The following is a 72,089-nucleotide window of genomic DNA, read 5'->3' as shown; positions in this document are numbered from 1 at the left end:
TTCAGCCGACAATTTCATATTAAATATAAAGTACTGTGAAAACGGGTTTACCCATTTTGTTAAAAGAGTTCTTTTTCAATAGAGGTAAATTTAGGTAGCCTATTTTATATTTTTATTTTTAGGGTCTTACTATTTTGGGGGCACATTCAATGTACATTACGGTCGCCGCCATAATTCAAGAAGCATTTATGCCAGGTATTATTAACGATTTTGATTACCTACATTTTACTAGACATAATAGATTTCACTGTCTTTCACTATAACTTACTTAATCTTTCTTCTACGCTTGAAATTTTCATTAAATCTTTCACAATCATCCTTTGATTTTTCCCCTTCTTTTTACAAATCACTCATCTCTATGTCTGTCTGTCTGGTAAAAAGTGTATATACGTTATTTCTCCCACACCCATTCTCGGATCAAATTGAAACTTCGCACAATTATTCATTGATATAGACAAGACATATATCAATTTAGAAAAGTAACCAATTAGATTATTAATTATTGGTAATTGATTATTCTGTTTCATAGCGACAATGGAGGCTAATACTTCAGTATTATTATATGTTGGGTAAATACCCTAAAATAATAGTTAATTTTATCCGATCAAGTTGATACAGTTAAACAATTATTTCTTGTAACTAACAAAACATGAATTAATAAAAAAAAAATACTGAATTAGTCAATTAATTATTACTAATTTATCATTTTGTTTGATTTCGAATTAGGGAAATAACTTGTACATTATTGATTGATATAGCTTTTAGTTCTTCACTTTAGATACGCTTGTTAAAAAAACATTTTTTTTTTATTTTGCTTATTTTTATATATTTTTTTGTACAATCAAGAAGTATTTATTTACTCCCTCTCTCGCTCTGTTTTAATCACATCAAAATATTAGTCTTCTCTTCCTCTCTCTCTCTCTCTGTCTCTCTTCCTCTCTCTGTCTGTCTCTCTTCCTCTCTGTTTCGATCTCATTATTTATTTTTCTCACTCACTCCTTCTCAGACTTTTTTTTCAATTGTCTTCGTTAAGTTTTTTTTTTTTTTTTTTGGTTATAGCAAAGACTACATGTGGCTCAACCAAAATGGCTGAGACAGATTTTAGGAGTCAGTTATAGAGATCGGGTCTCAAACAATGAAATCCTTTGCCGAACTGGGAGTCGACCACTTAATGAGGTTGTGACAGAGCGTCGCATGAGATTAACGAGACATGTTCTCAGACAAAATGAACTACGCATACCAACAGTTATGATGCCATGGAGGCCAATACGATGAAAGCGCAAACAGGGGCGTCCTCATATAACTTGGCCCCACACATCATGGAGGAACTCAGAGAAGTGGATACCAGGTATAAAGAGGCTTCAGACATATGCCAGTGACAGATCTTTGTGGAAACAGCTTGCCACCCAATGCGTCGAACGGCGCGGGAGGATCTAAATCTAAGTAAGTAAGTTTCCAATCAAAACTTTTTATTTTAAATTTAGATTTTAAAAACTTACCTAGGTCAGTGATACCATTTACTGCACGCGGCAGAGCAATATACAAGCTAAATCTACCTCCTTTAAAGGGGAGTTCAGCAACATCCACCTTGCTGACATCATCTCTTTTTATGTTGACATTTCTGTCATCGGTCATCATCTCTACCTGAATATCGAAATGAAAAAGTCATTGTGAAGTCCACCAAATCAAATGTTATTTGATGCATTAAAATTTTTTAACGCATGTATTTAAGAGACGGAGGCGCCTTGGCTGAGCGGTAAAGCGCTTGGCTTCTGAACCGGGTATTTAGGGTCCGGATCCTGGTGAAGACTGTGATTTTTAAATTCGGGATCTTCGGCACCTCTAAGTCTATCCAGCTTTAATTGGTTCCTGACATTAGTCGGGGAAAGTAAAGGCGGTTTGGTCGTTGTGCTGACCACATGACACCCTCGTTAACCGTTGGCCACAGAAACAGATGACCTCTACATCATCCGCCTCATAGATCTCAAGGTCTGAAAGGGGAACTTTACTTTCTTTATCGTAAGACCCTTCATCTTTAACATATAGGTTTTGAGCTTCCAAATTGTGTTCTGTGAAACCCTAGTACTCCGTGAGGCATGACAGGGTGCCAGGTCATCCGCTCTGTTATCAGCAGCAGACGCCTTGGCTGGCTTGGCCACGTTCGTAGAATGCCAGTAGGTCGACTTCCAGTGGACATTCTGTATGACGATCTAATAGAAGGCAGGAGAGCCGCTGGTCGCCCACTTTTACGTTATACGGATGTATGCAAATGCGACATGAAGCTCTGGGAAGTTTTGGCACTGGATAGATCCACATGGAGAGAGAGAATAATGGAAGGGTCACAGATTGCAGATGTCATACACAACAGCAGTAGAAAGAAGGGTGAAAATGCAACGGCGCCTGGTGATTACATATGCCCAACCTGCTATCGCAGCTGTGTATCAAGGATTTCCATGACTTTTTCATATATTTTGCTATTTCAGGAGATTTCCAGGAGCTCCTGGAAAATCAGGCGGCCTCGAGAAATCTGTTATAAAAGTTATAAAATGGTTTAATTTAATAATCTACACATAGAATTAGTGTGGGTCCTATGAAAGTGTGGGGCCCACTGCGGACGGATAGGTTGCTTTGGCCTATGGCCGGCCCTGCAAAAATAGCGGCGTATGCTACTCCACTGTCGACTAGTCGGGAATAATTTAACTTTCACCATCATTTCATTCAAGTAAAATTTCTTCTTTTTTTTTCGAGAAACCAAAAAAAAAATTAAAAAATTACTAATAGTTAATTACCTAATTGTAAATTTTTATTCTTGTGTTGGCAGTTAAAGAAATAATAATTTGTTCAGATTTTCAGCTTGATCCGAGATTGGGTGTCGGTGAAATAACTTGTACAAGCAATTTATAAGATAGGCAGAGAAAGAGAGTTCTCACAAACTTTGTAGTAACTTTTGAGGATCTGTGTTTCTTGATTAAATTAATATATGTCATATATATAGTAAAAGGACAAAGTAGTAGTACAGATGTGGTGATCATTCTTCTGAATAAATATTTTTGAAAACTTGTTAAAAAATCATTATTTCATTTGTTATATTTCGTTGTGAATATAATATAATAAACTATAAACATTTTTACTATATTAGTGCACCTTGGTGAACAAGACAGTAATGGTTAACTTGTGATCACGTTTCCGTCTAAAAAGAAGTCGTTTTCGAACTTTGACATTCTTAATGTTTAAATATATATTAGATATTGGCAGATTGCATTACTAAATATTAATGCGTCAATGCTACTCACTTGTTTTACTTTGCCTCTAGGCTGATAAAACTTTTTATTTATCGTTTTTCGTTTATCGAAAACTGTTTCCCAAGTTCCACTAAAAAAGATCGCATTGATCAGCAGCATAGATGTATAGTTATTGAGGCTTCCTTTAAATATGAAATAGATGATACATTATGTAACCTTTAGATATCGATAATAAAGATAATAAAGTATGAAATGGTAGAAGAACATTCATTTTTTATAGCATTAAAAATGACGAGCCGACCCGCGGCGTAGCATACGCCCCCCACCCCCGTTTTTTTCTGAACATCGCTCTCTTTCACCCTGAAAGTTACGTAAGGCAACTCTAATACGACTTGCAGAAATAAAAGAGTTTTGGCACGAGACGTTTTAGCGCGAAATATAAATTTGACGATAATTAAATAAGCACGTAGCTTTTAGAACAATGTTTATTTCACTCTACTATAATATTGTATGTATAGTATGAATTCTAACACCGTTCAGCGAATTGCTTTTTTTTTTTAATATAAAGGTTTTACATGACGCAAAACAATGACAATGACAATGCAATGCAATACCCTCCCTTTTATTTACATGTGAGTTCTGCTAATCACACTGGATGACATTCTTCGATTTCTTTCCAAAAGAATTTTTTTTTTATTTGACAGTGTAATATACGAACTAGCTAAGTGTCACACTTTACTATAACAAAAACCATGTTAACATCTAAAGCTCTATTACGCTGAATGACCGACAATAACTCCACACTTAGTAAAGATCAAGACACGGAATGTGGTCAGTACAAACTCGAACGTGAATCCACAAATGTAAACAAACACTCTGGGCGACAATAGATAGAAACAAATTCACGACGCTAAGATACTTTGAAAAAATACATTTTGAGAAATTGGGTAGGGGTGATTTGGGTGACACATCTCGCATTGACGCAGGTATAATTAAACAAATGAAGACAAGACCAGCACCGAGCACTGGTCGTTGGCGTCATGCGATCACCTCCTTGGGACTGGTCATTACCTGTAACGTCTATCCCCCCCTCTCTTCTGGTCAAATTTTACCGAGCACTGGTCGTTGGCGTCATGCGTCTGGCGATCACCTCCTTGGGACTGATCATTACCCGTAACGTCTATCCCCCCCCCCCCCTCTTCTGGTCAAATTTTACTCCTTGTATATACTCTTTCCTTGACACACTAGAAAAACTTTCGCCATTGTTGTGCGCTGGACTGTCGTTTGAATTTATCGATGGTCCAGGAATTAAACCCTGCCCGCTCCCATCCCACATCGTCCTGCGGGAGGTTTGGACTAGGAAGTAAACTATCTTCAACTCTGAAGGAACATCCGAAACATGTCAAACATTTTGCAAACATTTTTAAAACGATAACAATATAGAAGGTTGCAAACACAAACATACAAACACACACAAACACACACAAACACTATCAGTGCTAAATGAAAGGAGCTCCTGTGTACCTGGTCGAAGAAGATTATTGATTTTATTTTTAGTCCGAGCTGCGATATAGCCGTTGATTAGTTTCTCAGGACCTGCAAGGTGGGGGAATTGTATGCTGGCGATGTGGGCAGAATAATATCCCATGGAGTCTGGAATAAAGTCTGGACCATGTTGGATGTAAGGTTTTAGAAAGAGGGCGTTTGTGGTGGTCATCTCAACATCTGTAACTGAGTTCATCTGAGATAAAGAATAATAACAATATGAGAAAATGAATCAAACTGAACTCTTCTTGCGATGGTCAGTTTTTTTTTAAATTGTTTTTTTTCATTTTCCCCTCAAAATTTCAAATTTCAACGTTTTATTTGACTGTATGACTCTCGCGATATTCGCCAACATGAATATATCCCTAAAACTTTAATGTAAAATTCAATTAAATACAAATTAGTCATAAAGATTAGGAGGTTAAGGAAAAATTAAATTGTTGGACTATAACAAAACTATAAATTTAAATAAAAGTAAGACGAATAAACTCGTAATAGCAGAAGATCCAGAATTCGAGTATTGAGGTCTTCATAGTAAGTAGCAAAACTCAGCAGCCTCGGACCTTAGGACAGTAAAAAAAAATACCTATCCAGGCTATATATATTTGTCACACGAACCAAGAGGGTCCCGGGTTCGAATCCTGGTGAAAACTTTGATTTTTCATTTCGTGATACTTATGTCGCCACTGGGTCCACCCAGCTCTAATGGGTACCTGACATTAGATTGGGAAAAGTAAAGGCGGTTGGTTATTGTGCTGACCATATGATACCCTCGTTAACCTAATTTAAGAAAAGTAAAGACCCTAACCCTGACGTTACATCATCTGCAAATGTACAATCATTGCTGACCTGTTTTATTAGCTCCTTATAGGTTTCGTGGACCGAGTTTCCAAGGGAAGCAATACCGAGTGTGTTCTTTATCTCTGTTGCAGTGTCTCCCCTTGCTCCTAAAGACACCATATTTAAAGCCGAATGGATGCTGTTATGGAAATATTTTTAATTAATATACCTTAAGATATATAACATAATAGTATCAGGCTCTACATTTATTATATTATACTGGTGAATAAATCTATTTTTTTTTTATCTTTTAGACATTAGTAAAATTATATAACATTTAACCAGACCCATTACTACATAAAAACATTTCACCGCTACACTTTAAAAACTCATTTTCACCAGAGAGAATCTAATTTGCAATCTACAAACTTGATTTAGACAATATAAGTAGGCTAGCATATCACACTAACGTTAATAGTAAGTCAAAACTCATATGTACATTTTTATAATCGACAATGAGTCGGATGTGGCCCGCGGACCATTGGTTGGATTAACAGAAAAACACATTCTTACGCATTTAAAGCTTTGATGTCCCTGGTCATAGCACAAATTCATACAACTGGTAACAAGTCAAATATAAAAAAACACACAGCAAAAGGGCGTATCAAAGGGAAGAACCGAAGAAGTACACATTTATAGGGGGCAGCACTCAATTCTGTAAGATGTGATGAAGACTGGGATTTTCAATTTCGGCCTCTTTGGGAGCCTCTGAGTCCACCCAGCTCTAATGTGTACCTGAAATTAGTTGGGGAAAAGAAAATGCAGTTGGTCGTTGTGCTGGCCTCATGACACCCTCGTTGACCGTGGGCCACAGAAACAGATGACCCTGACATTATCTGCCCTATAGATCGCAAGGTCTGAAAGGGGAACTTTACTTACTTTACTAAGTATTAAATTCTCATCGCAATATAGATCACAAGATTTGAGAGGAGTACATTATTTTTTATCTAGTTACCTATAAGGTGAGTAGACGACATTGGGCATGTCCACAGATACCTTCTGGTAAAGTCTCTGAGAGAAATTTGACAAGGCCGAAGACAAAGCCAATTGTTGTTTTTGATCAGCACTGACCAGTTGACCAAGAACAACCAAGGTCATTAATAAGAAGATCATTTTTCTACTGTACAGACTGTAAAACAAAAACTATAAACCAATAATGTTTCTATTATGGATACTTATCTACTATTCTAATATAAAGTAGATTCAATATATTTTGTCCATTTTGAAGCGCGGAAAAAAAAACAAAATAAAACAAAAACAACGCATATCTAATATATTGTTACGTATTTCTGAATCTTCTGGCTAGATGTTTTAGTTGGCACACAAATAAAAACACAGCAAAGAACTTGACGACTAAACTTTCAGTTTCATATAACTTTAATGACTATTAACTCTAACAATTCGTTACTGTAACATGTAGCGTAGAAGACTGTACAATATCTGTCAGTTTACAGTTAGCTATACTTCGTTGCATTTCATCCCTTCACTTCGTTGCTATTCATCTCTTCTCAACTTGCATCGAGACGTATTCCACAGAACAGAGCAACGACACACTTCCTAGTGTCGCTCCAGGTCTCCCAAAGCTGAACCAAGTCGTACTCAAGTCTACCGAATCAGAGCCGCACACGTCTTACATCGACTGTATCGACTGTAACGGCTCAAGTACACTGTAGTTCGCTCTATAGACTTTAACGACAGTAGTCCACTCCAGTTAACTCTACCCTAGTTAACTTGCACCGAGTCGTACACATCTCTCTTCTACTGTCTCGCACAGTAGACAACAGTACCGACGACTCACTCACGACTGACTTTCACATTAACTCTCTGGCTTATATAGAGTCCCTAATCGATCCTCCAAAGTTCCACAAACACTGCTAGTATCTTCTGGAAACGTCACATCCTGTCTTTGTTTATACATGTAGATTCCAGAAACATCGGCTGCAGTGTCATCTTGCCGGGGTCACAAGTTGTGACCTCTATCTGTCACTGGACATTGCTAGTACCTTTTGGAATAACATGTAAGGACACGTCACATCCTGTCTCTGTTTATACATGTACATTCCAGGGAACACCCGCTTCTGTGTTATCTCGTCGGGGTCACACGTTAACCTCTTCCTGTCACTGGTCATTTGTAACAATATCAATGGAAGACTCAATAATAATACACATATTATAGAAACTGTACTTTATGCAATAACGCGATGTAGGTTAATAATTAAAAGATGACTAAACTAGTGAAGAATGAACACACAAGATCTCCAACACCGCCAAACAATGGTCATGTGAATAACTTAATATCCTTTACACTTTTTCTCTCTATATATAATACAGATTTTTAACCAAATAGAAAAAAGACTAGTGTAAATATTTTTTATATAATATTATTATGAAACCAACTTTCAAATACGTATTGGTTACAATGTTAACTCTACATTTTATATTCACTAGAAAGCATTGAGAATAGCACATTATAATTAAGTCCACCCAAATAATTGTTACATAATTTCATGTTGCCTGTCACAATAATGAGCTCAGCGCTATAATCAAGTGATGATTCTACAGGCAGAGGTAATGACTTGTTTCCACATCCGGTTACTTGCGAGTGTCAGTGTTTACTTCTCAAAATGAAATGTCCTTAAGATTATGCAAAATGTTTCAAACCAGAATTGACTAGATTTTGATCAAGCTGATAACACGCTTTGTTGTAGTGATCGTAGCGGGCAAATGTATTGCATCTATAATGTTAAACAAGGCTTCAGTGTAATTCATTTTTGTGCCTAAAATATATACTTCGCCATTATAAAAACAAATTCTTATGAACATTATAATTAATTTTAAAGCCTAGGACCGGGGTCGGCAACCTGCGCCTCGCGAGCCACATGCGACTCTTTGGATGTGAAGCTGCGGCTCTTTCGTTCCATACGTAAATATTATTTATTTTATCGAAATTTTTTTTTAAAAAAGTTCTGAATCGTTTAACGAGGATTAGGCACTGATTCTATCTTCAGCCACTTGTACTCGCTTTTCACCACACCCCCACCCCCATTACACGCGTCGTCACTGTAATCATTCCGTCGGAAGCTCTTGAATGACGCCGTCGTCTGATGCTTCTATGTACGCTTTAATTCGCTTTCGGCTGTGTCGTATAGTTTATTGTTTCAGGTAAATGAGTTAGAAGCGAATTATCTTCTCAAAGTAAGAAACAATCTATAAGTAATGCTGATCTGGGTTAGGTACCATTACGTACCACTAGAAATTGCACAAAAAGGCAAACCATTTACATATGGTATGTCAAAGATTGCTTTATAGGTGCATCTGGAAAATATTTTCATGATTTCGAAAAAAAATTGAAAAAAAATCAAAGCTAAAACAGTATAAGATAAAATAGCTCAAATGTCTTTAAATGTAACATATTTGCAGGTGGAAGATATTCAATATTCTTCTGTCTTGTCACTTGCTATAGTTGAATTGGCAACATAAAAGACAGGATAAGTTGACCTTTTTGTCTTGTATGTCTTCCCAAGTTCCAAAAGAAGAACTTGCATTGCTACCGTTCTGGAGACAAACTAGAGGGGATGATAGAGCGTATGCCGAGGAAAAATACCTTGAAGACATTAAAATCTTTTAAATAACAACTGATTGAGCCAGACAGGAAAAAATAAAGGAGCAACTACGATTCTTCGAAGCGAAATTCTTACCTTTCACTGAATAATACACCTAGAAGCCCTTTTTGACCAAACAATTCCGGCCTAAATAGTTGAGGTCTTAAGTTCGGTAATCAAGATTGTTAATAGTATCTTGTCAAAAGCACTTAACCATCGTCAGTAGCACTTAACCATCGTCAGTTTAAAGAATTCTTAAGCGAAATGGACACTCCGTATTCCGATCTCCTTCCCAATAAAGTGCTTGATAGCTTTCCAAAGGTGTTGAAACGTTTTGGTTTGTGCTTGAATGAATTAAATACATTCCTAAATAAAAACAAGATATTTTTATCACCCTTAATTAGAGAAAGGTTGCAAAAATGTTAACTTTACATAACAGCGAAATTAAATGAGCTGAATGTTAAACCACAAGGAAATGGAAACCCAGCCGGTGTTAGGGTAGAAGATTAGGCTTCTTTTGAAAAAAAAAAATTATTGCAGAAGAGCGGTAATTTACTTTTTTATTAAATGTCTAAAGAACTATCGCGATAAAATCAGTGCAACTGTTGACACGAATTACTTCAGCACAGTTACAAAAAATAAATAGTTCAAAGATGAATTTGTTGACAGTTTTCTATGACAGTTATGAAGAATTACAAACTAACAAAATCATTCTAGCATTACTAGTAAATCAACACATATAGTAACGAAATCCACATTGATCCATTTGAAATTGATACTGGATTTCAAGAAATGCCATTGATTGAAAGTAAAACTTTGTGGAGTTGAAAATTTAAAGAGTTGAAAAGCAAGTTGGAAGAGTTGAAAGTCCAGAAATGCATGTAAGTAACGCAACAAGAAAAATGCCGCGAGTTGATTCGGCGCAAGGAATAATCTTCCAGTTTGCAACATTGAGGTGAAGAAGTTGGCTATTCGAGTGCTATATTCGGATCTATATATTCGTCCGAGCAAGCGTTCTCTTGCATGATATTATTAAAAGTAAGAAGCCAACAAACAAATGGAAATTTAGAGTCGTGTTTGAAACTAAAAACAACAAGTTATGAGCCAAATGTATCCAATCTTGCTAAAACCAAAGCCATCGCTCCCATTGAATTGGTTTGTTTAATTGCTTGTTATTGAAGTACAAGTTAGTGTTGTAAATAAATGTTTAACTGCTCTATTTGCTTCCAACATAAACAAAACAATTATCTAATAATGCCATATATATATATTATCTACTTTTGCTTTGAAAGCACTAGTTATATATGAATAAATATATATTTTGTCTTTTGAAAAAAAAAAATTCATTAAAAAATAGTAATGTGAGTCCTACGTAGTGTTGGCAAGAAAAAAAAAACGCTGTGGCTCTTTAAAATTAAAAAATTTTGTAAATTGTAATTTTTGGCACTTTCGACTCAAAAGGTTGCCGACCCCTGGCCTAGGACTTTCATTAAATACTTTGTTTTTATTTTTCTGTCTCCTTGCTGAGGTTTCATCTCTATTATTGTCCTCCTATGGGTTTTAACGTGTCTGGAAAGCCTCAGTGGGTCTCGCGGTGTTTTTTTTTTTTCACTACATAAGATAATTTATAAGAAAAAAAAAAGTGTTGGAAAAGCAATAAAAACGCGTACAAATAGAATCTATAGAACTGAGTCGAAATCTGATGTAGACTTTGCTTAATCTGCAAATTTTTTTAAAAATGATCCTTTTATTATATGAGTTAAGATAACTGATTAGAACATTATTATATTAATTTTTTAAATTTGTATTTAAGATGAAAGAAGGAGGCGCGTTGGCTGAGCGGTAAAGTGCTTAGCTTCCGAACAGAGGTCACGGGTTCGAATCATGGTGATGACTGGGATTTTAAAATTCCGGCATTCTTGGGCGCCTCTGAGTCTACCTAGCTCTAATAGATACCTGACATTACTTGGGAAAAGTAAAGGTGGTTGGTCGTTGTGCTGGCCATATGACACCCTCGTTAACCGTTAGCCACAGACACTTTCCTGAGCTTTACCGCTTAGCCACTGCCACTACTGGAAAGCCTTAGACATATTGCCTTGGGGTTTATCTTGGTAGAGATATTTGACCTTTGTTTAGGGTGATTTTTATTTCATATTGTAAAGATATCTGTTATACGGATTCGTTCGTATTTTAGTTTTAGATCAGACGTTAGAATCTCTGTTATTTATTTCTATAGGGTTTCAGTGTTGGCGTTATCTATTTCATCGTTGATTCGATACAATGGGTTCTGGTATTACCCTGGTTGACCTGTATGGGAGCTTAAAGGCACTACGCCTAACGGCAGAGTTTCTCGCCAAGGCTATACGGGAGGACTAGTCCTTCCAGCCTTGTTACCAATCGGAGTTCATCTCAGGTATTACCCTGGATACTGTGGTTGTTATTTTTGTAAGTCTTTTTGATCAAAAGTTAAGGACAGTTCTTGTATGCTCCTATCAAGATTGATGTTTATAGACAGTTTATACAGTACCTGTTACAGAGACTGTTACAGAATCATTGACATAGACTGTGGTGTTGTTGAAATCAATGTTGGCAAGCAACAAAATATAAGGCGCTTACTTTATTAACACTATTTAAGTAATTACTTAGAATGAACTTATGATTCATTATCTTCACATTTATTTGTCAATACTTTTTCGTTCACATTATTTATTTCAATATGATTTTATAAATACCATTGTATTAAATTCATATTGTCTATTTTAAATCATCATACACATCATTTTATTAATTTATGTACAACTGAGTATCTATGGTGTGTATGTTAGGCTGAACTTCGGGACTAGTAGAATTGATCAAGTAAAAAAAAATATTCTAAAATACACAAACATTTTGTAAATAAAAAGCATACTAGTATACCGGCGGCGTAGCATACGCCGCTATTTGGCTGGACCGACCTTAGGCCTCTGCAACCTATGCAACCGCAGTGGGCCCCGCACTTTTATAGGACCCGCGCCAATTTTAGGTGTATAAATTATTAAGTTAAACCATTTTATAACTTATAACAGATTTCCCGCGGCCTCCTATCGATTTAAAAGGAGGTCTTAAAAATCTTCTGAAATTGCAAAATATACGAAAAAGTCCTGGAAATATTCGGCAATTATTAAAATCTTTTGAAAACTCTTACAAATCTCCTAAAATATATAGACGAAAATTGTCATTTTGGGGTGTCATTCTATATAAAATATCTTTACAACATGAAATAAAAATTACCCGAAACAGAGGTCAAATAGCTCTACCCAGAATAACTCCAAGGCAATATGTCTAAGGCTGTCCATTAGTCGCAGTGGCTGAGCGGTAAAGCTCAGGAAAGTTTCTGTGATTCACGGTTAACGAGGGTGTCATATGGCCAGCACAACGACCAACCACCTTTACCTTTCCCAAATAACGTCAGATACCAATTAGAGCTGGGTAAACTCAGAGGCGCCCAAGAATGCCGTAATTTAAAATCCCAGTCATCACCATGATTTGAACCCGTGACTTCTGTTCGGAAGCTAAGCACTTTACCGCTCAGCCAAGGCGCCTCCTTCTTTCTTCTTAAATACAAATTTGAAAAATCAATATAATTATGTTCTAATCAGTTATCTTTACTCATATAATAAAAGGATCATTTTTTAAAAAAATTGCAAATAAAGCAAAGTCTACATTAGATTTCGACTCAGTTCTATAGATTCTATTTGTACGCGTTTTGATTGCATTTCCAACTTCTTTTTTGTTGTTATAAATTATCTTATGTAGACCCACTGAGGCTTTCCAGACACGTTGAAACCCATAGGATGACAATAACAGAGATAAAACATCAGCAAGGAGGACAGAAAATAAAAACAAGACAAAGAAAATGTAAAAATCTAGGCTTATAAGTATTTAATGAAAGTCCAAGGCTATAAAGTTAATTATAATGTTCATAAGAATTTTTTTTTATTATGGCGAAGTATATATTTTAGGCACAAAAATGAATTACACTGAAGCCTTGTTTAACATTATAGATATGATATGATTACCCACCAAGGTTACTACAACAAAGCGTGTTATCAGCTTTATCAAAATCTAGTCAATTCGGGTTTGAAACATTTTGCATAATCTTAAGGACATTTCATTTTGAGAAGTAAACACTGACACTCGCAAGTAACCGGATGTGGAAACAAGTTGATATCCAATCATTACCTCTGCCTGTAGAATCATCACTTGATTATAGCGCTGCGCTCACAATTGTGACAGGCAACATGAAATTATGTAACAATTATTTGGGTAGACTTAATTATAATGTGCTATTCTCAATGCTTTCTAGTGAATATGAAATGTAGAGTTAGCATACGTACTTGAAACTTTGATTCATAATTATATTATATAACAAATATTTACTTTACTTTTGTTCTATTGGGTTATAAATCTGTATTATATGGAGAGAAAAAGTGTAAAGGATATTAAGTCATTCACATGACCATTGTTTGGCGGTGTTGGAGATCTTGTGTGTTCATTCTTCACTAGTTTAGACAGTATTTAATTATTAACCTACATCGCGTTATTGCATAAAGTACAGTTTGTATAATATGTATATTATTATTGAGTCTTCAATTGATGTATTAGATATGCGTTGTTTTTGTTTTGTTTTGTTTTTTTCCGCGCTTTGTATTAGAATAGTAGATAAGTATCCATAATAGAAACATTATAGGTAAATTTATTAATTTTGTTTTTACAGTCTGTACAGTAGAAAAATGATCTTCTTATTAATAACCTTGGTTGTTCTTGGTCGACTGGTCAGTGCTGATCAAAAACAACTATTGGCATTGTCTTCGGCCTTGTCAAATTTCTCCCAAAGACTTTACCAGAAGGTATCTGTGGACGTGCCCAATGTCGTCTACTCACCTTATAGGTAACTAGCTCCTCTCAAATCTTGTGATCTATATTGCGATGAGAATTTAATACTTAGTAAAGTAAGTAAAGTTCCCCTTTCAGACCTTGCGATCTATAGGGCAGATAATGTCAGGGTCATCTGTTTCTTTGGCCCACGGTTAACGAGGGTGTCATGAGGCCAGCACAACGACCAACTGCTTTTACTTTTCCCCAACTAATGTCAGGTACACATTAGAGCTGGGTGGACTCAGAGGCTCCCAAAGAGGCCGAAATTGAAAATCCCAGTCTTCAACATGATTCGAGCCCGGAACTTCAGGTTCGGAGGTCAAGCGCTTCTCCGGTCAGCCACAGCGCCTCATTTAATACTTATTTATTAAAATAAAGATTTCACGCAGTGTAAATGTAGAATTACAAAGCTGTTATAAAGACAAGTCCAGATATTTAAAAAAAAATTGGCGTCAGAGGGCCAAATAAAATCAGAAACTACAGCCCGTTAGAAACAGTTTATCCAACACCCAATTGAGCATGGAATTAAATGGATCGAAGAACTTCAGAATACAGCACAAAAAGGTTCTAGACTGGGACCCACATGGGAAGGGAAAGTTTGGAAGAACAAAGCAAACATAGAGGAGATCTGTAGATCAAGTAGCGAGGATGGCAGGATAGACACGGACTCAACTGAGGGAACTAGAACATAGTACGATGGCAAAGTACAGTTGTGGCCCTATGCTACAGTGTCAAAAGGAGAGAGTCAAGTCAAAGGACGAATAATGTAACAGAACAAAAGTCACTGAAAAGTCACATGACCTAATGCCTACATCATCACACGTTTTCACTTCTCTCCTTGACACCAGAGCTCTTGTTTCACTTCTTACAAAGCTGTCCGTCTGTCAGTCTGTCTGTCTGGGACACATTTTCAACACGCTATTTCTTTATCTTCTTTATCTCGAAACAAAATGAAATATTTTCACAATTAGTCATTTTTCTTAACAAAACATGAATCTATAAATAAAATAACCAATTAATAATTAATAAGTGGTAATAAATTATTATTTTTCTTTCAAAAAGGAAAAAAATCTTACAGTATCGAGTGCTGCCCCCTATAAATGTGTACTTCTTCGGTTCTTCCCTTGGATACGCCCTTTTGCTGTGTTTTTTTTTTTTTTTAAATATTTGACTTGTTACCAGTTGTGATGAGTTTGTGCTATGATCAGGGACATCAAAGCTTTAAATGTGTAAGAATGTGTTTTTCTGTTAATCCAACCAATGGTCCGCGGGCCACATCCGACTCAATGTCGATTACAAAGATTTACATATGAGTTTTGACTTACTATTAACGTTTGTGTGACATGGTAGCCTATATTGTCTATATCACGTTTGTACAATATAGACACAACTGTCTCTGGTGAAAAAAAGTTGTTAATAAGTAGCGGTGAAACGTAATGTTATAATGGGTCTGGGTAAATGTTACATAATTTACTAATGTCTCACAGATAATAAAATAGACCTATTCACCAATTTAATTTGTTTTTGGACTTAACTCTTTCTCTCCGTAATTATTTATCCGACTCTGGTGGAATAAACGCTGGTATGGTCAGTTAGGAGAGAAAGAGTTAATGAGAAAAGAATAAAGGTAGAGCCTGATACTATTATTTTATATATCACAAAGTATATTAATTAAAAATACGTCCATTAACAGCATCCATACAGCTTTATATATGGTGTCTTTAGGAGCAAGGGAAGACACTCAAACAGAGATAAGGAACACACTCGGTATTGCTTCCCTTGGTGACTCGGTTTATGAAACCTATAAGGAGCTAATAAAACAGGTGAGCAATGATTGTACATTAGCAGACGATGTAACGGTCAGGGTTAGGGCCTTTACTTTTCTTAAATTAGGTTAAATAGGGTATCATGTGGTCAGCACAATGACCAACCGCCTTTACTTTTCCCAATTCTAATGTCAGGTACCCATTAGCGCGAGCAAGCTAATATGCCTCATCGTGACGTTCGTGTGGAAACGGCCATTGGAGGAAGTGGTTAGGCTAAATGGGTAGCAAAACAAAACTCCCGTGGGGATGCCCACGGGTAGACGTGAGTCCACCCATTGCACGGCGAGGAGTTGTAAAAGAGTCCCCTGAACCTGTCACAAATCCATGCGCCGTCACAGAAATGGCGGGTCCCCCACGGTTAGCTTGGTATAACGAAGGAAAATGGTGGAGGCTCCCGGTGCTCTCGGCCTTCGGCCATGTCCAGCCAAGCATGCGTCCTGGGCCAAAGGCTTTACATAGGCATTGACTTGGCTCTCTTCCAGACAGAACTGTGGTTCAAACAGGTTTTTTTGTTTACTGTTTGACGCTCAAGCAGATGTGTTTTTTTTTTCAAACTTAGAACTCGAAGAGCCTTCGGCTCAGCTCTTGACACTCAAAACGGTAGCCATTAGAGCTGGGTGGACTCAGTGGCAACTTAAGTATCACGAAATTAAAAATCCCAGTTTTCACCAGGACCCTCTTGGTTCGGAAGCCAAGCGCTTTACCCCTCAACCACCGCACTTCATTTGTATATATCCTTCATCCTTCTTTAATAGTGTCAAGCCGCATTTCATCAACGTTCCCGTTTAATGGCAGACCGCAATGCATTTTCATGTGGGTGTATTTTCTTTTTACCGTCAGATACTGAGAGGACAATTAAAAAAAATTATTGCCATTTTTATTTGCTAATTTAAAAGTAGATCAGTTAAATCGGTTAAATTGTGTTTTCTTGCTCTGCTTATTCCGGCCTAATTAAGCTCAATAGGTAGTTGTCGGATTTAGTGACGTGGGATTGTACCCGTGGCCCCGAGTGCAAGAATATTGGGTTTTCCAGTACCCTAAAATTCTGAGTCTAACCAAGCCTAATTGAGTCCTACTGTATTCATAAGTAAATTTCACAGAGGCATTTCATTTTATTTACAATATTATTTTATAAGTAATAGTCTTATTATACTCAATTGTTAAATAACGTCTTATAAATAATGTTGATACGACACTCAATGCTTGTTCCTTGTCTTAAGGGTATGGATGCCTGGTGGTGCGGTACGCGCGAGGAACTGCCGTTCGATCTTCTCAGTGGTCTCCGGTTCATACCCTGCCCGCTTCCATTCCGCAGGAGGTTTGGACTAGGAAGTAAATTTTCTTCAACTCTGAAGGAGCACCCGAAACTAATAAAATATTTTACAAAGAGTAATATACGATTACCTTTCAATGGCCCCTTGCAGTTATGAGCCCTGGGGAAATGAACCACCTATTGTTACGACAATTCCATTTTTTTGTGTGTGCAGAATTTTCCGTTTGGGTATGTCAATCAAACGTAGACTCTAGCAAGTGAACTCAAATGCATGCTCATTTATTTTTATCCTAGTATACAATTGTGTGTTTTAACTTGAGTTATTCGTGTGACAAATATTAATAGCCTGGATAGGTATTTTTTTTTTACTGTCTTAAGGTCAGAGGCTGCTGAGTTTTGCTACTTACTATGAAGACCTCAATACTCGAATTCTGGATCTTCTGCTATTATGAGTTTATTCGTCTTACTTTTATTTAAATTTATAGTTTTGTTATAGTCCAACAATTTATTTTTTCCTAAACCTCCTAATCTTTATGACTAATTTGTATTTAATTGAATTTTACATTTAAGTTTTAGGGGCATATTCATGTTGGCGAATATCGCGAGAGTCATACAGTCAAATAAAACGTTGAAATTTGAAATTTAGAGGGGAAAAATGAAAAAAAATAATAAAAAAAAAACTGACCATAGCAAGAAGAGTTCAGTTTGATTCATTTTCTCATATTGTTATTATTCTTTATCTCAGATGAGATCAGTTACAGATGTTGAACTGAACACCTTAAACGCCTACGTGAAGAAAACTTACCTAATAACTACTCCAGGTTCAAAGTTTATGCTAGACACCTACGGATATTATTCTGGCCAACTCCCAAGCATAGACTTAGTCGACCCTGAAGGTCCTGAGGAACTAATCAACGACTATTTCACAGCTCGGACTAAAAATAAAATCAATGATCTTATTCGACCTGGTACATAGGAGCTCGTTTCATTTAGCACTGATAGTGTTTGTGTGTGTTTGTATGTTTGTGTTTGCAACCTTCTACTATATTGTTATCGTTTTAAAAATGTTTGTAAAATGTTTGACATGTTTCGGATGTTCCTTCAGAGTTGAAGATAGTTTACTTCGTAGTCCAAACCTCCCGCAGGACGACGTGGGATGGGAGCGGGCACGGTATGGTTCCGGTACCATCGATAATATCAAACGACAGTCCAGCGCGCAAACCACACGACCAGGCAGCCAGTAATTCTGAGGTGAGCAATCGTAGTTCAATTAAATTTCCAAATAAACACTAATGTAGTAAAATTTTTACAAAAAAGTTTACAACAAAACATAACAAATGAAATTTTTTTTTGTTTTTCAAAGTTCTCAAAATCATTTTATTTAGAAGACTGATCACCACATCTGTACTACTATTTTGTGAAGTTTGTCCCTTAACTATATAAAACTTAAAATACGCTTTAATAACGAAACAATATATGGAAGTTATTACAATAATTATATCAACTCACTTTGTGTGACTGTCAATAGCTTAGTATCTCCACAAAATTATTTTAAAAATATTAACGTTTTGTAAAGCTGATAAGTGTCAGTAGTTTAAGTACCTCGAAGCTATCTTCTCAGATAAGGGAACACAACCCAAAGTACTGGCCCGAATTGCACAGTCCACAGCAGCATTGGCAAAACTCAAAAAACGATATGGAAAGACAGAGGCATCGACACCAAAGTCAGCCTGATGCGCTCCCTGTACAAGGCCCCATTGTTATACGCGAGTCTTGGACGCTGACTGCAGAGCTGGAGAGGAGAATCCCAGCAATGGAATTGAGATGCAACGAAAGGCTCCTAGGTATCAAATCTATTGACCTCATCACAAACGAAGAGATTAAAGACAGGGTAACAGCAGCCATGGGACCTCAAGATGACCTGATACAGAACTACGGAAACTAAAACTCCACGAAGCAGGACGTTTTGGCGCGAAATACATTATGTACGTTTATGGTATTATTTCTTTAAAAAACAATTCTGCATATCTATGTTCATCTATGCATGAGTGTTTGTGTCAAGACTGGACTTCTTGTTTATATAGGCTGCCACCAGGTTTTCAGTTAAAAATATAAGAGAATAAAATGACAAAAGTTTTTCTAGTCTGTCAGCGTGCTGGAAAAATGATTAGTGAATGGTCCAAACTACGCGAGCTTATAAAGACCTAGGGGCGAAGAGATTGACCGAGAGGGGTAGACCTTGGGCCGCTCTCGGAATTAAAGGTTAAGGATTATAAATTCGCATCTAGAAATGTCAAGTGGAGTGCTAGAAACAGATTATCGTCTTACCCTATCGTCATTTTTAATGCTTTAAAAAATGAATGTTCTTCTACCAATTAATACTTTATTATCTTTGTTATCGATATCTAAAGGTTACATAATGTATCATCTATTTCATAATTTAAGGAAGCATCAATGAGCATACATCTATGCTGCTGATCAATACGATCTTTTTGAGTGGAACCTGGGAAACAGTTTTCGATAAACGGAGAACGACAAATAAAAAGTTTTATCAGCCTGGAGGCAAAGTAATAGAAGTGAGTAGCAACTGTCTTGGTGTGTAAGTCACAGAGCTATCTGCAGTTGACGCATTAATATTTAGTAATCTGTGAACACTACTCTTGTGTTTTCTCGTGGACTATCCGCAGAAATAAAAGAGTGATCTTTCCTTTGCTTCTCGTTGAAACTCTTGAGGGATGAAAAGAATTATATATATAGAAGATTATAAGTCGCCGCTTTAAAGTAAGTGTCAAATCAACTGAATACAACTATAAAATCTTCTATAGTCATAGTCACCTCAGTAGCAGAGTGGTTAGTGTGTAAGCTTTAGGAGGCGCGAGCCATCAGTTCGAATTCAGATCGTTCCCCTTTTTTTTTTGTGTAAATGCTTGCAAACCGATTACCGTAAAATTTACTCAGATATCACTTTCTTTCTCCCCCCCCCCTTTTTTTCCCCCAACTGGTCCAGATAAGTCATAGCGTATTGAGAAAGATAAAAGCATGATATTGCGCTAAACAAAAACAATTAGTAAAAAATGTTTCTAATCGCACAAATGTATTGTTGTTGGTCTAGATCTATGACAACTGTAATCACTTGACTGATCCAAACTAAGTGATACAATTCCACTTCGTACAAGCGTTTTTTAAAAGTATTTACTCTGCTTTTCTTGTTCCATTTGATTTTCATAAAAGTCTATCCTATAATGTCTTCATCCCCAATCCATTGGAGATACTTAAAATATAATCACTAACCCATTCAGTGTTTAACTAACCCTCTAACATTTTCATCTTTTAATGGTCTAACAGTGTTTCCCAAAAGTTTACTTCTAACGGAACACTTTGCATATTGTTAGTATTTAGCGGAAAACTTTGCTTTTTTTTTTTCTTAGAAAGATTAATTTACATAGTGGTCTGTTAGTTTATTATTCCAGTAGTTTGTGAAACACCTATTCCTTTGTCATCTTTTCCCTTTGCAAATTCTTGTGTGACTAAAGAGGCCAACCCTTGATACACGGCTGCGATCGCAGGTTGGGCAAATGTAATCACCAGGCGCCGTTGCATTTTCACTCTTCTATCTAGTACTGTTGTGTATGACATCTGCAATCCGTGACCCTTTCTTTATGCTCTCTCTCCATGTGGATCTGCCCAGTGCCACCTCTTCATCTCTTAAATACATGCGTTAGAAAATTTTGATGCATCAAATAACATTTGATTTGGTAGATATCACAATGACTTTTTCATTTCGATATTCAGGTTGAGATGATGATCGACTACAGAAATGTCAACATAAAAAAAGATAATGTCAGCAAGGTGGATGTCGCTGAGCTCCCCTTTAAAGGAGGTAGATTTAGCTTGTATATTGCTCTGCCGCGTACAGTAAATGGTATCACTGACCTAGGTAAGTTTTTAAAATCTAAAGTTTTGATCGGTAACTTACTTAGATTTAGATCCTCCCGCGCCGTTCGACGCATTGGGCGGCAAGCTGTTTCCACAAAGATCTGTCACTGGTAATGTCTGAAGCCTCTTCTTACCTGATGTCCACTGCTCTGAGTTCCTCCATGAAAGTGTGGCGCCAAGTTATATGAGGACGCCCCAGTTTGCGCTTTCATCTTATTGGCCTCCATGGCATTATAACTGTTGGTATGCGTAGTTCATTTTGTCTGAGAACAGGTCCCAGTAATCTCATGCAACGCTCTGTCAGAACCTCGACTCCCAGTTCGGCAAAGGATTTCATTGTTTGAGACCCGATCTCTATAACTGACTCCTAAAATCTGTCTCAGCCATTTTGGTTGAGCCACATGTAGTCTTTGCTTTAACAAAAAAAAAAAACTTAAAGAAAAGATTTGAAAAAAAGTCTGAGAAGGAGTCGGTTAGAGTAATAAATATTGAGAGCCAAAGAGAGAGGAAGAGAGAAAGACAAAGAGAGGAAGAGAGACAGACAGAGAGAGGAAGAGAAGACTAAGATTTTGATGTGATTGAAAGAGAGAGAGAGGGGGGGGGATGGAAAGAGAGAGAGAGAGAGAGAGAGAGAGAGGGTTAAAAAATACTTCTTGATTGTACAAAAAATAAATAAAGAAATAAGAAAATAAAAAAAAATTGTTTTTCAACAAAAACAAAGCTTATATAAAGGGAAAGAACTCCGCCCTTAAAGCTATATCAATCAATAATGTACAAGTTATTTCCCTAATTCGAAATCAAACAAAATGATAAATTAGTAATAATTAATTGACTAATTCAGTATTTTTATTTATTAATTCATGTTTTGTTAGTTACAAGAAATAATTGTTTAACTGTATCAACTTGATCCGAGAAAATTAACAATTATGTTAGGGCAATTTACCTAACATATAATAATACTGAAGTATTAGCTTCCATTGTCGCTATGAAACACAATAATCAATTACCAATAATTAATAATCTAATTGGTTACTTTTCTAAATTGATATATGTCTTGTCTATATCAATGAATAATTGTGCGAAGTTTCAACTTGATCCGAGAATGGTTGTGGGAGAAATAACGTGTATACACTTTTTACCAGACAGACAGACATAGAGATGAGTGATTTGTAAAAAGAAGGGGAAAAATCAAAGGATGATTGTGAAAGATTTAATGAAAATTTCAAGAATAGAAGAAAGATTAAGTAAGATATAGTGAAAGACAATGAAATCTATTATGTCTAGTAAAATGTAGGTAATCAAAATCGTTAATAATACTTGGCATAGTAAGACCCTCAAAATAAAAATATAAATAGGCTACCTAAATTTACCTCTATTTAAAAAGAACTCTTTTAGCAAAATGGGTAAACCCGTTTTCACAGTTTTTTATATGTGATATGACCTTGTCGGCTGAACGGGAAAACCCATTTTCACAGTCACACTCTACTTTTATTTTTGAGGCAAAATTTAAAAAAAATGTGTAGGGAGCATTTTTAAGGTTTGACATAGATCTAAATTCAATCCCAGTAGATCAGTAATACCAAAACTAAGACCCGCAGGCATCGAGTCATATCACAAATAAATATGGTGTGTGTGTGTGTGTGAGAAATAGAGAGAGAGGGGGGGGGAAAGGGATAACAGAATGACCATGTAGGTAAATTTTATTTGTAACTAGAACCACATGACAATATGGCTATGTTTTATCTTCTGTGTGCAGAGCAACTTCTAGTCGAACCAGATCAAGCGGACCAACTGTTCACCGGACTCACCTCTGTCGGAGCTCGATTAGTTATCCCTAAATTCAAGACGGAGACTATGCTCAATCTGAACACTCCTCTAAAGGAAATGGGCATTACGCAAGCATTTAATCCAAGTTCAGCCAACTTTTCGGGAATATCACCAGGTATTAAGACTAATAGAATTATAAATATTAGGGTATCACAATAAAGTGTAGAATGTTTTCGTTTTTTTTTATTTCAGGACTTCATAAACGGAACAATTAAAAATAAAAAAAACAAAAACATAACTGAATAGACCATGATATAAAATTGCTGTTGATAGTTTTCCAATAACTTTCTAGTAGCAGAAACAAAGTATTTATATTTCATTTCAGTTACTATCTCCTCGTTAATATTGACTCTTGTGTGTAGAAGCCAAAGAGTTAAATCTATCTTTTTTACGTTTCACTAGTAACCTCATGACAATTAGTTAAATGCTATAGTAAAAATACATCCATATATTTGATCTAGCAAAAAAAAAATAAATAAATAAAGTTCAGTGGCCTATGCTAGGGTGGGGGTTCAAATTTAAAAAATCCCCCCCCCGGCCCCCAACTTGAGGGGTACCCCCAAATAAGTGCTCTGAATTTTTATTAAGATAAGATACGATAATATAATTTTTATTGATCCAATCAAATGGAAACTCGGTTTGACTACAATTGACAGCCTTAGAGTAGTTATTATTAATATTTAGCAAATGCCATGTTATATTGCTATTCACGTTGCTATGCAAACTAGTGATGGTGTTGCATATATTCCACACATTAAACATCCATTGATTAAATACGTTAGCTCATGTCATTATTTCGAATGTTCAAATGCAGGGGCCTCAAAAGAGGCCAACCCTCCCCCAGGCCACCAAATCCCTTGCTAAGCCACCGATTCACCAAAAGAGGCTAACCCTCCCAACGGACCACCAAATCCCTTGCTAAGCCACTGATTCACCAAAAGAGGCAAACCCTCCACCCGGGCCACCAAATCCCTTGCTAAGCCACTGATTCACCAAAAGAGGCCAACCCTCCACCCGGGCCACCAAATCCCTTGCTAAGCCACTGATTCACCAAAAGAGGCCAACCCTCCACCCGGGCTAACAAATCCCTTGCTAAGCCACTGATTCACCAAAAGAGGCCAACCCTTCCCCCGGGCCACGAAATCCCTTGTTAAGCCACTGATTCACCAAAAGAGGCCAACCCTCCACCCGGGCCAACAAATCCCTTGCTAAGCCACTGATTTACCAAAAGAGGCCAACCCTCCACCCGGGCCAACAAATCCCTTGCTAAGCCACTGATTCACCAAAAGAGGCCAACCCTCCACCCGGGCCACCAAATCCCTTGCTAAGCCACTGATTCACCAAAAGAGGCCAACCCTCCACCCGGGCCACCAAATCCCTTGCTAAGCCACTGATTCACCAAAAGAGGCCAACCCTTCCCCCGAGCCACGAAATCCCTTGCTAAGCCACTGATTCACCAAAAGAGGCCAACCCTCTTTAAAATAAGATTCCTAGACACTAAATTGACAATTCTTAGCCAAATTGTACGTAAATATCTCATTAATTCCTTTTCACGTAGTTCAAATCTTCGTCAACGAGGTTCTGCAGAAGGCTCTCATCGAAGTCCAAGAAATAGGAACCGTAGCTGCTGCTGCGCGTGCCATGAATGTGAAGAGGTTATCTTCAGGACCTCTCCATCTTAAAGAAAATTTCATCGCTGACCACTCTTTTGTCTATTTCCTAAGAGATAATCAAACTGGACAGATTCTCTTGCAAGGGAAATTCACAGGTTGAAACTTCACACCAATGGGAGAAAACCTTTTGAATATTTAATAAATTTATAAAATGTTTCGAGTTATTTCCCTTAAACGTTTCTGCCAAAGAGTTGCGACTATCAAATCTCGAGTTCGTGGTAAAGCGCTTGATCTTCTAAAAGAGTGGTCTCGAATTCCAGTCCTCTTCAAGACCTGATTTTTAAACATCGAGATCCTTAGGGCGTTCTTGTATCTAAAAAAGTACCAAGCTTTTGTTGAATAAAGAAAAGGCGATCGATTATTGTGCTGGCCACGTGACTAAATCCCATTGAACGCTAGGCGTGAACGGAAATTTCTTTGACCCTTTGACCATATTCATTTACTATGTAGATAATGGATTAAAAAGAAAAAAAAGAAGTTATTCTTATTACAGAGTCGTATAGATAATGTGGGCTATAATTAGTTAAACTTTAGAAAAGGTATCAACATTGGATTCCTCCAGAAATTAACATTTAGCATCTCCAACGCTTAGAATTCAGCGGTTCTCAACCTTTTAAGCTCTGTGACCCCTTTTTACAATATACCACTCTGCCGCGACCCCCCCCCCATAGACACACACAGCAATAGAAGGATAGACATTAACAATCCTTTATTTTTGATGGTCTTATTCGACCCCTGGTAAATCGTCAATCGACCCCCCAAGGGGGTCGCGACCCACAGGTTGAGAACCCCTGGCTTAGATTAATACACGTTCATATATCGATCACAAATTAGGCCATGTATATCTACTTCCTCAGTCTTAGTCTTGTTTTACGTAGAGTCGAACCATTTGTTCTGACCACAGGTCATTCGGACCAGCCGCTTCTCCAGAACGAGTTTTTTTTAGTATCCCAACTAAACGTATTGCACAGTTGAATCTATCCTCATCTGGACGTGTTCGTTTTGGTGCTAATAAACAGCATGTCTGATTAACCGGATTTGTATGTATTGGTGCTACGTTTTGGTGCTAATAAACAGCACGTCTGATTAACCGGATTTGTATGTATTGGTGCTACGTTTTGGTGCTAATAAACAGCATGTCTGATTAACCGGATTTGTATGTATTGGTGCTACGTTTTGGTGCTAATAAACAGCACGTATGATTAACCGGATTTGTATGGATTGGTGCTACGTTTTGGTGCTAATAAACAGCATGTCTGATTAACCGGATTTGTATGTATTGGTGCTACGTTTTGGTGCTAATAAACAGCACGTCTGATTAACCGGATTTGTATGTATTGGTGCTACGTTTTGGTGCTAATAAACAGTATGTCTGATTAACCGGATTTGTATGTATTGGTGCTACGTTTTGGTGCTAATAAACAGCACGTCTGATTAACCGGATTTGTATGGATTGGTGCTACGTTTTGGTGCTAATAAACAGCAAGTCTGATTAACCGGATTTGTATGTATTGGTGCTACGTTTTGGTGCTAATAAACAGCATGTCTGATTAACCGGATTTGTATGTATTGGTGCTACGTTTTGGTGCTAATAAACAGCATGTCTGATTAACCGGATTTGTATGTATTGGTGTTACGTTTTGGTGCTAATAAACAGTATGTCTGATTAACCGGGTTTGTATGTATATTAAATGACCTGAGCTGCCATGGGTAGGACAACTATTCTAATCGATGATTGTATCGAATAGGCGATTTTTTTTTCCCTGTGATCTCGGAAAATGGCGAAAGAGAGGCGCTCCATGAAATCACAATAAAGAAGCAAGCAATAGAACAAAAGATTACTTTAATAAAAAAAAAAACAACAAAGCTTATTGAAGGGAAAGAATCGTTAATTAGAGCCGCTTATCTGAAAAGTATAGGGTTTATGCTATACAAAACAAAATTTAAAAAAATTAGTACTAAATGACCTACTAATTGGTTAAATTTTTAGATTGGTTCGTGTATTATCATCGTCAATGAATAAATTATGCAAAATTTCAACTTGGTCTGAGAATGGGAAGTAGGAGTGAAAAAAACGTGTCGAAATGTGATATAGGGGCTAGAACTCTCTCATTCAGTAGCATTTATTCTTCTTGTTTCCACATCAAACAGCATTAATTATCACCAACAATCAATTAACTAATTGGTTGATATTTTGTTATTGATTTACATTCAGTCAAGTGTAATGTGTAATTGTGCAAAGTTTTAACTTAATCCGAGAATGGGAAACGGGAGAAAAACACGTTTCAACATTTTACAAGATAGACAGACAGACAGACAAGACAGAGTTGAGTTGATACAAGCTTTGTTAAAATCTGGGTCACCTTGCCCTCACTGACTAATAAGGCAGAGAACTCTTAGAACTATTGCTAAACTATAGTTACCAAGAACAGAAAAGTGGGCCTATAGAAAAGTCTGCGGTGGCTGAGTGGTTAAGCGCTTTGCTTCCAAACCCGAGGTCCCGGGTACGAATCTCGGTGAAGACTTGGTTTTCGTATTGCGAAATTTTTTAGGACGCCCCTGAGTCTACCTACCTTATGGGTACCTAAGGGAAGTAAAGATGGTTTGCCAATGGTCTGGTTCCTAGTCGTTAGCACTTAGCCGGAGATACAGATGACTTTAACATCATCTTCCCAATAGAGCAGCGGTTCTCAACCTTTTAAGCTCGGCGACCCCTTTTTTACAATCCCCCACTCTGCCGCGACCCCCCCCCCTCCCGCTCACACACACAGCAATAGAATAGTAGACAAAACAATCTATTTTTTCGATGGTCTTTGGCGACCCCTGGCAAATCGTTAATCGACCCCCAAGGGGGTCGCGACCCACAGGTTGAGAACCCCTGCTATAGAGCGCAAGCTCTGAGAGGGGAACTTTACTTACTGAAGAAAAGAAATACCAAAAGCATTAAAATTACCTTTTTTTTAAAAAGCGATATTTTTTTTTCTGTATATAACAAATAAATGTTAAATTAAAAAAAAAAAAAAACAATACATCAGTTTTTACCCCGCCTTTTCTTCCCGAGAAATAATCCTGGTGAAGCGAAAGTAAAGATCTACTACACTTTATAATATTGCAATGATTTGCCTTTAGATTAGACTTAAAAGAAGATTATCTAGACCTAGTTCTCTAGCCAAATTTAAATTTATTTCTTCTTTTGACTTTGATTTATAACGATTTAACTAAATTTCCCAGATTGGCCAACAATCTAGCGATTCTTTTTTCCAACGATATACAACAACTGTCATATTTCAAAGAAAAACGTTAGAGCCGTTTTCGAGAATCGCATTCACCCATGTTCCGTGAAGATGCGATTTGAAAGGAGGTATTGTAAACAAAATGTAAAAATAACATTTTACTATGGGACTGGACACCAAGAACGACATGATTGAGAACTGCTGGCGTCATTGCCTTGTACCACAAGATGAACGTTTAGACAGCTGCACTGTTTTAATTGTGGCCCGCCAGTAACACTGAACTTTGAGCTATCTCTTCGCCTTCACAACGTCTGGACAAATATTTATAAACAAGAAAAAAACAAAAATGTTTGGCTGCTGGAATAATCAAAGGGCGAAATAGTCGTTATATATATATATATATGTGTGTGTGTGTGTTTGCGTGCGTGCGTGCGCGTGTATGTGTGTGCAACATTAATGTTGAAGCAGAATGCATCTGTTTGATGCAGTTACAAAGTAAAGTTCCCCTTTCAGACCTTGTGATCTATTTGGCAGATGATGTAAAGGTCATCTGTTTCTGTGGCCCACGGATAACTAGGTTGTCATGTGGCCAGCACCACGACCAACCGCCTTTACTTTTCGCCAACAAATGTAAGGAACCCATTAGAGCTGGGCAGGCTCAGAGGTGCCCAAAAGAACCCGAAATTTAAAATCCCAAGATTCGAACGCGGGAAGCCGGTTCGGAAGGCAAGCGCTTTAGCGCTCAGCCTCGTCTGTTAGATATAAACAAAGTCCATATTGTCTGAACCAAAAAAATATTTTTAGCGGCCCCCGTAAGGGGAAAAAGCCGCTATTAGGTTTGTGCAAAATGTCCGTCTGTCCGTCTGTCCGTCTGTCACACTCAGATCTCGAAAACTAGAAGAGATATGAAAAATATTATTTCATCATTAAATCCGGCTTGAAAAGTTTAGGTGCAACGGCTACTTTTGGTTTTCTAAAAGCAAACCGTTTAATTTATAAAATTAATTATGCAAGCGATTTTTTCATGAAAATACACCAATTCTAAAACAATTACGTAAATGTAAGGGAGGCAATGTTACAATATGCTAACAAAGATGGACAATTTTTATGTATTTTCAGTATCACTAAGTCAAATATATTTTTAAAATGTACAGAAAATGTTTACAACAAATACAAATAATAGTTAAAGACGTTTTTTCTGGTCAACTAGCTGCTAAAATTAAAAGAAAACATTTCTGTTTGTTTATAAAGGCTAATAATGCACTTTCTATGTAAATATCACGCACATTTTTTTAAATGGACTTTTTATGCAGCGATTTTCGTGCAGTAGCGTAACGTCGCAACATGATCAGGTGCTAAACCAATTCCTTAAACTTTTTTTAAAAATCAGATTTTATTTATTTTTTGTTTAGTGCCCCCATCCGAATAAAAGAAGCTTATTTTTGTGCGTTTTGTCTGTTGGTCGGTCTGTCCGTTACGATTAGATTTAAAAAACTAGAACTCTAAAAGCTATTGAAAATCTGATTTACCCTTTAATGTTCCTCCCATAACATCTCAATAGTTTTAAGTATCTAAAATTGATTGTTCCGGATTTTTGTGTGCAAAACTAATCAACGCCAACAAATGTTTGTTTGCTCTTCTAACTTATATTACATTCATTTTCCATGCTTAAACGTTGCAAAAACACATTATCAATAATATGTTGTTCCGTTTTTTATGTAAATAGCATATTAATGCTAAATCATAATCTCTATACTGACTTATATTTCATTAAGTGTAAAAATGTTCCGGATATTGTTTTATAAAACATGAATTATGCCTAATGATTGTTTGAAATCGCATAAGGCTTTTAAAAAAAGTAATTTACTAGAATTGATTACTGAAAATTACTTTTTAGACATTTAATTTTCTTGTAAAACATAACATAGAATTTTTGTGATCGATAAAGAAAGTTCCGGATTTTGTTTCTTACAAATCGTCGTCAGAAATTTCCGAATTTATTTAAAAATCTACTAACGCGAAATAATTGTTTGAACTCCCTCTTCTAATTAATAAACAAATAATCTTCTCATTTACGAAATAATGTTTTTACGGATTTTTATGAAAAATATTTTAACTCACTACTCTCTTACAGTACATTTAACTTTCTACCTAAAACATTAAAAAATCTAATTATCGTTAATATTATTTTCCGATTTTTAAGGAAAACAGAATCCAAACACCAAAGTAAGGTATGAAAATCTCTCCACGTGGCTGTAGTACATCTAATTTTTATACGAGACCATCCAAAAAATTTAATTAACGGTATTACATTTATCTGAAATTCTCTTTTTCTTTTACTATTTATACAAACATCCGGAACAATCTATTATATAAACTTTTCAATTGTGTTCATACCTAAAAATTATTGCGATGTTTTGAAACGTAAAATAAAGGTTAATCAATTTTTAATAACTTTTAGTTGTTTTTTTTTATATCAAGATAACGGACAGACCGACTGACAGACAAATCGCAAAAACAATGTGGCTTTGATCCTTTTTAAATAATATCTATTAGAACTCAGTGCACCAATGTCTATGAACCCTCGTTAAATATCTCGTGTAAATAAAGACATTTTTTTTATGGTACCGGTACTAGCCTATTGTGAGGTAATGGAATTTTTTTTCTTTGACGTCATATGAATGGACTCTTTAAATGTAATGTTAAAAGAACGCACTCGGTGCACCAATGTCTATTAACCCTCGAAAAAATTGCTTGTATTAATGAAAACATATTTTAGTCTAACTAAGCCGTGTGACGTAGTGTTTTTTTTTCCTTTGACGTCACATGGAATGAATTCTTTAAATGAAATGCTAAAAGAACGCACTCGGTGCACCAATGTCTATGAACACTCGAGAAATGGCTCGTGTTGATAAAGGTGAATTTCTAGATCTAGTTTAGACTAAAATAGACTAGATTAAGATGTAGAATTTCAATTTCTAAACTTAAAGTGAAAAAAAAAAGTGTAGATTTTCATTTCCAAACGTTTTGATCAATATTGTAATGTTTTAATATACTAAAACTAATCTACTATTTTTTTTTATTAAATTTAAATTTACGGCAAATGAATCTTTGAAACATTATTACTTTTGACCATCTGATGGCTTCCTGGTCGTGCCGTTTGCGCGCTGGACTGTCGTTCAGATTTATGGACGGCCCAGGGTTCAAACCCTGCCCGCTCCCATCCCCCGTCGTCCTGCGGGAGGTTTGGACTAGGAAGTAATTATCTTCAACTCTGAAGGAACATCCGAAACGTGTAAAACATTTTACATCAAAATTAAATCACCTCTTGAATATTATTTGCGAATATGCAGATCCGACAGGGATCCGACTTCGACGGGGGCCGCCTCTGAGTTTGTGTAACACAAACTCTCTTTGTAATCTTGTTTTAAATAAACTTTCTTTACGTATCTGCATTAAGTTTATTAATATTAATGAATGATACTGGCTTTATGGAAACCTAGTTCTAAATGCACTGAGAATCTCTGATCAGTCTTATCAGTCTCACGTTCTCCCAAATAATAATAAAACAAAACAAACCGCAATTCCCTTGTTACCGAAATTTGAAACCCAGCAATCTAACACAAGAAAACAAGCTCGACAACCCTAGGCTATGGTTATCATCGTATTATCAGCCTTTAGAAAGTCTAAGAAAGATAAACATTAAAATGGTACCGTTGTTCTCAAACTGTATATACGTGTGACACTATTGACCATTGTGAGAGCAATTTGAAGCGCACATTACAGCACCAGATAATCATACTTAGAGCTCATACATGTGGTTTGACTCTCCTTGACCCATGCTTTACAGAGATGGTTTCGAGTGTTGTTAACCAGCAGATTTGATCAAAAGACTAAAAACAAGCATAATATTGAAAAAAAATATAGCAGAAAGGGAGCTAAACACTGTAATTTTCAGATAAATTGCAGCAGCTGTTCCTTCCCTTAGATAAGCTAAGTATTGTAAAAGTATTCTTTCTTTTATTGCTTATTATTTCATATAAAGCTGTAATAATTCCAGGATTCTATCCAGAGGGATTTACACAACCAAGTTCTACATATGACGATGCGCAAAATGCTCAGTCACGTCGATATATTTTTAAACTCTTTACTGAATACAAAGAAACATTTGAGTCGACTACGGGAATTCCCGATGAAAACTTGTTCAATTAAAGTAAATTCAATTTGAAGATTTGAAGATGTATCTGACATTTTTTAGACAGACCAGAATTATCTGTACTTAGCCAATTAGCTAGAAATGCTTTTCCCAAAGATATACTTAAACTATCAATTTTTTTCTGAAAAAAAATATTTTTTTTAGCCATTTGTTAAATCCGTGTTCACTTGTAAAGATATAGCAAGGTGATAGGCGGAAATGTAAACAAGTTATACAAATATGTTTAAATTTTAAGCTTTATATATTAAGTTATTTAAGTCAACAATCTAGCTGTCAAGAGACACAAGCTGAGCTGGTTCGGTCATATTATGAGAAACAACTCACAGTTAAAAGTCATCCTACAAGGTACAGGGGAGGGAGCACGAAGTAAGAGTCGTCCAAAAGAAAAACTGGCTGGTCAATGCAAAACAACGGACCGGCCTCTCTCTTGAAATCCTGCTTTGAACAGCTACTGATCATGCGAACTATCACAACACCACTATGACGAAAGTCAGGGGTCAGGTGATGCTGATAACCATTTTACTTCATTTAAGAAAGGGCAATTATTCTATTACATTCTCCAAGTGTTCCATTTTTTAAAGATTTGGGAAACACTGGTCAAGCAATAAACAATTTTTTCAGTTGTCAAGTGAACCCCACCCCCTTCTAGCGATTGATGGTGATAACAGTTGTATAGCCACAGCATGTCTACACACTACAAGGAAAATGAGATTCTTAAAAATTCATCCGGGAAAACTATCTTTTGTTTCGCTGTGGTTTAATTTTTTTAATATTGCGAACAAAAAAAATGCAAAGTGACTTGTAACTAATAAGTCATATTTCTTATAGTCTTAACCATATTAAAACATAACAGTGCTGGAATTACAAAAGAAAGGTTTTTACTAATTAAACTTATGTGTGTGTGCGTGTGAATTCCATTTCTTGGAGATTTTTATACACGAGGCGAATCCATTAATTAGAAACTTTTTAGTCTATCCTGTGTGCGAAGTATTTTAATGATTCATTGTTGTGCACTTTTTGACCACCACATAATTGTAACACAAAGAGGTTTTAGTGGCTGTGTGATAAGCAGTTAGCTTCAAAATGATAACCATGAGCATACTGGTCGTAGTGAAGACTGGGATCTTTAACTGTAGGATCTTTAGGGGTCCTCTGAGTCCCACCAGCTCTAATGGGCACCTGAAACTAGTAAAGTAAAGGTGGGCCACAGAAAAAAGATGGCCTTTACATCATATGTCCCATAGACCGCAAGGTCTGAAACTACAACACCTGCCGTTTGGTTTAATAGGCTTCTGCTACATGTTATCTTATCTTATATAATACAGACGTTACTTCAAAAAAGAAGATGATTACGTCCTACGCGTCATGCATTTAGTCATGCATATTAACCAATGACTTAAATTCAGCCAAGTCACTGGTTTTCCTGGCTAGCTCAGGCAACCCGTTCCATGCTCTAATAGCACTAGGGAAGAAGGAGTGTTTGTACAAATTTGTCCTAGCATATGGGACGAGGAATGTGCCTTTATCTTTGTGTCTTTCAGAGTATTTTATTAAATTTTGTTTTTGTATTTGAAGATTATGGTTCAGTGTTTTATGTATGATTGCTACTTACTTTTGAGCCTTCTGTCCTGAAGGCTTTCTAAATTTAGTGATTTTACTAAAGGTGTTACTCTAGTCAAATGTGAATATTCGTTTGTTATGAATCTCACAGCTCTATTTTGTGTCTGTTTTGGAATATGTTTCTGATCAATTATTAGATACATTTACTTATTTTGTTTTTTCGCATTTTACAACAGGCATGATTAAATGTAGATACTTTCTTTAAATATTTTAGATATAAATATGTGTTACAGAAATTAATGCATATAACTAAAAAAAAAAAGTATATCTAGACATAATGCACTATATTCAGCCTTGTTTCTTACCAATGATAAAGTATATTAAGACATAATGCACATATTCAGCAATGTTTGTTTTCAATGACAAAGTATATCTAGACATAATGCACTATATTCAGCTTTGTTTCTTACCAATGATAAAGGATATCTAGACATAATGCACATATTCAGCAGTGTTACTTACCAATAATAAAGTATATTTAGACATACTGCACATATTCAGCAGTGTTTGTTTTCAATGACAAAGTATATCTAGACATAATGCACTATATTCAGCCATTGTTTCTTACCAATGATAAAGTATATTTAGACATAATGCACATATTCAGCAGTGTTACTTACCAATGATAAAGGATATCTAGACATAATGCCCTACATTCAGCAGTGTTTGTTACCTATGACAAAGTATATCTAGACATAATGCACATGGTCAGCAGTGCTTGTAAGTACCAAAATGATCGTCTTACTGTTCATAATGTCGGCTGTTCATGCCGAACTGGCCAGTGCCCATTTACACAAACTAACAACGGCATCCATAGCGTTCTCTCAAAAACTTTACAAGAGAGTTGCTGCCACGGAGCCAAATATTGTCTACTCGCCTTACAGGTACTTTTGATAAGATAATTTATAGATAACTAGTGATGCATTATAAGTGTTGTGGGCAGTATGGATACGTGAAGTGCATGATTTAAAGTTGTAAGATCTTTATTTTAGGGATTCCCAAATGAAGGTGTTTATTGATCCAGTGAGAATAATTAGATGATTGCACAAAACACAATAAGTCGACTGCCTCAGACGCACAGTTCTATTAATTCTTAACTTTCACTCATGGGTACAAATCGTTAGGTCTCTATTTTTCACACCACTGTGTTTCGACTCTGCTCTGAATGGTGCGCACCGTTCGCGTGGTTAGTAGTAGTGCTCGGAGCTACTACAGTATTGTATTAGTTTATTAAAATTATTATTAAACTATGTCATCAAAAATGCTGCACCGCTTAGATAAAATTATTTAAAAAGCATCGAAAATCACACGCACAACATTACCATATTAAAATGAACTTTATGAACAAAAATGTCTCAGAAAAATCTTGGAAGACAACAGCCACCCGCTCCATCATTACTACGTCAAGTGGGCGACTTCTATCTATCAAGACCAGAACCAAGCGGTACAAAAACTGGTTCGTTCCTCACTCAGTCAGACTATATCAACGCCACTAGTTGATCAAGAAACATGAATAGGACCAAGATGCCTGTGTGTAGTCGCTGAATGAACAGTTTATGTAGTGACTGCTCTATTTATGTGAATGTTTCTGTTGCGTTGTCTTTATATGAGAAAAGAGTCCTTGTAATCACAACCAATTTCTATAAGCAACAATAAAGTGGGAGGCGTGGTCTGGAGGCTAAGTATGTTTTAACTTGGCTCGAAGGGGGCTCGAGGTTCGACATCCGACTCGGGCAGAGTTGTGTTTACTGAGCGTCTAAAGGCAGCACGGAAAACCTACTCGTATATACCCCCTCCCCCCCCCCCCACCACTGGTCCACAAATGAGTTGGACCAAAGCGCTCTGAGCATGCCATAAGCATGAAAGTAGCGCTATATAAAAGCGATAATTATTATTAAGCAGTCTTATTATTAGTCTTACTCTCAGTATGCCTTAATTAAGGTAAAACTATTCATGTCAAATAATGTTGTGCCTACTGATCAGCATCCATTCAGCGTTGACAATGATGCTACTCGGAGCAAGGGGAGATACTGCCGCTGAGTTGAGAAAGACGCTCCGAGTTACTTCCTTTGGCAGATCGCTGCACCCGACTTATAGCGAGCTAATTAGCGAGGTAAGATTTACTAGTATTTCAGTCCATTTGTACAACACTTATATCTAATCACTCTATCTGCCTGTCTTTCTGTATGGTAAAAAGTTTGTTCACGTTATTTCTCTAAGACCCATTCTCGGATCAAGTTGAAACTTTGGGTCAATTATTTATTGGCATAGACAAGACATTAATAAAAAAAAAAAACTTGCCAATTAGTTAATTAATTATTTTGTTTCATATCTAATAAGAGAAGTGATTAATACATTATTAAGATATATAGTTGTAAGTGCGGAGTTTTTTTCCCTTAGATGAACTTTATTTGTTAAATTAATTGTCATACGTTTTGTATAAAAAATAATGATTTATTTAAAAAGTAAAATAAAGCTCCCTTTTTAGACCTTGCGATCTATAGGCAGATGATGTCATGGTCATCTTTTTCTTTGGCCAACGGTTAACAAGCAGGGTGTCATGTGGCCAGCACAACGACCGCCTTTACTTTCCGCTAAGAGTTGGTCTAAGAGCACCCTAAAAATACTGAAATTAAAAATCCCAGTTATTCACCGAGATTTGAACCCAGGACTCCAGGTTATGAACCCAAGAGTTAACCACTCAGCCACCGCGCCCCCAATTTTTCATTATGACGTCCTTGACTTATTTTATATTATATTTTATATTATATTTTATATTAAAATCTTTTCTTACAAAAATGTTTTTTTACTTTTTGTTTAATATACACCCTACAACACTTTTTCTTAGCATTAATAATGTTTCTCTTATTCTCTCGTGTTACAGATAAACTCAGTTACAGAGGTGGAGCTGAAGACGGCAGACGCCATCTTCGTAAACCCTTACTTCCTTGTCGCTCCACACTTTATTCAGGACACCTACTTCTACTATAAGGCCCTGACCGTCAACATCGAGCTACAGGCTACTGGAGGACCCGAGAAACAAGTCAACGACTTCATAGCAGGAAAAACTAGAAATATTATTCAGGATGTCCTTTCACCTGGTAAATGTCAACACTGTTTATAAAAGATATCTGGGTATTTTATTTGTTTATTTTATCTATGTTCAGGACTTAAGTTGGGTCGGAAAGGATGACCACCCTAGGTATGGTCTGTAGCCGATTTTCAGGCTCAGGTCGGGCCGAACTGTTATGTCAAATATATTCTGTGGTTAGGATTTAGTGGATTGGTATTTAAAAAGAAACTAACTCGATTGTTCTGGGAAGTATCTATATCTGGAATGTCAAACCTGTAGTCTTTAAGAGTCACACTTGTCACATTTAGTTGGTGTTGGAGTCACGCTTGTCACATTTAGTTGGTATTGGAGTCACACTTGTCACATTTAGTTGGTATTGGAGTCACACTTGTCACATTTAGTTGGTATTGGAGTCACACTTGTCACATTTAGTTGGTATTGGAGTCACACGTGTCACATTTAGTTGGTATTGGAGTCACACGTGTCACATTTAGTTGGTATTGGAGTCACACTTGTCACATTTAGTTGGTATTGGAGTCACACTTGTCACATTTAGTTAGTATTGGAGTCACACTTGTCACATTTAGTTGGTATTGGAGTCACACTTGTCACATTTAGTTGGTATTGAAGTCACACTGGTCACATTTAGTTGGTATTGGAGTCAAACGTGTCACATTTAGTTGGTATTGGAGTCACACTTGTCACATTTAGTTGGTATTGAAGTCACACTGGTCACATTTAGTTGGTATTGGAGTCACACGTGTCACATTTAGTTGGTATTGGAGTCACACTTGTCACATTTAGTTGGTATTGGAGTCACATTGGTCACATTTAGTTGGTATTGGAGTCACACTTGTCACATTTAGTTGGTATTGGAGTCACACTGGTCACATTTAGTTGGTATTGGAGTCACACGTGTCACATTTAGTTGGTATTGGAGTCACACTGGTCACATTTAGTTGGTATTGGAGTCACACTGGTCACATTTAGTTGGTATTGGAGTCACACTTGTCACATTTAGTTGGTATTGGAGTCACACTTGTCACATTTAGTTGGTATTGGAGTCACACTTGTCACATTTAGTTGGTATTGGAGTCACACTGGTCACATTTAGTTGGTATTGGAGTCAAACGTGTCACATTTAGTTGGTATTGGAGTCACACTTGTCACATTTAGTTGGTATTGAAGTCACACTGGTCACATTTAGTTGGTATTGGAGTCACACGTGTCACATTTAGTTGGTATTGGAGTCACACTTGTCACATTTAGTTGGTATTGGAGTCACACTTGTCACATTTAGTTGGTATTGGAGTCACACTTGTCACATTTAGTTGGTATTGAAGTCACACTGGTCACATTTAGTTGGTATTGGAGTCACACGTGTCACATTTAGTTGGTATTGGAGTCACACTTGTCACATTTAGTTGGTATTGAAGTCACACTGGTCACATTTAGTTGGTATTGGAGTCACACGTGTCACATTTAGTTGGTATTGGAGTCACACTTGTCACATTTAGTTGGTATTGGAGTCACACGTGTCACATTTAGTTGGTATTGAATTCACACTTGTAATATTTAGTTAGTACTGAAGTCACAAGTCACATTTACTTGGTGTTGGAGTCACACTTATTCATGATGACTGCAAAAGTCACATTTATGATGTCCTACAGCCACATTTTTTTTTCTAATATTGTTTTTTTTCCAGTATTATAGTCATAACCCTTAATGTTTCTTATACTCTATATACAAGTAATTTAAAAATCAAATAAGTGCTTGCCGTATTTGTTCATTCAACAGCCAGGATCTCATGAACTGGTTGTGATTGATCTCAAGTATATCCTCCTTGGTCGTGTGAGTAGAATAGAGATGAATGCCTGGGCATTAGCTATGGTCCAAACGGTGCAGCCCATACCGGTGGTTCCCCTTCTCCATGCGGATTTTGTATCGAAAAGAACAGCAAGCGCCGATACAGTTTGTGGTCAGCTGCGACGCAGGTTCTGCCAGGGTATAGCTTTGTGGCGCAAACTGCATAAGGGTCGCAAACTGATTTTTCCTAAGGATTGACTCACGAAGCCTTTCCCATGTTAGGGTATAGCAGCAAGTCTGCAGAGGATTGAATTCAGAGTTTTCCTTCTCCTTGAGGGTAGACACCGACACTCATAGCAAAAAGTTGTTACTGGTAGTTCACTGCTACTTGTTTCTTTTGATAGCACAGGGCTTTTATTTCTTGGTTAATTCAAAAGCACGCTTCTTTATTACTTGTAATAACAATTACAAATAACAATAGGTAATTATTGACAAATGTAAGTGTCCAAAGTGAGAAATTGTAAGTCACTTAATTTTACAGTCATTTTGCTAGCGCTTAACTAATCAGAACCTATGACTTTTAATCTGCATTGCTTACCAAAAAGGTAGCCCAAAGGGGCGCCGTTTAGTTTATGTTTCTTTTAACATTTCCACAAAGCTCATATAAACTCACTTCGTTTGTCTGTCTGTCTGTCTGTTTATGTGGTACAAATTTTGTAATTTCTTGGATCAAATTGAAGTTTCACACAATTATCCAACGTCGATGACAACAAACGAATCAATAAAATAAACCAATTAGTTTATAAATAAGTGTTAAGTAATTTTGTTTTAATATAGAACAAGGGAGATAATTTTTTCCCGACTCAGTATCTGAAATAAATTTAAGTTTATGAATTAACGTTCTTGATTGTAAAAATGTTGCTAGGCCAACTGTTTGATTTATGTCTTTCAGTTGTTTCTTCAGAAATTAAAAAAACAAACAATGAAGATCATTAAGTCGTAGACCTGACCTCCTGCAGAGTGGCGGAGGATTGGGCAGGGTTCAAACTATAAACTATCGTGTTGACAGTCCGAAGCGCATATCACAGGGCAACTTTATACACAACACATGGTCATTCTAAATTCAAAAACAAAGATATACCGCTGCAAGGAAGATGAAGGACTGTATAGAAAATACAATAAGCATGCGTAGATGTGACCCTGCCGGACCAAGTGAAACAAGGGACGTTTGGACGTCTGTAATCATTTCAATAGCACACGTCATAGGGGTACCACTGATCTTCTCGTCACTGCTATACAAGAAAGCAATGACAAAAACAAGGTCTGCAGATCGAAAACAAACTTATTTACACTTTAGACACCCTCCAGTCTCACATGATCAACAACCAACACAATTTTAATGAAAATGAGATGGTCACTAATACTACACCCCCTTTTCCCATTCATCTTAGCCTGACATCACCGCCCCCTTCCGATTTCCCGCGATTTTACACCAGCGTAGCTCATTTCTTTTCTGCCTCGATAGAGAACATCATCGGACAGATAAGTTTTAACTTAAGACTATTTTGTGTTAATTGTTAATTTTTTTTTATGTTTTGTTTTGTAGCTGATGAAGGCATTTTTATTACTGCTAGTCTCGGATTTGGTTTTAAAAAATTTTAACGCATTGGAATTTAACATTGACAAACATAAAACAGGTCAAAGATATTAACATATTAAAATAAATAGGCAAGGTAAATAAATATTACAAATATTACAAATTACCGAAATGCAATTTTTTTTAATTTTTTTTTTTATTTCAATTTTTAAAAAGTAAATAACAATTCTAAATGTTATACTGGCAGGCAGCATTGATTCCAATACGGCGATGATCTTGATTAATACCATCTATTTCAATGGGACCTGGGAGCAAACGTTTAATGAAGGCAGAACAGAATTGGACGATTTTAACAAACTGGACGGAACATTGAGAAAAGTGAGTAGCCAAACAATTTGTGTGACTGCATGTCTTGACTTAGTTGACTTAGTTGATTTTCTTGACTTAGTTGACTTACTTGACTTATTTGACTTACTTGACTTGCTTGACTTACTTGACTTAGTTGACTTACTTGACTTATTTGACTTACTTGACTTGCTTGACTTACTTGACTTAGTTGACTTACTTGACTTAGTTGACTTACTTGACTTACTAGACTTAGTTGACTTGCTTGACTTAGTTGACTTACTTGACTTAGTTGACTTACTTGACTTAGCTGACTTACTTGACTTGCTTGACTTAGTTGACTTAGTTGACTTGCTTGACTTAGTTGACTAACTTGACTTGCTTGACTTAGTTGACTTGCTTGACTTAGTTGACTTACTTGACTTAGTTGACTTACTTGACTTAGTTGACTTACTTGACTTAGTTGACTTACTTGACTTGCTTGACTTAGTTGACTTAGTTGACTTGCTTGACTTACATGACTTACTTGACTTAATGGTTTTGACTTCAAGCTTAGCATACCACCCCAGCAGCACTTTGCATTCGGACTCTGTTCCGGGCCTTTTTTTTTTCCTCATTAGGGTCCATATCCATCCTTCCAACATTATTTCCGGGTCGACGGAGCTTCTCCATGTTTACTTTGGTCTCCCGACCTTCACATTCGTTTCTCATGGGTAACCATGGAGACGTGGCTAACCATTTCAAACATATATGAAAGTTGGTTTTGTAGATGGGAAGACAAGGCAGACCAAACAAACAAAAAAAAAAGTCAAATTCATTATTTAGTGAAAACAATTCTATATTCTTAATGTCTGTATATTTATACGAAAAGATACCCGTGCAGCTCTACGGTTAAAATCCCATGATATGTTTTAGACTTTTAGAGTATGCACAACACTTCACCAATCAGCTGTGGCCCTTTCGTCTGCTTACATTATAACGCCACTGCCACACACATACACACCATAGACGCTAAGCCCCACCACCCCCGCCGTCCTGCTGGAGAACTGAGCTAGTTTGTAATAATCTTTCATTTCGAAGGAACTTCCGGAACATGTAAAAACAGACATAAACTTTTAACAAAAATAGATCAAAAACACATCATCAATAAATCAAGCTCTTTAAGATAAAGCAATTCATATTGAAAAGAAACTTTATATATAATCTTGAACACAGCTTTAACTACAAGGATCATCAAACCACTCTATGTAGAACAAACTCACGGTGACACCAAATATTTTTTTCGATCTCTTCGCCTGGTTTATAAGTAGCATTTCTAAAATGTTAAGCGTGTATAACGCACGGGATTTGTAAGGGCTCTCCAGCTAGTGCTTCTGAAAGTTGTTTGTGGCCAGGTGATCTACAGCTAGTGCTTCTGAAAGCTGTTTGTGGCCAGGTGATCTACAGCTAGTGCTTCTGAAAGCTGTTTGTGGCCAGGTGATCTCCAGCTAGTGCTACTGAAATTTGTTTGTGGCCAGGTGATCTACAGCTAGTGCTACTGAAAGCTGTTTGTGGCCAGGTGATCTACAGCTAGTGCTTCTGAAAGCTGTTTGTGGCCAGGTGATCTCCAGCTAGTGCTACTGAAAGCTGTTTGTGGCCAGGTGATCTACAGCTAGTGCTACTGAAAGCTGTTTGTGGCCAGGTGATCTCCAGCTAGTGCTTCTGAAAGCTGTTTGTGGCCAATCGTTCTCGTCCCTGCCAGTTAAGACATATCGCATCGTGGCGTCTCTTTAAAACAGCGGTTCTCAACCTTTTAAGCTCGGCGACCCCTTTTTACAATCTCCCACTCTGCCGCGACCCCCCCCCCCTCTTTAGACTTTATTTTTGATGGTCTTAGGCGACCCCTGGCAAATCGTCAATCGACCCCCAACGGGGTCGCGACCCACAGGTTGAGAACCTCTGCTTTAAAAGATTTACCTTTTATTTCGAAGAAATATGTTTGTCCATATTTAGGTAGAGATGATGAAGACAGACAGGTTGGTCAACATAAAAAGAGATAAAGTCAATAAGATGGATGTCGCTCAGCTCCCTTACAGAGGAATTTAGCTTGTATTTTGTTCTGCCCCACGCGCAAGATGGCATCACTGAACTAGGTCAGTTCTTAGAGAAAGTGTATAGTTGAAAAGTTGCTTCGATAAAAAAGAATATTTTTTTTATAAGAAATCACATATCGTCAAGTGTAAATTTGTTTAGAGCATATGCAGTATTTACTGTTATTAATTGCATTAGAGAGAGAGAGAGAAATTAAAGAAAGAGAGAAAGAAAGAGAGAAAGAAAGAGAGAGAGAGAGAAAGAAAGAAAGAAAGAGAGAAAGAAAGAGAGAAGAAGAGAGAGATAAAAGAAAGAGAGAGAGAAAGAAAGAAAGAGAGAAAGAAACAAAGAGAGAGAGAAAAAATAGAGAGAAAGAAAGAAAGAAAGAGAGAAAGAAACAAAGAGAGAGAGAAAAAATAGAGAGAAAGAAAGATAGAAAGAAAGAGAGAGAGAGAGAAAGAAAGAAAGAAAGAGAGAAAGAAAGAGAGAAGAAGAGAGAGATAAAAAGAAAGAGAGAGAGAAAGAAAGAAAGAGAAAGAAACAAAGAGAGAGAGAAAAAATAGAGAGAAAGAAAGAAAGAAAGAGAGAAAGAAACAAAGAGAGAGAGAAAAAATAGAGAGAAAGAAAGAAAGAAAGAGAGAAAGAAAGAAAGAAAGAGAGAAAGATAGAAAGAAAGAAAGAAAGAGAGAAATAAAGAAAGAAAGAAAGAGAGAAAGAAAGAAAGAAAGAAAGAAAGAAAGAGAGAAAGAAAGAAAGAGACAAAGAAACAAACAAAGAAAGAAAGTAAGAAAGAAAGAAAAAGAGAGAGAGAAAGAAAGAGATAGAGAAAGAGAGAGAAAGAAAGAGATAGAGAAAGAGAGAGAAAGAAAGAGATAGAGAAAGAGAGAGAAAGAAAGAAAGAAAGAGAAAGAAAGAGACAAGAAGAGAAAGATATATAAAAAGAAATAGAGAGATATAAAAAGAGAGAGAGAAAGAAAGAGAGAGAGAGAGAGAAAGAAAAAGAGAGAGAGAAAGACAGAAAGAGAAAGAAAGAGAGACAGAGAGAGACAGAGAGAGGCAAGGAAAGTAAAAGAAAAAGATAGAAAGTGTAAGTCAGAAAAAGTGAAACAAAATTATTTTTCTTTAAATCTAAAAGATATAACTCTTTCTAGAACGCCGTCTAGCCAGACCAAAGCAAGTCAAGCAACTCTTCACTGGACTAAACAAAACCTATATCCTACTGGCCATCCCTCGCTTCAAGACAGAGACCACACTATCTCTAACAGCCCCACTTCAAGACATGGGTATTCTCAAAGCCTTTGATCGAAATGGAGCCAACTTCAGTGGAATGACATCATGTAATTGAAATAGAAAACTGAACAATGTTAACTTAATATAATCTTTAGATATAATCATTGGGCTATGAGACGTATACACACTGATTCGCCTAAACCAGTTCGTTTCGGGCAGGGAGTGGGGGGGGGGGGGGGTCTTTAGTCTTGGCTGGCTACTTAACTAAGAGAAAAATAAATTATTCTGAATCCAAACCTCGGCTGTCAAACAGTTATACCAAAACATGGGAGACGCTTATGCACTGGTGTCACAGTGCTACACCCTGGTAGAACTAGCGACACTGCTGATACCAAACTCTACCAGCCAATAGAATAAAATGTATTTATATATATATATATATATATATATATATATATATATATATATATATATATATAACACTTTTCCTTCACTATCCCTTAGTCTGTTAAGCCGTTGGGGCGCCACACAAGATCCGCTGACTGTTTTCTCCATTCCTCTGTGTCTTTTGGCTTGAATAGAATTATAACATACAAATTTAAATAAGAAAATAAAACAGATAAAATAAAAAGAGATTTCTTTTTGTACAAGGAATTTTTTCTTTCCTAGCACCATAATAGCAAAGAACGGGTTGCCTGGATCAGCCAGCAAAAAAAAATAGTATGCTCGACTAGATTATCAAATAGATAAGCGTAGGACTTAATTCTTTTTTTGAAAGGGAAAGTTTATAGTTGTAAAGATAAGATACTATTTTAATTCGACATTTCTGGTTGTTTTAAAGCTCCAGTCTACCTCAACCAAGTACTCCACAAGGCTGTGATTGAGGTCAAAGAAAAAGAAACCGTGGCAGCTGCTGCGACCGTTCAAATCAAACTTCTGGTCTCTGCTGTCCCTGTAGAAAGATTCATCGCTGACCACCCCTTCCTGTACTTCCTGAGAGACAATCAAACTGGACAGATTCTCTTCCAAGGGAAATTCTCTGGATAGAACCTAATAATTTATTACAAAAACAAGAAAAACTAAATTTTTACAGATTTAAACCCCCAAAAATTCAAAATACTTTTTGTTTCAAACAGACAGTTACGGACGAATGCCTGTATGTCTGTGTAAAATATATTTACAGACGTATGCTAGTTGGAACATATGCGCGAATGACCGGAAGTGCGATGAGACAAAGAAAGAGAGAGACCAGCGTGTGATAAGTGCCATGAAGTATAATAAAGTTTCTGTGTTTTGATTGAGTTGTTACATGCTTGATGTAATTACAGCTGAACCCAGGGATATCTAGACTTGGAGACCAATTGTGATAGTCTCTTGAGAGCTAGTGAAATATATATAGTAGAAAGCTTTGATATATATTTGGGGGCTCGTTCTGCTCGTTAGTTAGTCTAACCCAGGGACACCTAGACTTGGAGAGATACTAAGGTATCTAGAGAGCTATTGAACTAAACATATAATAGAAGCTGTAACATAAACCATATCTCCTTTAACACAAGTAAGTTATTATACTTATACAAAGCTTATATCAACTCACTCTGTCTGTCTGGTACAAAGTGTGAGCACGTTATTTCTCCCTTACCCATTCTTGGATCAAGTTTAAACAAGGAAAATTAATCCTTCAGTATTCGGAGATATGGATAACTATGGGGTTAAATCAACGATGGTATCGTTCATTAGGAGAGAAAGAGTTAAGGATGAGGTTCACATGACTACGGAAGTGACAAGTTAGTTGCAACCATAGACATAAATAAATATAGACTGGAAAAAGGAAGTAACTTCATGTAACTTGAAAACATGTACATCTATTGTATTCGGATTTCCGAATTATGAAAAGTTGCATGATCTTCATTCTTAGAGATTAAACAAATCTACACTGCCTCCTTATATACAATATATATAGGTGTGTATCAAAGTTAAAAAAGCACTTTTATACTGCTCATAAATGCTGTATAATAAAGTACACAAAATTGCAAGTCACAAATTTTCGTTTCATAAAACTCTTTAATTGGCCAGTCTATATTTATTTATGTCTATGGTTGCAACCTGTATATTTTTGCGCATCTAGTGGTTTGTTGAAAAAGGATTTGTTTGTTTTTTTTAAATGTTTACTTGTTCAAGAAATGAGCTTTGCAAGATTTGAAACTGGTTATACTTGCAATGGCAAGAGAAGCATTGCTGTGGTTTGTGTCAGCAGATGTGGCCGCACCTCCTGTGCAGTAACAACACTTGGTAACAGAGAAGTACTCAACAGCTTGTGTCTACACGACAAGCGATTATTTGGGCAGACTTAATAAGACGTCACTTAATCTTATTATCGAGGACGCGATACGCCGAGAGCATTGTCACATTTGTGGTATCTATTAAGAATAATAACACACAAATGTAAACATAATATCACAATTATAACAATAATTATTTCGCACAATTAAAGCGTTTATCCATTGTTTGATTTATATATAACTTATACGGTAGCATTTCAAGCATTTTATTTCTGTTAGTGTGAGTATTTTCATCTCGTTACCAAGCTTGTGGTGCGGGTTATTTGTATGTGTTTTATTTCCATTGCAGAACTAGCCTTTTTTAACTACTATTATGTAGTGTTGTTTGCTGCTTACATGAGTTTATTTTTTGCTGGTTTGTTGGTTGATATACTGCATGACAGATATGCTTTTGATGTTGTTTTTGTTGTTTTTTTCTCAGTAAACACAAAATTGAATATAATCTTTAAAGAATATATTATAAAATTGTATGACCCAAACACAACTGTGTTTATAAAATATAAAGAGCACAGGACGATCTATTCCTATGCGTGAATTTCCATTAGTATAGTGTTCCATTAGGCATGGAGGCGCGATGGTAAAGCGATTAGATTCCGAACCGGGGTCCAGGGTTCGGAACCTGGTGAAAACAGGTATTTTTTTTTCGGGGTGAGTCCACGCAGTCTACCTGGCATTAGTTTGGAAAAGTATTGGCGGATGGTCGTTTTTCTGGCCACGTGACATCCTAGTCAACACTGGGCCATAGAAATAGATGACCTTAACATCATCTGCCATATAGATCGCAAGATCTCGAATGAAAAACTTTTACTCTTTTTGTTACGTAATAGATATTTTATCAACATTATATTGAAATACAACTAAAATAAAACTGCTATGGAGTGTAATAATAGAGTTAAATAAAACTGAAATTACATTAACATAAAAAATTTAAGAAAAATTTAAACTGAAAAACATCTGAAATAAAAATGAAACAAAGCGGAAATTAAACAAAATTTTCTCCAAAAATGTCTATGAAATTGAACTAAACTCATACTGAAAATAAGCTTAAATTTAACTAAATTAAAATATTAAATTAAACTTTTAACTAAATTTTGTGTAAAGTTATGATGAAATTAAACGGAAAGAAAAGCTATTGTTCGTTTGCTATACATATATATTTATGCTACAGTTTAAAAAAGTCACCATGATCGTCATAGCCGTCATCCTGGCCGTCATTGGTCAACTGGTCAGTGCTGACCAACAACAACAGCTGGCTTTATCTTCAGCCGTGTCAGATTTCTCTCAAAGACTTTACCAGAAAGTTGCTCTGGATGAGTCTAATGTCGTCTACTCACCTTACAGGTAATTGGAACATTTATAAGTCAATAAAAAAAAGTGTTGTTTTTTTATATAGGGGACGTTGGCTGACTGATTAAGCGCTTGGCTTTAGAACCTGGGGTCCTGGGTTCGAGTACCTGTGTAAACTGGGATTTTGAATTTCGGGATTTATTGGTAACCCCTGAGTCCGCCCAACTCTAATGGGTACCTGTCTTTAGTTTGGAAAAGAAAAGGCGATTGGTCATTTGATGGCCATATGGCACTCTCGTTGACCGTTGGCCAGAGAAATAGATTAACTTAACATCATCTACCCTATAGCTCGCAAGGTCTGAAAGGGGAGCTTACTTAATTTTTGGAAGCATTAAGTCGAGTATAAAGGTATTTCCCAATTTGGCAAATACAGCAAACAAATGTGAACTAGAAATGTTTTTAAAAATTCTCTATTCAAGTCAAAATTTCGTGGAACCTGGAGGGTGGAACCTGGACACGGATCTCAAAAACGGCTCTAACGATTTTCTAAGAAAATTAACTGTTAATGTATATCTGTAAGAAAAGATTTTCTAGCTCGTTGGCCACATGGGGAAAACTCTAGTTTGACTGTTAAATTTTTTCAAAGTAAAAAATAAAAGAAAGAAAGAAATTTACAATTGGCTGAAGAACGTGGTCTAGATCTAGATCCAACATCGTTTTGAAAAGATAATGGCGTTCTTGAAAGGACTATCACGTTCTGGAATTTCCGAACGTAAGGTATTTTTGACTCAAGATTTAAATAAATTAATGTTAAGTAAAATTGTGCGCATCTAGTCTAGATCTAAAGGTCAATCATTTGTATATTAAACCTGTTGCAGACCTATACATTCGGGGGGGGGGGGTGGAGTCGGGTCAAAAATGTTTTTTAATCTAACATTCATTAGTTATAAAGAGAAAAACAATCACTCTATAAGTTGTTTAAAAGAGATATTGTCTTTTTAGGAAAGTATTTTTTAATATCTTTCTTGTTTTAAAGAACATCGTGACTAAAAGACTAAAGTTTAATAGAAAAAGTATACTGAAAGGAATAAAGTGTTTGGTCTGGTTAGGTAAAAGTCAGAAGGCAGCGATATCATTACATTTCACATGGTAACTAGGACAAGAGATCTAACTGAAGTTTTTATCCTCTAATAACATATTTGTCAGTCATGTTTGGTCCATCTTATCTTTATCTTATATAATACAGACGTTACTTCAAAAAAGAAGATGGTTACGTCCTACGCGTCATGCATTCAGTCATGCATATTAGCCAATGACTTAAATTCAGCCAAGTCACTGGTTTTCCTGGTTAGCTCAGGCAACCCGTTCCGTGCTCTAATTGCACTAGTACAAATTTGTCCTAGCATATGGGACGAGGAATGTGCCTTTATCTTTGTGTCTTTCAGAGTATTTTATTAAATTTTGTTTTTGTATTTGAAGATTATGGCTCAGTGTTTTATGGATAATTGCTACTTTACTTTTGAGTCTTCTGTCCTGAAGCTTTCTAAATTTAGTGATTTGACCTAAGGTGTTACTCTAGTCCAATGGTCTTCAACCTTTTTTGGCCTACCGCCCCCTTTTCGAAATTTTTCTTAACAAAAATTCGCCAGCGCCCCCCTCTAAGAAAAACAGTTATAAAGAAGCGTGAGAAGGCAAATTTGAACAAAATATCATCTATTTATTAATTTTTATGCTGTCAATAACACTTATCCCGCTTGGGAGACGACCGCGTGCCAAAGGCGATTGTTGTGAACTCCTTGGCCTATGACTGATAAGCTTTGAGGAGGACTGAGTTACAGAGGTGCCCCCCTCCCCCGTGAGCGCTATAAAGATGTATTCAGGCGCCATTTCGCTCTCAATGGCATAGAGGAAAGTACCTGGCAGTATTCTCTGTCAGCAGATAGCCTCTGAGAGAAACAGTTCGAGAGCACTTACAAGAACTGCGGGACAAACATTTGATACTCAAAGAAAAGCCAGCATATAACGGCTTTGTCTGCATAAAATTCGGGAAAATATGTAGGTCGCAGTTGGGTTTGCTTAGTTATGTGAAACACTGGACTCTTCGGGATTAAAGGCAAAAACAGGCAATATTATCATTATGCAAAACTTATGGCAAATAATTTGCAGTGATTACACACAAAAATTAATTGTAAAGACTTTCTTTCAAATCCTAAGAATAGTCTCCGCTAAAATTTTGGAATATTAGGGCCTACTGTTTTTAGGTTTAATTGTAAATTTAGTTTTACTTTTTAATATAAATATTATTATTGCTGAATTCAAAATGAAATTAAGCTATTGGTAACCTTGTGCCTGCAGTCTGACAATATTAGAAATTTCAAGCTTTAAGTTAGCCAAAGCAAGGCGAAGGTCTCCTCTAGTGGGTACATCCAGTCTCTTCATTAACTTTGTTACGCACTAAATTTAGGTTACCCATGTATGTTGAAAAGCTAAAACATAATTCCGATTTCGACCACAGTTTTGGAAATTTACTGAAACATTTAAATGCAGCCACATCTCTGTTGTGCCTCCAGGGGCGTAGCTAGGAATTTCCATCGTTTTGGGTTCAAGGGGCTTGACATCTTTGGGGGCGCTGCATTTTGCTAATATTTAATTAAATTAATTTAAAAAGCACTAATTTGGGCCCCCCTTAAATGGGTGCCCGGGGGATTTTCAATTTCCCCCCTCCCCCCCTAGCTACGCCACTGTGTGCCTCCTATGTTTACATTCTTTTTACTGAAGACATAGTTTTGTAAATCTATTTTTTCATGCAACTCAATTTGAAAGTCAGTAACAGATGTTTAATAATTGTCATTTATAATCATCTGAAAATGCCATCAAAGTAGAACTTACTTTTTTTCTAGTGGCAATTCACTAAATCTCAAGGAAATGTTACATGACATCCCAGTGAGTTTTCGTAAAATTATTTAATCAATGTTTTTTTGTTTTCAAAAAGTTAAATTATTCTATTAAATGTTACCTTTAATGTTTTTTGCAATTAATATTTTAATATCAATATATTAACATATCTAGATATAATCTAAAAGGCGTATTACCTAGTTTGTTGATCAAATCTTAAACGTTTATACGCGCAAGATCCAAGGACAATAAATACTCTCCGATCACAGTAAAAGAAGTAAGAATTTAAAAATAGAAAAAATTAAATTAGAAGCAAGTTAACTATAATTTGTCTATATTCAGTTTCCCAGCTTTAATGTTGAAGAATTTTTAAATTTGTTCTGTTTCAGAGCACCTTTAGTTTCTTCTTTCCACCTTTATGCCCAGCGCCCCCTTACCGCCCCATTTTGTGCCCAGCGCCCCCCTACCGCCCCTTTGGCTCTCAGCGCCCCCCAAAATCTCGAAAACGCCCCCTAGGGGGCGATATCGCCCCCGTTGAAGACCACTGCTCTAGTCCAATGTTAGGCTGACTTATAACCAAAGCACTTTTTTTTCAAATGTTAGTTAATATTATTACAACAGCCATTTTCACACAAGCCTTTATTTTTTCTTTAAATTGTAGCATCCATTCCCTGTTGACAATGACTTCACTTGGGGCAAGGGGAGATACTGCGACTGAGATGAAGGACGTGCTCGGTATTACTTCCCTTGGTGACTCCGTTCATTCGATTTACAGGGAGACAATTCAACAGGTTAATATACTGATTTTTTTTTTTTTAATTAATAATTAGAATAATTGGTTTAATCGTATTAATAGTAGCTGTACTTTCACAATTAATATTCTTTTTGTTTTTTATTTCCGAAACAGTTTAATTCACAGTCCCGCATTCAACTTCTCACCGGAAACGCCATCTTCATCAATCCTAGCTATCCCATAGTGCCAGAGTTCATTCAAGAAACTTCTGATAAATATTTGGCTAAGGCCGACAACATTGACTTTAACGCCGATGGAGGACCAGAAAAACCAATCAACGATTACATTGAGGTCAAAACGGAACACGTGATAAAGGATTTACTAGAACCAGGTAACTGATTCCCGAACTGAGTTTCAAGGAACCCTAGTGTTTCTCGAGACCCGCAATAGGTACCCCACGAATTACTGGAAGAATGAACTAGCAAGGACAAAGTTTGAGAAACACTGCCATAGGACGTTTCGCCTAATTTTTTTTTAAAGTGTTTTCTTTTGTTGCATATTTGGGAGACATGCATTTTTATTTTATTTTATGTACCTTTGTGTACTTTTGTTGAACGCAATGAAATATGTTATTGGTACTGTTGAAAAAAATGTTAGGTTAGGACTTTCGCCTTCCAGGGCATTGCTTCTTAAACTAAACGTCTCTTTCGGGTGGAAACGGTCGTTAGATGAGATTAGTTCCATTAGTGAAATAGGGACCCCCCCCCCCGTTGAGGTACCTAAGGACTGACTCCATTTCACAGGCGGTTATATAATAGAGCCCCCGACAACAATGTCACTATTCTCAAAACGTTTCTCCCTGGGCGTAGAGATAAGTAGCATCTTATGAGCGTATAGAGTTAGCTGACATTCGATAATTCCCTTCATTGCTTTTAAACTTGTTCGACATTCAGTAACAGCGTCGACTAACTTTTGTTAACCCTTTAAACGCGTTTGGTAGATTAGCCTCTAAACATCAGAATTGTAATTCCAAACAGCTCAGCACTTTAAGGGTTAATTGTTCGGCCTTTCGCCGATGTTCTTGGATTACGTGCTGAGTTGAGTGTTACGTCGAGTGTTACGTCGAGTGTTACGTCGAGTGTTACGTCGAGTGTTACGTCGAGTGTTACGTCGAGTGTTACGTTGGTTGATTTGCATTAGACACCGCGGAAGTGCCTAACAGTACAAACCATTTTACATCCAATGTACATGTCGTTTTTTTTCTTTTTAATAAAAGAATTACATCTCAAAGATCTAATTTTTACCTACATTGCAGATTGAACTCATATTTCTATGTTATAGAATGAAATAGCTTTATATGATTTTTTTTCACTACTAACAGTCTTATATCTTAAACTAAAAATAAAAAGGAACAATTTTCATAGGATCAGGTTTTAATAACAATAGTATTTACGAACTCCGGTATGGACAGTATAGAGGCACTTCTTATTGTCCGACAGTTACGCCTGGCAGAGCACAAATCCCGTACGGGAGACGAACGTGTGCCAAAGGTAGTCTTTTTTGGTGAGCTAAAAGGTGGTGGACGTAACAGAGGCGCCCCACGGAAACTCTTTAAAGATCAACTTAGGCGCCAACTTGCCTTAACTAACATATAAGAGAGAGCACCTGGTTGCATGCGGCCTCAGAACGAGACAGCTGGAGGTCACTCACAAAGGCCGAGGGATACACACTTGAGACCAAAAGAAAATCCGCTGCCGAGGACAAACTCAGACGGAAAAAAGAAAATCTTAATCGACCACCTGCGGACAATGGTTATGCTTGCCCTGGTTGTAGCAAAATATATATGGCAAAGCTGGGGCTGCGTAGCTCCGGGAAATACTGCATTCCTCACTAATCTTTGGACTCGAAGACAAGCCTTATTATTATTATTATTATTATTTAGAGCTGATATTAATAAAAAATTGTAATGCATTGTTTCGTTGTTGTCTTCTTTACTAGATAGTATAGACGGCTTAACAGTGATGCTTCTCGTCAACACACTCTTTTTTAATGGTACCTGGAACTCTCCTTTTGAAGAGGAACTAACAAGAAAGCAAGATTTTAAACTTCTTGGTGGCACTGTAAAACAGGTAACGGCTCATCCGCATTATTACTATGTATAAGTCTTTATAAACTAAGACTGAGGACAGAAATTGATTTCTTGTAGCATGTTCCAGAAATCTACTATGACTTAAATCGCTAGAGATCGATAATATACTAATTTGCATAAAAATATACACCAGATAAACCACTTAAACAAATAAAAAGTTTAGTAACAATATAAAAAAAAACTCAGTTATTTTATACATGTAAAAAAAAATTACCTGTCTTTTTTCTCTCCCAGAAAACAACATAACTCCAATCACTCACAGAAAACAACATAACTCCAATCACTCAAAGAAAACAAAATAACTCCAACCACTTCTAGAAAACAACATAACTCCAACCACTTCTAGAAAACAACATAACTCCAACCACTTCTAGAAAACAACATAACTCCAACCACTTCTAGAAAACAACATAACTCCAACCACTTCTAGAAAACAACATAACACCAACCACTTCTAGAAAACAACATAACTCCAACCACTTCTAGAAAACAACATAACTCTAACCACTTCTAGAAAACAACATAACTCCAACCACTTTTAGAAAACAACATAACTCCAACCACTTCTAGAAAACAACATAACTCCAACCACTTCTAGAAAACAACATAACTCCAACCACTTCTAGAAAACAACATAACTCCAACCACTTCTAGAAAACAACATAACTCCAACCACTTCTAGAAAACAACATAACTCCAACCACTTCTAGAAAACAACATAACTCCAACCACTCCCAGAAAACAACATAACTCCAACCACTCCCAGAAAACAACATAACTCCAACCACTCCCAGAAAACAACGTAACTCCAACCACTCACAGAAAACAACATAACTCCAACCACTTTTAGAAAACAACATAACTCCAACCACTTCTAGAAAACAACATAACTCCAACCACTTCTAGAAAACAACATAACTCCAACCACTTCTAGAAAACAACATAACTCCAACCACTTCTAGAAAACAACATAACTCCAACCACTTCTAGAAAACAACATAACTCCAACCACTTCTAGAAAACAACATAACTCCAACCACTCCCAGAAAACAACATAACTCCAACCACTCCCAGAAAACAACGTAACTCCAACCACTCACAGAAAACAACATAACTCCAACCACTTCTAGAAAACAACATAACTCCAACCACTTCTAGAAAACAACATAACTCCAACCACTTCTAGAAAACAACATAACTCCAACCACTTCTAGAAAACAACATAACTCCAACCACTTCTAGAAAACAACATAACTCCAACCACTCCCAGAAAACAACATAACTCCAACCACTTCTAGAAAACAACATAACTCCAACCACTTCTAGAAAACAACATAACTCCAACCACTCCCAGAAAACAACATAACGCCAACCACTCCCAGAAAACAACATAACTCCAACCACTCCCAGAGAACAACGTAACTCCAACCACTCACAGAAAACAACATAACTCCAACCACTTTTAGAAAACAACATAACTCTAACCACTTCTAGAAAACAACGTAACTCCAACCACTCCCAGAAAACAACATAACTCCAACCACTCCCAGAAAATAAAATAACTCCAACCACTTCTAGAAAACAACAACGATGTAGCCAGACAGTTAAAAAAATTAAACGTCCCCTTTCAGTTCTTGTAAGGCAGGTAATGTAATGTTCATCTGTTTCTATGGCCGACGGTAAACCAGCAGGGTGTCATGCACAACGACCAACCACCTTTACTTTCCCCAACTATAGTCATGTGTAGCATGGTGATGCCCTAATGAACTTGAGATATACAGTGACTGTCTTCACAAGGATTCGAGCCCTGGAACACTTGTTAGGAATCAAAACACCTTACCACTCAGCCACCGCGCTACCAATGTCGAAAAGTGCCCTTTCTAGCCACAAGACAACGACACTACGTTTACCAGACTTTATTAGAGTTTACGCTTGTTTGTTTTTCAGTAGAAACAGATCCAAACTCAATCCCCCTTGATAAGTGGTTTACACCTTTTAGCCAGAGAAACCTAATTAGTCCAAGACATTAGCACATACATTTTGTAATGTAAGTCCCTCGAATGCACTCTAAGAAAAAAGGTAATATCCATCTCCCTTATTAAATAGCATCCGATGTTTGTAACTATTAATAGTGAATAGTTGTAAAAATGGTGTATTTTTATGAAAAAAATGCTTGCATACTTAATTTAAAAATTAGATTTTTCGCTTTCAGAAATGAAAAAAAGTAGCCGTTGCATCAGAACTTTGAATAGTTTAAAATATTATGATGATTTTCACTATCTTTTCTAGTTTTTGAGATCTAAACGGGACGGACGGACGAACAGACAAACCACACAAAACTAATAGCCTCTTTTCCCCTTTCGGAGGGGGGGGGGCGCTAACAAATAACAATATTTAAAGTAAAGTGTGATGTGATTCCCTATTGTAGAAAAAAAAAACATGTTCTTCTCTACAGATTGACATGATGTATGGGTCTCAAAGAAGAACGAACATTAAGAAAGATGACGTCAATAATGTGGACGTAGCCGAGATTCCATTTAGAGGCAGACGATTTGCCTTGTACATTGCGCTGCCACGTGCCTGTGATGGCATCACTGACCTAGGTAAGTCACTGCTGTTGGATTTATGCATTAGTGATAAGCGAAGACTTGGTTTATGTTAGGAGAGAGAGAGAGAGAGAGAGAGAGAGAGAGAGAGAAAGTGTCAGAAAGAGAGAGAAAGAAGGAGAGAGAGAGAGAAAGTGTGAGAAAGAAAGAGAGAAAGAGAGAGAGAGAGAAAGCGAGAGAGTGTAATTGTATCAATTTGTTTTCAGGTGTCGAATAATCATATGCATGATCGACCTAGACGACTTACAAATGTTTTTCCTTACCTTTTAGCTTTCTCAATGCCCTATGATTCTATCACTGGTCTGGATCAGTTGTGAAAGGGGGAGGGAAGAAGTGGGTATCTTGATCAATGTTTACAAGACCGTTTATTTAAATGCAAAAAAAAAAAAAAAATATTTCACTCGGGTCTCAAAATTCTTCAAGGGGACTAACTCTAGCTCAAATCATACCACCACATCTGTCAAGTACGATTTCTTCCCCTTGTTCAAGATACCAGACAAAATAATTAATTACCCATAATGAACTAATTGATTCCTTTTTGTTGATTCTGGTTTTGGCGCGTAAAAGAATTAATTTTGGGAAATTTCAGCTTAAACCAGGATTGATTGTGGGTGGAATAACGTGTACAAACGTATTTATCATACAGGCATATAGAGTGAGTTTATATAAGCTTTGACGGGGGTGTTCCTTCCAAAACAAACAATATAAAGCCAGGGAACGAACCAACGTGCGTTTCCGGTGTGTACTGCTAGTCTGACATTATTAGAGTGATTACTGTTTTCACTAAACCATAATCTTCAAATACAAAAAACAAAATGTAATAAAATACTCTGAAAGACACAAAGATAAAGGCACATTCCTCGTTCCATATGCTAGGACAAATTTGTACAAATGCTTGAAAAAAGTATGAAAAGACTAAGATCTTGTGGGCGTAGGAAATTTTTATTTAAATTTAAAGTATCTAAAAATCTAATATCCCATGCCTCTTTTTAAAGGTTTTGGACAAAAAATTAATATTTATGCAAATTTTCACTTAAACATTTTTGTAAAGTTTCAATATATGTATTTTGTCCTGCACCTGTTTCGTGCAGAGAATCTTCTCCAACAACCTGGCAAGGTCGATGAGCTTTTCACTGGCCTACAATTTAAAACTGTTGAAATGACCATCCCTAAGTTCAGAATTGAAACCAAATTGGAGCTTGAAGATGTTTTGGTTGATATGGGAATGGTGAAAGCTTTTTCAGAAGAATTGGCAGACTTTAGTGGAATATCTCATGGAGGTAACTATATAGGATAGAGTTCATTTTGTAACTTAAAAAAAAATAAGATGATGGTAGAATGGAAAAACTTGAGGATAGAATTTACTGAGATGAGGATAGAATTTACTGAGATGAGGATAGAATTTACTGAGATGACAGAATTTACTGAGATGAGGATAGAATTTACTGAGATGAGGATAGAATTTACTGAGATGAGGATAGAATTTACTCAGATGAGGATAGAATTTACTGAGATGAGGATAGAATTTTCTGAGATGAGGATAGAATTTACTCAGATGAGGATAGAATTTACTCAGATGAGGATAGAATTTACTGAGATGAGGAAAGAATTTACTGAGTTGAGGATAGAATTTACTGAGATGAGGATAGTATTTACTGAGATGAGGATAGAATTTTCAGAGACGAGGATAGAATTTTCAGAGATGGGGATAGCATTGGATGAAACTCGGAAAGAAGTTAAAGTGTGATACGCTGAGGAAAGTTATTGGCTGTTCTGGGGATAAGGATATTTTGAGCTGGGGATAAAATGAAACAAGTTGGAGTAGAAGTGAAATAAAGTTTTGAGTGAATCTTTCTCTATAGAACTAAAGTTTTCTCGATGTCTCTCTCTCTCTGTCTCTTTCTCTGCCTCTCTCTGAATGTCTCTCTCTGTCCACGAGTCTCTGCCTCTGCCGCTCTCTGTCTTTCTTTTTGTCTGTCTGTCTCTGTCTCTGTTCCAGCCTGCCTTGCTATCTCTCCCTAGTTTTGATTTTAATGAACACAAGAAATGTTCTTTACAAATAAAAAAATAAATAAAAACGCATGTTGTATTGGTTTCGTATTCTCTCCAAATTCAATTAATAAAAAAAAAAACATCTGTCTTACAGTCTACATCAGTAGGGTCATACATCAGGCGGTCATTGATGTCCAGGAATCTGGCACAGTCGCAGCAGCAGTTACTGTTGGCGAGGCTTCTTCTAGATCGATACCTGTTATAGTTCCCTTCATAGCTGACCATCCGTTCCTTTACTTTCTGAGAGACAATGAGACAGGACAGATACTCTTCCAGGGGAGATTTTCAGGCTGAAATATTTAGGCTAATTGTTTGTAATGAATTAATCTAAGAAAACAATAAATTCTCTTTAACATACAAAGTTCACTTGAAAATTCTTTATTTTTGTCAAAACTTTGTTTTAGTTCCTTTTTGCTAAGCTTACATCAACTCACTCTGTCTGTATGGTAAAAAGTTTGAAAGCGTTGTTTTTCACAAAACCATTTAGGGCAAAATTTGAAACTTTGCGCAATTGTTCATTGGCTTTGGCAATGTATAAATCATTTTTTAAATTAAACAATTAGTCAATTAATTACTGGTTATTAATTATTTTGTTTGAAACCAAGAAAGGAAATTAATACTTCAGTATTCACAGATATGATGAAATATGTCTGGTTTTGTACCCTAAAATAATTGTACACGTTAATTCTCACACACCTATTATCAGATCAAGTTGAAACTTTTAACTATTATCTATTTTACTGAAAAAGGGAAACAACTTCTACATATATAATATTTGAAAGTTGGAGTTCTTCCCCTTAATAAGTCTTACTTGTTTTATTTTAAAGGATTTTTTCTATTTCGCCTTTTTTGGCATACGTTATTGAGCTGATAGGGTGGTCGGCGTAATAGAGGTGCCCTTCGGAAACGCTTTAAAGACCAGTTAAGGCGCCAACTTGCTTTAACTATCATAGAAGAGGGCTTCTGTTTGCAGGTCTTTTCAGAACGAGACAGCCTGGACGTCACTTACAAAGGTCGCCAGAGGAGAAGACGTTGAGAAAGTTATAGATTCATTTTCAGAAATTATAGTCTAGTCTAGACATTGACTAGAACAGGGCCTGAAGAAACGGATTGCTAGTTGCTATGCGGTCTTCATTTTTGTCACCTACCTTGGATTTTTGGCCCCAGTATTAACTGTAAAAAGGACGTTTTTATTAGAAGGGAAGGGGGGCGTCACGACGAACTACCGCACTGGGCATCATATACCCTAGCTACACCACTGTCTATAAGTATTGCTATGGTCAACAGATAAAGTAAAAGGGAGAGAAACGTGTTTACTCTTAAGAGTCCTTTACATTAATCGCAGCTGTTGACCAACTGACTTGGGGATCAATTCTAATTACACGCGTCTCTTTGATTGGTTAACGAGATCACGTGCCTCAACACTCACTGTCGCTCGTTAAATACGAGCTTGTGTTTTGGAAGTTTTTTTTTGTTTGAAAACAAATTCTGTGCACATCAAAACGTTACAATTTAAAACGTATGTTTCATTCGTGTATTTAGAACAAATCTTTATAGTTCTCAGGCAACGCCGCCTGCGCTGGCTCGAACATGTTCGCCGGATGGAGGACAATCGCATCCCGAAAATCATTCTGTACGGGCAACTTGAGTCAGGCTCAAGAAAAACTGGACGCCCCCACCTCCGTTACGTTGATGTGATAAAACGGGATTTAAAATCTGTAAACATTGATACTGACCATTGGGAAGACATAGCCTTAGACCGCACTAGTTGGAGAGAGACGGTGACCAAGAAAGCTATGGACAGCGAGAAAACATGGGCCTCGACTCTTGAAGAAAAGCGTGCCACACAGAAAATGGCCAGCTCCTCTACCACCAAAGCGAAAGCCACCTTGACCTGCAATATATGTGGACGGGAGTGTCTCTCCAAAATAGGGCTTCACAGCTACATAAAAAAGTGTTCGAGATGAACCAGAGTGGTTCTACGACTGAAGGAGGCTGATAATAATAAAATCTATATTCAGTTCGGCCTTAGGCATAAGCAAGCTAGGCAGCCGCCTAGGGCCTCTGTTATATAGAGACTGAAAAGAAATGTTTTAGAGAAGAAATAACTAAATGGTGCCAAATGTTATTATCTTATCTTATGAAATATAGTTATTACTTCAATAATGAAAATGATTACGTCTATGGCGTGTTCGTAGGACTATACAACACTGTGTTTTAACTAAATTGCGTACTTTTAATTTTTCGCTGTTTATTTTTTACTTTTTAATATTTTATTCGGAGCCACCAAATTCACTGTGCCTAGGGCCTCCAATTATCTAAGGCCGGCCCTGCTTTATGTAGATGATGTTAGACAAGTATAGTAACTTAAAAGCTGTCTATCGTATTTTGAGCTTAGATCAAATAATTACAAGTTGGGAAATTCAACAGTTTAAATGATATTATACTTCAATTTTGATGTTTAGTCTGTAATCAAAACATAAATAATATTTTTTCTCAATTTTGGGTGCATTTATATCCGTTTAATGATAGTAGTGTTATAAACTACCTTTATTGAAATCGTAACTATTCTTATTGGCAGCCATCGTTTGGCAATTGAGATAGAAGTCATTTCGACCGACCGTCATAATTTTTATCTAGTTATCACGTTTTAATCTTGTGAATGGCCTGGTTCTAATTGACCAATCACTGCAGCTCTTAACAGGCGCAACTCTGCACGAATTGTGTCGGCCTAATCCACTTTCAATGCATCGGTAAGAAGAGGCAATTTATAGTTTCACATTCTCATATCCATTGGAATATTCTTGAACATATTTCGCTAAAATTAACCTAACATAAACATTACATGAAACTAACATTTTTCTATGAGGAAACTGATATGATATTTGAAAATGTAGTAACATAAACGTGAAATAAAACTGACATTAAACTATAATAAAACTGAAACTAAATCAGGGTAACAAAAACACACAATAAAAGCTATGCTATAATGTTCTTCCTATATTTTGGCTACAGTTTCTAAAGTAACTCAATGATCCACCTATCTATATTTCTGGCCTTTATTGGTCAACTGGTCAGTGCTGACCAACAACAACGGCTGGCTTTGTCTTCGGCCTCATCAGATTTCTCTCAAAGGCTTTACCAGAAAGTTGCTCTGAACGAGTCTAATATCGTCTACTCACCTTACAGGTAATGAACATTTGAACTTTTCTCATGCATGACAAAATTATTTTACAGGCATTACTTTGGAAATGCCTACTCACCATACAAGTAATCTGAACATCTATAAATACTACTGCTCCTATAAGAAAATGATTGGGTTTTTGTTACCATCCTGTATATATGACTTTTAATTGCGGGCACCTGCGCCGCTGATGTAGATCATGGAAACTTCCATAAGCCTAAAGATCCAAAAGTCTTAGACTTGAATTTTAAGACCATAATGAGGAAAAGGTCTAGTTCTTTGCTCTAAGATTAGTCAATAAAACAGCAAAAAGGGGCATAACTCCTTGGAATAGTTTTTTTTTATTTGATACATCTTTTCATGACAAAGTTTTTATTCCATGATAGTTAATATCCTTATCCTTAAAACTGTCCATTTTGGACTAGACTTTAATGTCTTCCATTTGTAGCATCCATTCGCTTTTAACAATGACGTCCCTTGGGGCAAGGGGAGACACTGCAGCTGAGATGAAGAATGTGCTAAGTATTACTTCCCTTGGTGAATCTGTCCATTCTCTATACAGAGAGACGATCCAGCAGGTTTGTCAAATGTCCTCTCACAATTAGTAAGATTAATATTTACAATTTTTACAATCAATGCTTAAATATTTGTTTATAGTAGCTGTACTCTCACAAGCAATGTTGTTATTTTTGTTTGTTTTGTTGAAACAGTTGAATTCACAGACCGACGTTCAACTTCTCACCGGAAACGCCATCTTCATCAATCCTAGCTATCCCATAGTGCCAGAGTTCATTCAGGAGACAGCGAATGAATATTTTGCTTTAACAGACCACTTCGAATTCTCCGCCAACGAAGGTCCAGAAAAAACAATCAACGATTACGTTGAGGTCAAAACTGGACACATGGTTAAGGATGTACTAGAACCAGGTTAGAGATTCATTGGACCATTTTTTCCGAAGTAAAAAAAGTTTTTACTTTCTTACATATTTTGAGACGTTTAAAAAAAAACTTTTTAAAATGTGTGCGTCTGTATCGAACGTATTAAAATAATCAATTTGACCATCTGCACCTTCACTTGTGAATAAGTCTATTGAGCCATTGAGGCGCCACACAAGATCTGTCAACCGTCTTTCTCCATTCCTCTATATCTTTTGCCTTAAATAGAATCTCTTTCAAAGTTATGCCCGTTCGTTCCTTAATGTTGTCTTTCCTTCTTCTCTTCTTTTTTCCTGGTAATGTTCCCTGGCTAAAGGTTTTTGATTACTTTGTGATATAACTATTGTTATACCTTAAACCAAAACAAAAAAAAAAAAAAGATACAGTAATTTTTATAGAATTAAGTTTTAATAGTAATAGTGTTTAGAATCGTTTAGAGCTGAATTCTTTTAAGAAAGTTAAATTGAATTGAATTGTTATTTTAAATCAGATACTATAGATAATTATACAGTGATGCTGCTAGTCAACACCCTGTTTTTTAACGGCACCTGGAACTCACCTTTCAACGAAACAGAAACAAGAAAGCAAGATTTTCAAACGCCAGGTGGCGCTGTCAAACAGGTAGTGACGAAATGTATTTCCTCGATTACCTTTTCAAGTTCTCCGTACACTTAAGTCTCCGTACTGAGATGAATCTTTTGCAGCGAGTTCTATGTGTCTGGCAGGTTATCTCAGGGTTTGCATTTCACACCGGCTGCGCCCGTTGATTTTTTCCTAGTCTGTTTGTTTTATATTTTTGCTACAACCTCTTAATTTTTTTTTTCGTTTTCAGTAAATCGCAATATATCGCTCTCACAGACTTGTCTATTTAGCTCGTGAAATCTAGTATCTGATGATACATACAAAATTAAACCATAAACTTCAAATACAAAAACACAATCTAATAAAATACTCGGAAAGACACGAAGATAAAGGCACATTCCTCGTTCCATATGCTAGGACAAGTTTGTGAAAGTGCTCTTTTTTCCCCTAGTGCTGGGATGGGTTGCTTGAGTCAGCCAGGAAAACCAATGACTTGGCTGAATTTAAGTCATTGGATAACAGGCATGATTATATGGACTTAGGTACGTACAGAACGTGACAATCTTCTGTTTTGAACTAACTTTTGTATTTTATAAGATATCTCTCTCTCTCTCTCTCTCTGATTAACTCTTTCTCTATTTCTTCCTCTCTCTCTCTCTCTCTCTCTTAATTTTGTGAATTCGCTATGAGGCCGGCTCTTTGGTTTGTCAGTTCGCAAAATGGCATTGAACGATCGACATATTCGGCAGGAAATGGTAATGAGCAGATTTTTTAAAGTACCATAATGATAATTACAGGATATTCATTATTAAAAATATCTATCCAATTACTTGATTATGCAAAACGAAACATTTCTATGTATACATGTAACAACAAGGTAAACTTCTATAAAAGTTGGAAAATGCACAGCAGTTGGCTAAAACAACACTTGTATAAACGTTCCCTGTATTTTGCTTGATTTAATATAAACTTTGTTTAAAAAAAAAAAGGATTGGAAAAAAATAAAAGACTACGATTGCCTGAACCGAATTAACAGATCTAAAGATTGTTTGTTATATTAATCTTTATTACTGCATTACACATATGCTTTCTAGTAAATCTCATTTTCTATTGGTCAAACTAAGACATTGTAAAAAGAACTTTTGAAAAATTCAATATAATAAAGATTCTGTTTATCAATTAGTTTTGCTCAGTCATGTAATTAAATTAGTAATTGATCTAGACTCTAGGCTAATAATAAAAAAATCTGTGTGGTTAGAAATATTTCTTACCAATTGGTTTTTGTTTGCGCAATTTCATGCTTTTAGTTTTTTTTCAATACGTTATAATCCTATCACTTGTCTGGACCAGTTGGAAAGAACGGGGTATCTGGGGGATCGCTTTTTCAATGTAGGCCTATATTTAAAAAAAAAATAGAACGACCTGAATTCGAACTTGTGGGCTAAAGCCTTGTCAGGCTTCTCAAGCCAACGCGGTAACTGCTCAACTAGGGAAGAGTCATTGAAAATGGAAGATTTAATAGTTATCTATTGTTTCTATTTCACGTATGTGTTCCCTAATGCTTCAGACGACAATCTATAAAGGGGAATAATTCCGTCTATACCACTGTCGTGCACACCTGAAGTTGTTTCTTTGATCGATGTCTTCTTTTGTGCACCACAATAGTTTGTGCGATATTTCTAATGACGCGCTATGTAGGCGTCATTGCTCTGATTGTTTTGAGGGATAGCAGTCCTTTGGATGGAGCTCCCTGTTGTTGTTTTGTTCCCCAGCGTTGGCTAAGTTAGGTTATTTTACTTAAGTTTGGTTATTTTACTGTCTTCTTCATGTTGTAGCTCTAAAATGGTTGGAATTATAATCTTATGAATGGCGGTCACAAGGAATGCATATTTTTCTTGTTCAGGAACGCAGGCTTGGGACTTTGCTGGAGTTTAAGCTTGATCTGTGGGATGCGTTACTTGGCTATCATTCATGGCATTGACTTGTGGCCATCGCGAGGTCAGCTTGAACTGTTGCATTGTGCTTAAGTTGTGATAAATTTAGGTTGAATGATTTGCTTAACTTGTATTTGATATTGTGATTATTATTGTGTACCTACTCGTCATTCATGTCATATTATATCATCCAATCATTAAACTGTTGTCAGTTGGACTCTTATTGTTAACTGATCTATGATACCATTACTTTGTTCTGTTTAATTATATAACTAAAATGTTTGTTTTACATGTTTCGGATGTTCCTTCAGAGTTGAAGATAGTTTACTTCCTAGTCCAAACCTCCCGCAGGACAACGGGGGATGGGAGCGGGCAGGGTTTGAACCCTCGACCTTCGATAAATCCGAACGACAGTCCAGCGTGCAAACCGCACGATCTGTCAGGGGGGTCCGAGCAAACGAGCCTCGGCCAATTACAACCCCGACAGGATGTTAATAATCAGCGTTGAGGTGGGGAACCCGGTGGAGCATGTCATACCCTAGAGAGACCTGCGAACCCATCTTGACAACCACCGCTTCCCTTGTTTGAGATACCAAAAATAAAACTATTACCAATAGTTAATTAACTAATTGGTAAATTTTTAAAATTGTTTCTTTTTGGTAAAATAACTAATTGTGCAAAATTTCAGCTTGATCTGAGATTGGGTGTCGGAGAAATAAAGTGCACAAACTTTCGGTAAGAAAGACAGACAGAGTTGATAAAAGCTTTGTCATCATAAAAATATGTGTCTATTTCTGAAGGTTGACATGATGAGTGGATATCAAATAGAAACAAACATAAAGACAGATGACGTCAATAAAGTTGACGTAGCCGAGATTGCTTTTAAAGGAAAAAGATTTGCCTTGTACATTGCACTGCCACAGGAAGTTGATGGCATCACCGACCTAGGTAAGACAAAACTGTGGATTGCTGTATTAATGAGAACCCAGTATCTACTTTGTTTTAGGCGATAATCTTATTTTATTTTGTTTATAATAGCATTTTAGTATATTAACGAGACTGTTAACATGACCTTTTTACAAGTTATTCACTGTAAGAAGTACCATTGCACTAAACATTCGGATCATATAGCCGTTTAGCGTTCTCATTATAATTAAAAAAAAACAACTAAAATGGAATACCTCATACACTTTTTAGTGGCACGCGATAAAGGAAAAGCATCCATTAGTTATGTGTAGTCTGTCTGACAGTCTGTGTGTCCGTCTGTCTTTAATAGTAGATTTCTAAAAAAAACAAACTAGAAATAATTAAAATGCATTTTATTATATTATGAAGCTTGCAAACTTTTTTACTGGCTACATCTGAAACCGAACCATTTTGCTTTCGAAAAAAAAGATTTTTGAGCTCTTTTTTTAACTTTTAAAATAATTATTTTTGTATAAAATTTATAACGTTTATAATTTATAATAAGCTCTGTGTTAAAATTATGAAATAGTAACTAAAAATATTTAGCGGCCTTCCAAAGGAAAAGAACCGCAAATTATTTGTTTGTTTTTTTTTTTAAATGGATTGTTTATCTGTTCTTCCGTCAGTCCGGTTAAGATTAGAAAGGATATTGGAAATCGGGTAATATACTTTAGATCTTGCAAAGTTCTGAAGCAACTGCTACATTTTTGTTTGCTGATAGCGTATTAAAAATTAAATATGCAAGAATTTTTTGTCTAAAAGAGTACCCCTTTTAAGCTGCTACTCACTATTTGTAGAATATAAAGCTGAGGTTGTTTATAAATTGGGTTTATAATTGTCACTTTTATAGGCAAACGGTTTTGCACTTTTTTAAAATAATGTTATAAAAGATTTGTCATACTTAATTGGGGTTTGTTTTGTTTTACAAACTACATATTTTAAAATGTGTTGACAATTTTTCTGGCTGGTGAACTTTCACGGATTAAGGAATATCTATGATATGCTCACCTTCTGAAGATTTGACAAGATCTGACAGTCAGGCGAATGGCCCAAGCCCTGGACACATTTAGTCATTAACGCCTTTCCTAGGAAAAGGCATTTTACAACTCTGTGTGACGAAACGGGTCCCTTCTCAATACAGAATTGACCAGTGCTGAACTACCCCCCCCCTCTTAACCACTAGTTTAGCATTGACACGGTCGTAAAGTCCAGGGGAATTAAAATTTGGTGTCCACGTATATCCCTTTGAGCCTACACTCCTAACGCCCACGGCTATTCAAATAGCTCCCGTCCGCCGTGCCATCGAGCGACGGTCCAGCCTGATAATTGTTGCATGGTTCCGCTTTCATCCTCCTTCGCCTCCCCCCCCCCCAGGTCGAGGGTTAAAGAAGTCAGATGAGTGGGCCCCAAATAAAAAGATTGGTCCAATTTAAAAATTCTAAATTCGAAAGACTCGATGGCCATTGGATCGTCACTTCTCTAACGTACCGCTCGGGAACCAATAAAAGCCGGAGACGAAAGTGTCAGGTTAATGCTATTCTAGATCAGAATCACTGAGAAGTCAGAAGACTCTCAAGTCAACGATTCGTTTGGGAACTTGTGTGTGAGGCAAAGCGGGTGAGTTGGAAAAACTTTATCATTATTATTTAGTGTGTCTTCGCCTGTAACATTTAGGTTCATGTATCATTACCATGTTAACGCTTGGTTGCTTCCAAATATTACATTTGTAAATCTCTATGATTATGTGTTCCTCATTTACTCGTCAATGTTGACTGTACTCCGAACGGTGGACATCCACCCTACAACTAAGTTAATACTAATGTCTATTTATGCATTTGTTATTCATTCATATCCATATTCATCTGGACCTACTCGCGTCTAGATTATTTCCTTACCTGTGCATATGTATCTGTATATGTCCACATATATATATACATTATAATTATGCTTGTTTTTGCTATGCACATACTGTGCTGTTACCATGCATCCTTAGGCCCGAGAATCAGTCTCGCGTGTCTACCCCACTATTTTCGGCTTGTCGGTCTGCATAGTTATGTGCCCTTTTCTACCCCCCCCCCTCCTCACTTCTTCTTGTCACGGTCCTATGGTCACGAGTGACCGCGGACTTGTTTACCTGTGGGTCAATGAGGTCACAGGGGCTACAACCCTGTAATATGGTCCCCCCTGTTTCCCTCCTCATTTATGCCCTTGCCTTGTACATTTATATGTGTAATCGTAATATTATTATTGTATTATTTGTACAGCAATTATTACTAGACCTAGTAAAATATCGTAAACATGTATCTTAGATAGCCTGAGGGAGACGCTCCTGTCAAGGACGACCCTCGCCAACCAGCCTGTATGGTTTAATAATTCAGGCTCCTCTCACGTCTCATCTCATAGCCTCCTACATCAGGGCTGGCGTGTTTTGTTGCCTGAAGGTAGACCTCAGCAGCTCTCCACACATTCCCGTTGAGGGTGAGTTACACATCACTCTCGACCAGAACTGAAGGCAATCCAGGCTGAAGTCCCAGGACCGGTCTGCACCTACCGCAGGAGTAAACCCACCGCGTGGCATCCTCATATTCATCACACTAGTGCCTGCCTACCCGCAGGGCACCAGCAACTGGTTGCCGGCACAACGGAGCTTCAACTTACCCCACCCCGAAGGAGAACCTTGAATACAGATAAGTGAAAGACAGCCGAATAAGTAAACCATACACGAGTTTTATAAACAACATCCCAGTGATGATATTATCTTCAAAGTTATCATAAAATCCTAAATCATTCTGTACATCCCCCCTCTTACTCGCTGATTGTATTTCTTCATAAGTTTTCTTTATTAAATATTAGTTCTTCCACAAAATCATTAAGCTTTGCGTTTTGCTTATGCCTGTCTATGTGCCTATATAATACCAATAAAATATTTACCACATTGTGGCTCTAGACTCTAGGAGGCCCTCGTCCGCATCGGGAAGTGCAAACGAACCGATCGGCGGACTTATTCCACCACCTTCTGTCAAAGCTAAAGTTACATTAAGCATTATAAGCCATCTCAGAATACTCTGTTATGTATAGGTGTATTGCCCTATACCAGAAAGCAGACAAAAATGATATAAAGAAGAAAAAGCGGGTTTTAGAAAAGGTGCCAGTGCAACAGAATAAAGACTACAACAAAAAGATTTTTAAACTCCTTTATTCCACGTTCAGTCAGTGTGTCAATGTCATTTTTCGTTAGTGACAAGACATTAACAACAGGATAGCCAAAGCAATGGGCGCCATGTCAATGTTGCAGAAAAGAGTGTGGGACAACGTAGAGCTGAATGACAATACTGAAACCTTAGTCTACCGGACCTGTGGGATGAGCACTTTGCTATACGGACGTGAAACATGGTCAATCTACTCAATGCAGGAAAAAAAAAAGGCTAAATGTCTTCCATCTCCGATGCCTAAGGCTGATCTTTAAAATAAGATGGCAAATTAAAGTAACCAAAGAGGAAGTGTTACGAAGAGCAGAGTACCAGGACATCCGCTGTGCTATCAGCAGCAGATGGCATGGCTGGCTTGGCCACGTTCGTAGAATGCCAGTGGACTTCCACAAGACAATCTGTGTGGCGATCTAACAGATGGCAGGAGAGCCGCTGGTCGCCTACTTTTAAGGCATACGGATGTATGCAAACGCGACATGAAGCTCTTCAAAATCGACACTAGCAGCTTGAAAAATGTGGCACTGGATAAATCCACATGGAGAGCGAGCATAAAGGAAAGGTCTCGGATTGCAGATTCCATACACAACAGTAGTAGAAAGAAGGTTGAAACTGCATCGGCGTCTGGTGATTATATATGCCCTACCTGCGACCGCAGGTGTGTATCAAGGATTGGCCTCTTTAGTCACACAAGAAGTTGCAAAGAGAAAACATCATTTCCCGAGACGTAAAATGCCACATAATAGACTAATAAATAAACCCAGGGTGTGTGTGTGTGTGTATGGTTTGTTGTGAATGCTGTTCGTGTTAGCATTAAATATTAGTATTGTTTTATGTGTTATGCTGGGTATAGTTAAACTAAATTTCCTTTTGTTTTAGTTTGGGCTGATAAATTATTGTATCTTATCTTAACTTAAAAAATAAAAATTGCAATAATTTTTTATTTGGCCTGCACTTATATTTTATAGAAATTCTGCTACAGAAAGCTGGCAAGGTGGATGAGCTGTTTACTGATCTTAAAACTGAAAATGTTGAAATGGCCATCCCCAAGTTTAAAATTGAGACCAAAATTGAACTGGATGATTTTTTGATTGATATGGGAATGGTTCAAGCTTTTTCATTTGAATTAGCAGATTTTAGTGGATTATCTCAAGAAGGTAATCGATTATTGTATTATTATTTTATAACGTTAACCTAATGTATAAAGTGAAATGTAAGGCGTGTGTATGTATGTATATCCCACATAGAAATCAAAAGCGTTTGAGAAATATTGATACGATTTGGTATAAATGTTCCTTTGATCAGGGAGAAGACCGTAGTCTACGTTGTATGTCCTTCCCACAACCATAGGGCCCTAAAAAATATTTAAAAAAAACTAAATTCAACTCCATTTAAAGAACGAAACTTTTTCACAAATATTGTAAACCTATTTTCACACTCTACTTTTATATTCGTGGCAAAATTAAACAATTCGGAGTTAACATTCGCCATTTTTGACATAGACAATATCTAAATCCAAAGCACTAGCTTCATGGTGCCTTGTGGACTTCGGGCCGGAAGAATTTCTGACTAGCTGATTGAAACTGTGAAACAAAACAGGTTTATATATATAAGAATAAACCATGAATGGAGCTATCCTAGGGATAGAATGGGGATGAGCTGGGTCTAAGGTGGGGTCAGAATATTTGTATTCAGGATAGACTTTGCTAAGCTGAGGCAGACGATTCATGGGCTTATGTAAAGAAGTGTTTCTCAAACTGTGTACAGCGGCTCCCTAGGGTTCCGTGAGGCCTGAATGTGTGTTCTACGAACAATTAGAGTAATTAACTAGTCGGCGAAATGTGAATTAAAAACTCTACAAAAAATAAGGAAATTGATCCGCTAAATACTTAAAGGTAGGGGGAAGGTCTGGGAATCACTGATGTAAAGAATACAAATCTCTGAATAAAGAAATTCGATTCTATGTTTCAATTTGTCTAGTCACTCCCCCCCCCCCCCCCCCCAAAAAAAAAAAAAAAGAAAAGAAAAAGAAAAGTTGAAATTCTCTTTTTAATTTCTTTAATTCTTACTTTTGCTTTTTCTCTTCCTTGATCTCCCCGTTTATACACTTTCTCTCATCCACTCTTTTTACTCTTTTCTTTCTATTTTTGTATTTTGAACAAATTTTTCTTATATCTTTCTATCTTATACCTTATCTCTGTGACTATTTCTTTCTTAATTTCTATCTTCATCTCGTATCTCTCTAATTCTCTTTCTCTCTCTGGTTCTCTCTCTCTTTTTCTCATTCTCTTTATTTCTTTCTCTCTCCTTTTTTTTTCTCTTTATCTCTTTCTATCTCTCTTAATGACATTCTCGTTATCTTCCTCTATTTATTTTTCTCTCTCAATTCTATCGTTTCTCTTTCACTTTCTTTCTTTCTGTTTATCTCTTTCTCTTTATTTCTTTCTCTTTAGTAGTCACTTTCTCTGTCTCATTATCTCGTTCTATCTCTCCTAATCTCTGTCTCTCTCTCTCTTTTTCTCTCTCTTTTATCTTTTTTCTCTGTCTTTCTTTTTTTCTTTCTTCTCTCTCTCATCTCTTTCTTTCTTCTTCTTTCTTTCTCTTCATTTCTTTCTACCCCTCTTAATTCCTTCCTTTTAAAGTCTTTCTTTATCTTTCTCCATTATTTCTCCGTTATTTCTCCCACACCCATTCTCGGATCAAGCTGAAACTTCGCACAATTATTCATTGACATAGACAAGACATGAATCAATTAAAAAATAATAATTACTGGTAATTCATTGTTGCGTTTAATAGCAACAAGGGAAACTAATCCATTAGTATTCACATGTATGCAAAATTGTTTGGGTTTAGCCCCTTTAAATAAATTTTAACGCTATTTCTCCCTCACGCATTTTCCTACCAAATTGATACTTTAAACAATTATTTATTGTACCTAACAAAGCATGAATTAATAAGTAAAGATACTTAATAAGTCAATTAATTATTGGTGTTTAACTATTTTGTTTGCTAACTAATAAGGGAAATAGCTTGTACTTTATTGGTAGATATAGTTTTAAGGACGAAGTTGTCCTTCTTTAGATAAGCTTTGTTTTCTTTAAAGAGTTGTTTTGTATATTTTGCTTGTTTCTCTTTATCTGTTTTCTCTCCTCTCTTTCTCTCTCTCTCTTTCTCTCTTTCCCCCTCTGTATCTTTCTTTGTTTGTTTCAGCTCAAGTCTATATCAGTAGAGTAATTCACAAGGCTGTCATTGAAGTCCAGGAGTCTGGCACGGTGGCTGCGGCAGCTACTGCGGCTAAAATTTCTGGGAGAAAAAAACTTCTTTCCTTTATCGCTGACCATCCGTTCCT

At 36.6% G+C, this 72,089-nt stretch overlaps 5 protein-coding genes across 6 annotated transcripts in view; 4 read left to right on the top strand and 1 right to left on the bottom strand.

Annotated features, from left to right (window-relative positions):
* Positions 1-6,763, bottom strand: part of LOC129921947 (leukocyte elastase inhibitor-like) — an 8,532-nt gene extending 1,769 nt beyond the window's left edge. Inside the window, exons 1-4 of the mRNA XM_056005324.1 lie at positions 6,583-6,763; positions 5,637-5,766; positions 4,732-4,983; positions 1,500-1,644 (exon numbers count right to left, since the gene is read on the bottom strand). Coding sequence (XP_055861299.1) covers positions 1,500-1,644; positions 4,732-4,983; positions 5,637-5,766; positions 6,583-6,740 — 685 coding nt within the window. The 5' untranslated portion in view covers positions 6,741-6,763. The remainder of the gene's footprint in view (positions 1-1,499; positions 1,645-4,731; positions 4,984-5,636; positions 5,767-6,582) is intronic.
* A 7,228-nt stretch (positions 6,764-13,991) lies between these two features.
* LOC106070015 (antichymotrypsin-2-like) lies at positions 13,992-24,800 on the top strand. The gene is made up of 7 exons (XM_013229819.2): positions 13,992-14,159; positions 15,840-15,969; positions 17,991-18,213; positions 19,691-19,821; positions 21,038-21,182; positions 22,938-23,123; positions 24,567-24,800. Exons 1-7 carry the CDS (start codon positions 14,002-14,004, stop codon positions 24,779-24,781), a joined length of 1,188 nt encoding a protein of 395 aa, XP_013085273.2. The 5' UTR covers positions 13,992-14,001; the 3' UTR covers positions 24,782-24,800.
* Positions 24,801-32,784: 7,984 nt separating this feature from the next.
* LOC106070018 (leukocyte elastase inhibitor B-like) lies at positions 32,785-46,361 on the top strand. 2 transcript variants are annotated; one of them, XM_056005460.1, is made up of 8 exons: positions 32,787-33,004; positions 34,252-34,634; positions 35,734-35,863; positions 36,635-36,851; positions 40,474-40,604; positions 42,564-42,703; positions 43,793-43,978; positions 44,713-46,361. In XM_056005460.1, exons 2-6 carry the CDS (start codon positions 34,483-34,485, stop codon positions 42,654-42,656), a joined length of 723 nt encoding a protein of 240 aa, XP_055861435.1. In that variant the 5' UTR covers positions 32,787-33,004; positions 34,252-34,482; the 3' UTR covers positions 42,657-42,703; positions 43,793-43,978; positions 44,713-46,361. The 2 variants fall into 2 exon arrangements, with proteins under 2 accessions (XP_055861436.1, XP_055861435.1); XM_056005461.1 differs by lacking the exon at positions 42,564-42,703 and having other exon boundaries at positions 32,785-33,004.
* A 1,017-nt stretch (positions 46,362-47,378) lies between these two features.
* LOC106070019 (serpin B6-like) lies at positions 47,379-58,296 on the top strand. The gene is made up of 7 exons (XM_056005456.1): positions 47,379-47,551; positions 51,054-51,183; positions 51,300-51,516; positions 53,124-53,254; positions 55,730-55,877; positions 56,972-57,160; positions 58,027-58,296. Exons 1-7 carry the CDS (start codon positions 47,394-47,396, stop codon positions 58,224-58,226), a joined length of 1,173 nt encoding a protein of 390 aa, XP_055861431.1. The 5' UTR covers positions 47,379-47,393; the 3' UTR covers positions 58,227-58,296.
* Positions 58,297-60,464: 2,168 nt separating this feature from the next.
* LOC106070021 (serpin B4-like) overlaps positions 60,465-72,089 on the top strand; it is an 11,740-nt gene continuing 115 nt past the window's right edge. The window contains exons 1-7 of the mRNA XM_056005459.1: positions 60,465-61,121; positions 61,565-61,694; positions 61,827-62,043; positions 62,543-62,673; positions 65,369-65,516; positions 69,709-69,897; positions 71,951-72,089. The exon at positions 71,951-72,089 is cut by the window's right edge and continues 115 nt beyond it. Coding sequence (XP_055861434.1) covers positions 60,964-61,121; positions 61,565-61,694; positions 61,827-62,043; positions 62,543-62,673; positions 65,369-65,516; positions 69,709-69,897; positions 71,951-72,089 — 1,112 coding nt within the window. The 5' untranslated portion in view covers positions 60,465-60,963. The remainder of the gene's footprint in view (positions 61,122-61,564; positions 61,695-61,826; positions 62,044-62,542; positions 62,674-65,368; positions 65,517-69,708; positions 69,898-71,950) is intronic.

This window comes from Biomphalaria glabrata, chromosome 12 (assembly GCF_947242115.1).
Source record: "Biomphalaria glabrata chromosome 12, xgBioGlab47.1, whole genome shotgun sequence".
NCBI classification, from domain to species: Eukaryota; Metazoa; Mollusca; class Gastropoda; family Planorbidae; genus Biomphalaria; species Biomphalaria glabrata.
This window is presented reverse-complemented; position numbering and strand designations above follow the sequence as displayed.

What these genes read in the sequence shown, in the direction of transcription:
- LOC106070015 (XM_013229819.2), top strand. Translation starts at nt 14,002, where the DNA reads ATGATCTTCTTATTAATAACCTTGGTTGTTCTTGGTCGACTGGTCAGT. An exon ending in GTCGTCTACTCACCTTATAG is followed by an intron (nt 14,160 to 15,839) that starts GTAACTAGCTCC and finishes GTCCATTAACAG; the next exon opens with CATCCATACAGCTTTATATA. An exon ending in CAATGATCTTATTCGACCTG is followed by an intron (nt 18,214 to 19,690) that starts GTACATAGGAGC and finishes TCATAATTTAAG; the next exon opens with GAAGCATCAATGAGCATACA.
- LOC106070018 (XM_056005460.1), top strand. Translation starts at nt 34,483, where the DNA reads ATGATCGTCTTACTGTTCATAATGTCGGCTGTTCATGCCGAACTGGCC. An exon ending in ATAGCGAGCTAATTAGCGAG is followed by an intron (nt 35,864 to 36,634) that starts GTAAGATTTACT and finishes CTCGTGTTACAG; the next exon opens with ATAAACTCAGTTACAGAGGT. An exon ending in TGGACGGAACATTGAGAAAA is followed by an intron (nt 40,605 to 42,563) that starts GTGAGTAGCCAA and finishes GTCCATATTTAG; the next exon opens with GTAGAGATGATGAAGACAGA.
- LOC106070019 (XM_056005456.1), top strand. Translation starts at nt 47,394, where the DNA reads ATGATCGTCATAGCCGTCATCCTGGCCGTCATTGGTCAACTGGTCAGT. An exon ending in ACAGGGAGACAATTCAACAG is followed by an intron (nt 51,184 to 51,299) that starts GTTAATATACTG and finishes TTTCCGAAACAG; the next exon opens with TTTAATTCACAGTCCCGCAT. An exon ending in TGATGGCATCACTGACCTAG is followed by an intron (nt 55,878 to 56,971) that starts GTAAGTCACTGC and finishes TGTTTCGTGCAG; the next exon opens with AGAATCTTCTCCAACAACCT.